General features: G+C 32.7%; 4 protein-coding genes and 1 pseudogene across 8 annotated transcripts; 2 read left to right on the top strand and 3 right to left on the bottom strand.

Annotated features, from left to right (window-relative positions):
• Positions 1 to 10,678: 10,678 nt before the first annotated feature.
• Positions 10,679 to 15,927, bottom strand: LOC114395443 (acetyl-coenzyme A carboxylase carboxyl transferase subunit alpha, chloroplastic-like). The gene is made up of 11 exons (XM_028357226.1): positions 15,598 to 15,927; positions 14,860 to 15,215; positions 14,656 to 14,730; positions 13,885 to 13,992; positions 13,596 to 13,756; positions 13,359 to 13,473; positions 13,120 to 13,274; positions 12,464 to 12,515; positions 12,314 to 12,382; positions 11,972 to 12,049; positions 10,679 to 11,882 (listed from the first exon to the last, which is right to left on the bottom strand). The coding sequence occupies exons 2-11, from the start codon at positions 15,175 to 15,177 to the stop codon at positions 10,941 to 10,943; spliced, it is 2,073 nt and encodes a 690-aa protein (XP_028213027.1). The 5' UTR covers positions 15,178 to 15,215; positions 15,598 to 15,927; the 3' UTR covers positions 10,679 to 10,940.
• Positions 15,928 to 21,329: 5,402 nt separating this feature from the next.
• LOC114395447 (E3 ubiquitin-protein ligase HAKAI homolog) lies at positions 21,330 to 24,562 on the bottom strand. Of its 4 annotated transcripts, none has more exons than XM_028357233.1 (3): positions 24,105 to 24,562; positions 23,329 to 23,467; positions 21,330 to 22,526 (listed from the first exon to the last, which is right to left on the bottom strand). In XM_028357233.1, the coding sequence occupies exon 3, from the start codon at positions 22,161 to 22,163 to the stop codon at positions 21,540 to 21,542; it is 624 nt and encodes a 207-aa protein (XP_028213034.1). In that variant the 5' UTR covers positions 22,164 to 22,526; positions 23,329 to 23,467; positions 24,105 to 24,562; the 3' UTR covers positions 21,330 to 21,539. The 4 variants fall into 4 exon arrangements, with proteins under 4 accessions (XP_028213034.1, XP_028213035.1, XP_028213037.1 ...); XM_028357234.1 differs by having other exon boundaries at positions 23,412 to 23,467; XM_028357236.1 differs by having other exon boundaries at positions 23,412 to 23,467; positions 24,278 to 24,562.
• A 9,074-nt stretch (positions 24,563 to 33,636) lies between these two features.
• Positions 33,637 to 39,102, top strand: LOC114397331 (annotated as a pseudogene).
• A 3,405-nt stretch (positions 39,103 to 42,507) lies between these two features.
• On the bottom strand, positions 42,508 to 48,373 carry LOC114395942 (acetyl-coenzyme A carboxylase carboxyl transferase subunit alpha, chloroplastic-like). Of its 2 annotated transcripts, none has more exons than XM_028357812.1 (12): positions 48,247 to 48,373; positions 47,297 to 47,652; positions 47,078 to 47,152; positions 46,306 to 46,413; positions 46,017 to 46,177; positions 45,823 to 45,937; positions 45,584 to 45,738; positions 44,853 to 44,904; positions 44,703 to 44,771; positions 44,361 to 44,438; positions 43,236 to 44,271; positions 42,508 to 42,940 (listed from the first exon to the last, which is right to left on the bottom strand). In XM_028357812.1, the coding sequence occupies exons 2-11, from the start codon at positions 47,612 to 47,614 to the stop codon at positions 43,273 to 43,275; spliced, it is 2,130 nt and encodes a 709-aa protein (XP_028213613.1). In that variant the 5' UTR covers positions 47,615 to 47,652; positions 48,247 to 48,373; the 3' UTR covers positions 42,508 to 42,940; positions 43,236 to 43,272. The 2 variants fall into 2 exon arrangements, with proteins under 2 accessions (XP_028213613.1, XP_028213612.1); XM_028357811.1 differs by having other exon boundaries at positions 48,015 to 48,361.
• Positions 48,374 to 52,594: 4,221 nt separating this feature from the next.
• On the top strand, positions 52,595 to 53,762 carry LOC114397330. The gene is made up of 3 exons (XM_028359396.1): positions 52,595 to 52,716; positions 53,194 to 53,504; positions 53,590 to 53,762. Exons 1-3 carry the CDS (start codon positions 52,595 to 52,597, stop codon positions 53,688 to 53,690), a joined length of 534 nt encoding a protein of 177 aa, XP_028215197.1. The 3' UTR covers positions 53,691 to 53,762.
• Positions 53,763 to 60,948: the final 7,186 nt, after the last annotated feature.

The raw sequence follows: 60,948 nt of genomic DNA, 5'->3' as shown, positions 1-60,948 counted from the left end.
TACATCCCCATAATGTATTATCTGACATTTCTTTTCCCTTGATACTTCATGAAATTAAGTTATGAAGAAGAGTACTTGTTTGCACCAAATCCAAAATTAAAACATTTCTAGAGTAAATTATTTTAACTTTATTTATTTATTTTAAATTTTAGAAGTCCATGATTGTTATTTTAATTTACTACAATGACCTCTAAAAGTAAGAATGAGCACAAAGTTATATATATATATATATATATATATATATATATATATATATATATATATATATATTAATGATGCACTGTAACCTTTAAATGAGCAATGCATTTAAATATTGTTGGTAAGATCAAGCAAAAAATGTAAAATCTCTAAATTCATTTAAAATTTAGAATATTCCAACAGCCTGAATAAATAAAATTTCTAAAATCATACATGAAGCGAGTATGGGTGGCTCTGATACCAAATTGTAGAGATTCAATCAATCAACCTAATTTGATTCTAACAGACAATCATCAATCCTAACCACATGCTTTCTATCCATGTAGAGAGAAATTATTGTGTAAAGATGAATAAAACCTCATTGTGTTCCCATACTCTCAAAATCATGATGAAAACTATATGTGAAAGCGTACCTGACTTAGCCAAAATGGACTGATGAAAGGTTGATGATGATCAAGATTGATTTTATGATCTTCCAGATGTTAGAGAGCTTTATTTTCTTCTCTAAATTTTCTTATGATGGGGATAAAGAGAAAAAAGAAAGCAAAACTATAAGTTCTATCACTTCTCTCTACAAATGGGGCCATAACCTCTAGTATTAGTAACTAAGTTATCTCAAATTTGATGATTATAATTTGACTTCTCATTAAATTATAATATCACTAATGGTATCTATACCATTAGCCTTTCATGACATATATGCCCTTAGGCATAATTTTATAAAAAACTTCTTACATTTTATAGACTTTTTTATGTCTTATGTGTTATTTTTATTTACATTTCCAATTAATTTTGTATTATTAATTTCCTTTTGTTTTTTATTTCTATGATTTTCTTTCTCTCATTTTTTGTGTAGTTGAGGTATTTAAAGTTTACATGCGATGAGCCTATAAGAAAGGAAAGAGAAGAAAATAACATAATTGTGAAGAACAAGATGATATTTATCTTTCTTTTTATCTTTGATCATATCATGCTTATAGTATTCAGTTGTACAAATTTATATTAAATTGATTTTTGGATTTGTATTTGGATAAAAAATTGCTGAATTTTATATTTAGATCATGAACATCATATTATGAAGAAATAACTTAATTGATAGTTGATAATGTTAGAAATAGTTTTATTGAACTTTTGTAAGGTGTTTAAGATGAATTTTTCTTTTAAGAGAAGTTTGTGAAATGAATTTATGTAAGTCATTAAAACATCAATGTTTTGTTAAAAAAAAAACACGACCTTTAATATCTTTAGGCTAGCGTATTCCTATAATAGCTTCAACATAATATTATCCTTAATTTCTTTCTTCTAAAAAAATAAATAATTAATAATTAATTATTTTTAATTGTCCTAGAATTTTTTTTATTTATCAAATGCTATCGAAAAAAACAAATACCATTATATATTTTTATAATTTAGGGTATAAATGTTTAAAAAATGATATCAAACTCAAAAATACCGTCAAAGGAAACATGTTTTGAATGATTTTTTTGTTATGCAATTACAATTAGAAAAATGGTCCAATAATCTTTACTTTCTACACATATTTTTTATATTTAATTTATATATTTATTCATTTATCTTATTTTTCAACATAATACTATTCTTAATTTTTTTCTTTATTAATCAATATTATGTTTGTTCTAACTTATGTTTGATTTTCTATCTTTTTAAGTGTTTAATGTAATGTTATGCTTGCAACAATTAAAAAAAGGAGAAGATGAAGATGAAATTATATTTTGGATAGATGGTCACTTATGTCCCTAAATGTGTAGTGCGTTGACAAATTCGTCTTTGAATGTGTCACATAAGCTCTTCCATTAACGATAACGGACACAAGTTGAGATAAATGAATTTGTCGCATTTTTTTTTCATTTTTGGGTACTAAAATTTGAATTTCCATCTTTCGGAAATGAATTTGTTAGCGCTCTCCTAATTCAAGGACGAAAAGTTTGTCAAATAATTAGCGTTGAAGATGTTCTTAACTAGATGGATGTGGAACCTAAAATTCCTAAATGAACGATGATATCTTTCCTAAAACAAATTTTTGTCTTAATTACTTATCCAATACTATTATTTACTCCTTGCATTCCAATTTATGTAACATTTTTATTTAAAAAAGAAAAGTGTTCTAAATCAATTGTCATATTACAAACCAATAAAAAAATTATTGCTTAAAAATTATATCATTTATTGCTTAATTTGATTTGCTTAGTTTCATCCTAGTAAATAGTTCAATTTCCCCTTAATTTTTAAGCAATAAATGATATAATTTTTTTATCGATAAGACTTAAAGATAATGTCAAAAAATTTATAATAACTTACACCTTTACTCAATTAACTGAACAACTCTGTGACCATTATTAGAGTTTATAACAAAATGAAAACAACCTAATTGGATCAATTAAAAAAAATTAGGACCAAATTAAATCATTTTAAAAACTAATGAACCAAATTAAATCACTTATTAATAATGGGACAAAAATATGAAAAAAAAACCAAATAAATAATTAAATTAACCCTTTTGAGTTTTCTTCTCTCACTTCTATCATTATTAATTATAAATCAACATTAAATTTATTAGATGTTGGTCAGACCTCATTAGTTGTGACCAAACCTTATCTATTTTGTCTCTTACCATTTCCACTTTTCCTTTCTCGTTTTGATCATAATCCAAACTGATTTCACTTCACTCTCCACTCTCATTATTCCCCCAACAACAATGATCCCAGACGACGACTCATCCCTCTTCCATCGCTCCCTCCTGACCCTTTTCCTAATTGCACCACCCTCACCTTCCTCTCCCTCACCTTTTGCTAAGCCCCCTACGGTAAGCACCACTAGCCTAGCTGGGACCCAAACTCCCCCCCCCCCCCCCCCTCTTAGCTTGGCTCCTCATGGAAAGCCCAACCCTCTGGTTCACCCTCCTCCTCTTCCCCTAGGCATCCACTCCCACAACCCCAAAGTCTAATCCCTTATAACCCCCCTTCCTAATCCACTACTTCAACTGCACCATCCTCTACCCCCTCCACATCCTCCTTGCTGCTTCAAAGAAAATCACCTTGGGCTTCCCCCTCTCGGTAGCCCTAATGGCCTTCACTTTCAACATCCTCTACTTTACCTCCAAGCCTGTTAGGTCTCTCACTACAACAATCACTATGATGACTCAGGCTTTTTCTGACTTTGATTTTTGTGTGGGCTTTTGGTGTTTTTGTTGGGGATGGGGATTAATGTGTGGGCCGATGGGGTTTTGTTGTGGCTCAAGAGCGAGTGCTGCTAGGTGCACCCAGCATTATTGCTGGTGCACCCAGCACTAACCACGAAAAGACAGAAATACCCCTTACGGATCAAGTTGATCTGTAAGTTGATTTTTAAGACTTAGGGATCAACTTGATCTGTAAATTTTTTACGGATCAAGTTGATCCGTAAGTCTTAAAAATTAACTTACGGATCAACTTGATCCGTAAGGGGAGAAATTAGCAGGGCAGTTTTGTCATTTTCAAAGAATGTTGGGTGCACCAGCAATAATGTTGGGTGCACCTAGCAACACTCCTCAAGAGCGAGGGGAAGGGTACGTGGTGTTGCACGGACAGTTGTCGAGTGGCTCGGTTGGGCCAACATGGCTTGGTCATGGGTCGGGTTGGGCTTTTTTGTCTACACTTTTGTGAACTTGGTTCTAGGGCGTAGGCCAACCGGAGGTGGTATTTGGAGAAGTTTGGGAATGATTATCCTAAGGAAAGGAAGGTTGTTATTCCTTACTTGTATCTAATCTTTTGTTATGATTTTCTCTTATTGGATTGTAATTGGGAATGTGGGAAGAGATCGGGGGGAAAATGATGATGATGAAATGCAGCTCAACAATTTACTGTAAAAAAAATCACGTTTTTTGTAAACGTGATTTTAAGAAGTCATCATGATTTTTAGGGCAAAGATTTTTAGGGTGTCCATTAGTGATTGAATTTTTAGTCGTATCTAGAAATGTGATCAAAGTGTGATTATGATTGAAATTTAAAATCTTAATTTTCTTGTTGATATAACTGACAACAATTATTTAGATGAAATAACGATTTTAATTGGATAACAACATAAATACGTATTTTAGGTCTAAGTTATATCCTTCTTCCAAATACTCCGCTTTTGTGCATCTTTAACATTCGTGAAGATAGTGTAAGATACTATATTAGGCAATAAATTAAAGTATAATTAATTTGTTTCTGACAAAGATCAATTAAATGTTTGAGATTTTTATGAATGGGACGTATCAATAATTTAAGGATTGGTATTTCACTGATTTTAAGTATGAAGAGAAGGTCACTATCATAGTATGCTATTTGTGTTATATGCAAATATGACAGTTTGGATTAATCATTATGGTGCCTTTACTAGTGCAATTTGTAGTGTAGTCAGTACTATTTTTTACAGAATGTTTTCAATCCTTATCTATGATCTATCTCTTTGTGAAACTAAAATTAGTAGCAGAAAAAAGATCATATTTGACTATTAAGTTACTCTTCAATATTTTGAGGACAAACATGTAATTCAAGCTAAATATCAAAGGAGTCCAAATAGCACACGCTTCCATATCAAGTTATATTGCATGATATGTGCACATTTTGCACCACCTTCCTCTCAAATTAAACTCTATCAGTTGCCTATGAAAAATAATACATGCTTCATACTGAAATGTTGCGGTGCTGTGAATTGAGAGAAAGAAATACAGAGAACATCAAGAGAACAAGAAGCAACCAGCAAAGTCTGATGGCTATGGGTTGGTATCCTTACAAAGAGCAAGAATAAAAAAGCTTTATAAGAAAATATTGTAATTTTAGTTGTGGGTAGGTGCTAGGAAGTGGGAATTGGGAGATGGGACTAACAAGTCACAAGGACATTTTTTTTTTCTATTTTTAAAAAAGGAAATATTGATACTTTTGTGAATTCAATGGTGTCATTTAATAATGTTCACTTGTTATTGTTGTTCATAACTTTGAGATTTGGATAGAATTTTTTTTTGTGTTATTGATAGGAAATATTTTTTTACTTTACCAATGACTATTCACAAGGTTTAAATCTAAGACTTAAAGAGATCAAATTCAGTTTGGCTACTCAGTGGTGATTCGCACTAAATTTCACTACTTTATAAGCATACTCGATATAGCCATAAAATATAGTGGTATAGATGAGATAGATGATTATGGCCGGATAGTTTAAGCTTAAAGAAAAGACAACTTCTACCATGGAAAAACATACCAAGCGGTTTACGATGAAAATTTGTTATCAATTTCTTTTTCTTTGTTCATAGGTGAATTAATTGATATGCTTCTTTATGGTAGAAACCACCTAAATAAAAATGTAATTTTTTTTAGAAATTATAGTTAACTCTTAAAAAATATACAAAGTGATTTACTGAAGTAGGCGTTCATTTGAAACATTTGAACAAAAAATCAAACAATACTGTTTAGATATTATTATTCATCTTTCTGTCTTTTGAAAGAAGGAACAAGTTTTCTACACTTGACATTTTGTTGGCATTATTTTACAAATTAATTAGTGATTGAAACATTTTATATATCTTTACTAATCGTTTATGTCACAAAATTATCAATTTAAAAATTTGCTTTAATCGGGGCAAGGGGAATAAAGTATTTGCTAGATTACATTACGTATTAGCATTCCCAATCTATTTACCAGAATATATAGCAACTATGATGTGATAAGTGTGTTTAATAGTTGTGTATTTAATTTAAACTTTCCATAAGAAAGAGCTTAACCTTTACGTATATTTACTTAAAAAAAAACTAGTTATTAATTTCATGTTATAAATCCGTGCAGTAAAAAAACTATTAATAAATCTGTATTAAAAAAATTCAAAAATATTATAAGAGCTTAAATACGTTTATATTCAAATATATAACACTTTTTTAGTTTTCATCCTGATAAATTTTTTTAAAATGCTCTTTGTAAAATACCTATTTTTGATTTTGATCTTTACTATTTTTTGTCCATATAATATATTCATTATATTCATTTTTAGTTTTAGTTCCTATAATATTTTATTCATTTTGAATTAATCCCTTTAAAATATTTAATAGGAATTTAAAAGTAAATAATCTATATATTAAAAGGACAAAAAAAATATAGTACCAATAACAACAATATCAAAGTTTTATCCCACCTCCTGTGAGATCGGTTACATAACCACACAACGCCTTTTGAAAAGTTAGAAAAAGCGCTGAGATTCGTCCCGTTGATATACATCACCATTGTCACCAGCTCTTGCCATGATTAAGGAACAAAGAATTTTGCAGTAAATTAAAAAAAAATTCAGGACCTCACCACACTCGTGTTTGATGCTCTCAATATAGGTTTTTGTGTGATGTTTTCACTCTTGCCTTTTACCACTCACTCTCTCTTAAGTTCCTGGATGGACCGAATTAGACACACAAGGTAATACAAAATAAAAGGAGACAATATAATTATCAGAGATTTGATTTGGGATAACAACTTGGACTTGATTTGGATAGCAGATTGGATTTGATTTGGATAACAGATTAGATTTGGATAAAAAAAATTTGATTTGATTTGATTTGGATAATAGATCAGATTTGGATAACAAATTAGATTTAATTTGGATAACAGATATGATAACAAATAAGATAACAGTTAGGATAATAGATAAGATAACAGATATGACAAGTAAACTTCAAATGCTCATAACTTTTGCTACGGTTGTCTGTTTGAGGCCCACTATATATCAAAATGCTTAGAATTCAGAGGAGAATCTAGATAAGGGGATTTGTTCCACGATTTTATTTCCAAAAAAACACCTCTAAATGCCTCAATTTCGTGTTCAAAGATCAAACACCCACTTTTTTTTTTCAAAATTTTTGCAACTTTTTTTTTGATACAAAGTGTGAAAGACACAAGAAACAAGAACAAGAACAAGAACGAAACAAGATGTAAACAAGAACGCAAATAACAGAACACAAGACGCAAACAAGAACGAAACAAGATGTAAACAAAAATGCAAATAACAGAACACAAGACGCAAACAAGAACGAAACAAGATGTAAACAAAAACACAAATAACAGAACAAGGACAAAACACGAACCTGGACAAATTACAAAGAAAAATAATAGGATAGGATAGAACCTGTATCAAGAGCCGAAGCTCTGATACACCGTTTCAATGGAGCTGAGCCCAATGCTTATGAGTTGCAAGATTTTGTTGATTGCTATTCTGACCTGGGGTTGGGGAGCATCAACACTCATGGCCCCTTGTACACGTGGACTAATGGCAGGGTGTGGAGCAAATTGGACAGAGCTTTATGTAACCAGGCCTGGTTCAATTCCTTTGGAAATTCTGCTTGTGAAGTTATGGAGTTTATTTCTATCTCAGACCATACTCCTCTAGTTGTCACCACTGAGTTGGTAGTGCCTAGAGGTAATTCTCCATTTAAATTCAACAATGCTATTGTGGATCATCCAAATTTCTTAAGAATTGTTGCAGATGGCTGGAAGCAAAATATTCATGGCTGTAGCATGTTCAAGGTCTGTAAGAAATTGAAAGCTCTTAAAGCTCCCTTGAAGAATCTTTTTAAGCAGGAGTTCAACAACATCTCCAACCGAGTAGAGCTAGATGAGGCTGAATATAACAGTGTGCTTAATTCTCTAAAGCAAAATCCTCAGGATCCTTCCCTTCTTGCTCTGGCAAACCGCACTAGAGGGCAGACCATTATGCTTAGAAAAGCGGAGTCTATGAAATTTGCTCAGCTCATCAAAAACAAATATCTCCTGCAGGCTGATAAATGCTCCAAATTCTTTCATGCTTTAATCAAGCGCAACAGACACAGTCGGTTTATTGCTGCCATAAGGCTAGAGGATGGGCATAACACTTCCTCCCAAGATGAAATTGCCCTTGCTTTTGTGAATCACTTTAGGAATTTGTTTAGTGCTCATGAGCTAACCCAAACTCCTTCCATTTCGATCTGCAACAGGGGTCCTAAGGTTCCCACCGATTGCTTTGCGGCCTTACTTTGTCCTACTTCTAAGCAAGAGGTTTGGAACGTTATTTCTATGATGGATAATAATAAAGCTCCTGGGCCAGATGGTTTCAATGTTTTATTCTTCAAGAAGGTTTGGAATATCATTGGTGATGATATCTTTGCAGCGGTTAATGAATTCTTTACAACTGGAAAAATTCTAAAGCAGCTCAACCATGCTATTATTGCGCTTATTCCTATGCATGATCAGGCCTCCCAGGTTAACCATTTTAGACCCATATCTTGCTGTAATTTGTTATACAAGATTGTATCTAAAATTCTGGCTAACCGCATAGCCCCAGTGCTTGAGACTATTATTAGGGAAACTCAAACTGCTTTCATTAAGAACAGAAAGATGATGGACAACATCTTCCTAGTTCAAGAGATTTTGCGCAAATATGCCCGGAAAAGATCCTCTCCGAGATGCCTCCTGAAAATTGACATGCATAAAGCTTATGATTCCATTTCCTGGGAATTCTTGGATTGGATGCTTAAGTCCATTGGCTTTCCAGCCCAGTTCTGTACTTGGATCATGAAATGTGTTTCTTCCACTTCCTTTAGTGTGGCAGTCAATGGATCCATTTATGGTCACTTCAAAGGGCAACGGGGTCTTAGACAAGGGGATCCTCTCTCCCCTTATCTGTTTATGCTCTGTTTGGAGTACTTTTCCAGAGATATGAGCAGCTTCAAGGAAGATGCCAATTTTAAATTTCATCCCAACTGTGCAAGTATTCAGCTATCTCATTTGGCTTTTGCAGATGATATTATGCTTCTATCTAGAGGAGATATCCCTTCTGTGTCAACTATGTTTGCCAAGCTTTAGAAATTCTATAGGGTTTCAGGGCTTTCCATCAGCTCTGATAAATCTGCCATATACTCAGCCGGTATTAGGCCTCATGAGCTTTCTCATATTCAGCAGATTACTGGATTTAGCTTGGGTGATTTCCCTTTCAGATACTTAGGTGTTTCCCTTTTATCATCTAGATTAAATGTATGTCATTATGCTCCCTTGCTTTCCAAGATTACTGGCCTGATTCAGGGATGGAGCAAAAAGTCTTTATCTTATGCAGGTAAGTTAGAGTTGATCAGAGCGGTTATTCAAGGAATTGTGAATTTCTGGATGGGGATTTTTCCTTTGCCGCAATCTGTTATGAACCGGATCAACGCTTCGTGCCGTAATTTTCTGTGGGGCAAAGCGGATATTGGCAAACACAAGCCCTTGGTTGCTTGGTCAGTAGTTTGTTCTCTGAAAAGAGAAGGGGGTTTAGGCCTTTTTAATCTCAAGGACTGGAACCTTGCGCTTTTTTCCCGTATCCTGTGGGACTTTCATTGTAAGAAAGATTCTCTATGGGTTCGGTGGGTTCACCATTACTATTTCAGAGGGAGCGATGTGTGGAATTACAATTCTTCTTCATCAGATTCAGTTTTGATAAAGAAAATCATTCAAATAAGGGACTTTATTATCTCTAAAGAGCTAAGTACGGAAGAGGCCAAAAAGAGGATTCAATCTTGGAGCACCAATGAACAATTGCTTGTTGACAAAGTCTATGAATACATTAGAGGTGTCAAGCCTACTGTTAGTTGGTGTTCTGTTATATGGAACCCAGCAATCCCCCCTAAGATGTCTTTCATTTTGTGGTTTGCTAAAAGGAATCGGCTGCTTACTCTTGACAAAGTTGCTTTTTTGAACAAGGGTTCCCTCTGCCCTTTATGTTCAAATGAGCCTGAGTCAAATATGCTCATTTGTTCTTTTCTTGCAGGAAATCTCTCCAAGTTTGGGCTCACATTCGTGATTTGGCTCCTTTCCGCAGACATTTCACTTCTTTACAGCGCATTACTGACTCTTTAATTAGGGGTAGATCCACATCAGGTGTTCAAGGAAAATTACGTTGTCTGGCTATAGCAATTACAGTCTACTGCATTTGGTTGTCTAGGAACAAGCTGATTTTTGAAGATTATCAATTTTCTGTCATAGAGGTTATTAGCAAGATTAAGTTTCTTATGTATAGACAAGCGCACCTGTTGCATTTGTTTTAGCATCTTGATATATGTCTTCTTGTATTATGGAGACTTTTGATTTTCTTTAACTGCAGGGTATGCCCCATTTATTATTGTATCATTTTGGGTTTAATATAATTTACATTTTTTTCAAAAAGTAAGAAAAAAAAAACTTTTTACAAGAATCATTTTACAAGGACCAAAAAAGAATTTTACAAGAACCATTTTCAAAAGACATTTTTTACGGACCCGAAAAAATAAAATAAAGAAACAAAAATATACCTAAATCAATTATAAATAGTTAACTGTCATCATGGATTTGTTATAACTGCAGGTGGATAAAAGTCCATACCAACTACAGCATTTAAGCAAATAAACAAGTAGGGCAACATTGTCACCCCCTTCCCTCCGAAACCAAAAAGTAGGGCTAATCATTCTTGCAAATAACATTACAGCACCAAGCGTCATTTTATTACTCGGTTCCTCAAACTCAAACAATTTATACAATGTTCATCTAAGTCTATTTAGGGAGAAATTGAACATTTTAAATGATTAAAAAAGAGCAAAATGAACATGAAAAGAAAAGAACATAAGAAGTCATTCTAAATATAACTGCAACATTGTGACTCAAACAAATACAAAATGGTTTTCAATTTTATTCCCCCCTACTGGTCCTCTATTGGAAGATTATAGAAAAAATATTGGCCACCATTAACACGGTATCTCCTTAAAATTACCAAACATGTCTCTAAGAAGTATGGCCATAATAATTCTAGATGATGTTCTAAATATAAAATCACCAATTCTACTCTTTGATTCTGAATCAGGCGTCTCTCCAGCCTTAGGAACCTCCAATTTCAATTGCAGTACCTTGTTCTTAATATCATCCGATGAGTTAACCAAACTTTCAATTTGATTTTCTATTACCTCTTTTACTTCTTTTACTTCTTTTAGTTCTATCATAAACTCAACGATTTTCTTCTTCAACTCGTCATCCAAATCACTTGCTGAGGATGCACCAGCACCTTTAATTTCAGCCTTTAATGCTTCAAATGTTTCCCTTATTTTTGGATTACTCAAGGCATTATCAACTTTTTTCTCCAACTCTTGCTTAAATGTGACAGCCTCATTGTCCTTGTTTGCATCTGACAGAAGCTTAACTTTACATAATTCGCTCAGATAGGTAAACTTATTCTGCAGCCTTCCATAATTGGGAGCTGCACGCAGTTGCTGTTCAAACTCCACCCTTAGCTTTTCTATCTTATCCTTCAGCAATGGATCAACAATTTGATTATCTGCATTTGCTTTTGAAACTTCCTCCCTTAGTTTCAACAAACTGTCTGTCAAGCCCGTGGCTTTAACTGCCTCAGAGTATTCTAGATCAACCTCCCTTGTCAGTTGCTTTAGCATCTCATCCAGATCTAGTTTTGGAGGAACAGGAGAAGATTCCTTAGCTTCCAAAACCTGTTGCTTCAGTTTCTCAACCTCAACTTCTAGTTCAGCATCAGAAATCTTAGCAATAGATAGATCCCTCTTCTTCATGTTGGCTTTTCTCTTAGGATCTATAGGAATACCTTCCTGGAATCCACCAATCTTTCTGAACTTAAGCATGCGATGTTTTAACAGTTCTTCTGTGTTCATCTTCATGAGCTCCTACATTATGGACAAGAGAAAGTTCCAAAGTTAACACATGCGTTAACATATTTGTTTTCAGTAGAACACTTGCTGCCTGCAAAACTTACATCCATGGTTTCTTTGATAGCCTTTTTTATCTGTTGAGAGGTCCACTCTGGATCTGCATGTGCACCACCAAGTGGCTCCTATTTAAAATACAAAATGAAATTCTATTTAGGTTCTATTCCCAAGAGAATATTGTTATCAATCTTTAATTTCAAATGTTTATATTATACAAGAAAGGATAAAATTAGAACAAATCCAAACCAGGAGTTAAAGGTTTGACAAATTTTCCTGAACACTGAAATACTTATGACCTATATACTCATATTTAAACCAATAAGATGATAAATTCCATGTATGTGAATAAGATTTAAGAGAAAAAAACATAATTAATAGTAGCTTCTTACAGGTATAACACCATCTGCAATTTGTAATTTGCACAGTTCAGTGGCTGTAATCTTCAATTTCTCAGCAGCCTGTAAAGGATAATAAAAAAGAAAATAGTTAAACTAAAATATTATGAATCGAAAGAGTCAAAGTACTGGCATCGTATATACCTTTGGAGAAGCTTTAGCTGTCTTCCACAAGATTGCTGCACATGCCTCTGGACTAAATCATGTAATAAATAAAGGTCAAACCAGCAGAACAAACAACAAGACTTTTCAATTAGTAAAATTATCAATAATAATGCAAGTAGTCAACCATATCACTCACTCACTTTCTCTCTCTCTCTCTCTCACATACACACACATATATAATATATATGAGAAAGTATCAAATAAGAGCTCATTGTGAGAAATGAAGAAAACTAAAAATATAGACCATTAGATCGTATTTTTAATTGGTGTCAAAGTTTGTGTTGCTTTTTTAATTGGTCCTGTTGTGCACAACACACTGACCAATATTGTCACTCATAGCCTCTATTTCTCACACTGCCCAACATTGTCCGTCACACTCTCAGACTCAGCAACATACCTTTATAAGGCTTTAGGTGTGGCAGGAAAAACAATTTCATGAAAGAATACAATTTCATGTGGCACACAAATAATAACTTTAAGCCTTTGATATATATTGTAATTGGGCTATAGATAATTGCAAGAAACTCTACAACATTCATCCAACATGCACGGGGGAGGGGGGAAAAGGCATATAATTGAAATAATTATTACAATGCTATAAAATTTGCAAATAGTGGAGTAAAAAATTAAATCACCTGGCAACATAAAAAACAGCATTTTCAAGCATGAGTAATTTATTAGCACATCCAATGGCTAGGGCGCCACCTGAACCACCTTCTCCAATAACTATAGATATAACTGGCACCTTCAGACCAAACATGGATCTCAAATTGTGAGCAATCGCTTCACCCTGCAAGCATGAAAATCAACAAATGGGTTAGCCTTGTAACAGAAGAAAGCCCAAGAATCTTAGAGAGCCTAACTAGCTACATACCTGTCCTAGTTCCTCTGATTTAAGGTCAGCATATGCCCCAGGCGTGTCAATGAAAGTAACTATGGGGAACCCATGATGATCTGCATATTCCATCAAGCGAAGGGCCTTCCTGTAACTGTTTGAATTGAAAATTTACCATCAGTGTCAAATGCAGATAAATCAATGTTAATTAGAGTTTCTATCCTATCTTAAATCTAGTCAATATCTTGTATCAACTAAAGTTCCTCGTCAACATACCCATGAGGAGTTGGCATCCCAAAGTTACGCTGAATGTTTTCTTTAGTATTTCTACCCTTTTGGTGACCGATGAACATGTAGCTTCTACCATCTATAGTCCCTAGACCAGTAACAATAGCAGGATCATCATAACCTGCCCGATCACCATGGAGTTCAACAAACTGAAACACGAGGAAACATGGAAATTCGGTTAAAGTGGTTCAATAACAAAAAAGCAACTAGAATATGTATTATGAAAATGAAATAACTAAAATATTGAAGTAAAAAACAAAAATAATACTTAGAAGACCTTTTCAGTTATGTTAAAGACATGATCAAGGAAAGTTGGCCTGTTAGGGTGCCGTGCGATGTTGACCCGCTGAATAGGAGTCAGATGCGTATACAGATCCTTTAAAGCCTGAAATAATAATGCGAGCAGTGAAAGGATGAGACTTTTACCAATTTTACTGTTCAAATTTTAGGGATTGGGAGGAAAAGTTAAAATAACAAAAAAAGTATATATCTGAATTTTGAATAATGTAACTCTGAATAATTTTATTACAAAACAATAAACTTTACCCCTACTTACTGATAATACAGGTAAAGAACAAGTGTAGCAAAAGCCTAAGTCAATAAAACTCATCATTCAAACACAATATAACAATTAACAACACAATAATATTCTTTAACACAAGATACCCTAGTAGTTACTTAAATGTAAAGAAAAGTATCATCTGGCAAAAGAGAAGCAAAAGAAAACATAAATAAATAAATAACCTTTTGCGGAAACAGTTGAATCTGCATTTCAGAGAAAAAGATATACTATAAGCTACTAAGAAGTCACAGGGCATTTGACGCAAATGGATAGCCAACATGAATGACAGTCAGGCTTAACTAATTTGCTTAAGACACAACTAACCCAGTGGGGGCTAAAAATATGCTATATATTAAATCTTGCAAACAACAAGCAGAGAGAAGCATGATGGCAATTTTCTCATGAGAACTCTTATCATCGTCAGTTTGCTCATTCAAGTAATCCACTTTTCTTAGGAACAAAACTTATTTGTTATAACAGTCAAACCTGCTGGTACTTGGTCTCCAATGAGAGAATCTGATCACTGAAGTCCAGTCCAGTTTCGTTCGCCATCTTTTGTACCTGTTTCCAACCATAAATACCACTTATGTTAGCTCATTAGCAATAAGCACAACCTCCACGAATCAGGAAAATACAACATATTCATTCTCGCTCAAGCAAACAAAGCACACAGATTAAGTTAGAAGTTACATCAATGATCTTCTTTTGCAGATCAACAAGAGGCTTTTCAAAATCCAAAGTGACAGGCTTTGGTTTCTCCTTGAGTGGCTTGAACATGGAAAGGTGGCTCAGCACTCCACCTTTCACATTGGGATCAGGGTTAGGAGGCCAAGGATATTCATGCTTCTTCACCTTCCTCAGTTTAGCAGCAACTGTAAAGTCCCTCCTCTTCAAAACCAACTTTCCCTTCCCCAAGGTTCTCAAAGGAACACCATTGAAACCGCTGGTTGAACTCCTCAGAAGATCCGAAGCAGAAGCACCAGAAAGAGATGCAGAAGAAGCAGCCATGTTTCCCCTTCCAACTCAATCCCCCAAATCAGCAAAATCTAAAAACAGAACCAAAAACACAGGAGACCCAGAATAAGATCACCAAAACCAACACTCAATAAGGAAACAAAGAGACAAAATCAACAAGACCCAGAAAGGGAACTCGAAAAAAGAGTGAAAAAAGACAAAAACTTTATCTGGATCCAAAAGAAAACAAAAAACAAAAAAAAATTTCGTCATGAACCCGTTTAATCTACTTAACTAATCTCCATTTTCACAAAATCCAAGCAACATCGAGCAAGAGTTTCAAATTCTCACTATCAAAAGATACCATAAACTATTCATTCAGTTCAGAACTCATTAAACAAGCTCCTGAAATTGAGGAGAGTAAACTCCATTATCTAGGAGCAAAAGGGGAGAGAAGTTTTGAAGGAAAATTACCAGGGAGAAGTTGAAGATCCAGAAAAAGAAGAGTGAAAGAGAGAGGAGTAGGTGCAATCTAATTCAAACGGTAAGAGAAAGAGGAAGAGAATGCGATGTAATTAAGGGTGTGTTTGAGGTGAAAGAACTTCGTGGAGATCGTCAATGAAAGAGAAGAGAATACGAAAGGGAAAAAGGAGTAGTTGTTGTTGTTTGTTGTAGGGAGTAGAAGGCAAAGGAAACAGATTGGGGTTTTGTTGTTAAAAAAGGAAAAAGCCAAACTCCCAAGTGATGGAGGCGATACTTCTTATGTTATGAGTGAGTGTGTATCTCGCAACTCACAATTATGAGCCAGCTTTTTTCGGTTTGGCAGTTAAACTACACAGACTTCATTCTTTCTTCGCATCATACAATAAACACAATCTCTATGTAACAAAACAAAATAACACACTAACATTAACATTAAACATAAAAATGTACTTACAAGTCACACAACACAACAGAATATGTTTAAATTTTAAGGTTTATTTATTTTATGGGATGTGGTTGAAGAATTTTAAGTTGTGGTTGAATTAAAAATGTCTCTAAATTTAATTTTTAAAGTAATTATTAAATAAATAAGTAATGTTATTATATAATAAATAAGATATTGTTTTACAACTGTATTCTTCTTTTAATAAAATATGTTTTAACTTTTTAGTTTTATGATGTGATAAAGTAAAATAATTACTCTATCTTATTCTTATTAATGATTTGGTACACTAATATAATTTGAGTTACTTAATTATTTTATTATATATTAGTTTATCATATTTGGCTTTCTCTCTTCTTTCTATTTAACCACTATCCTGATTATTGTTATCATTATCATCTCTTTTATCATTAGTCATATTATCATTATCACCTTGTCGTCATTATAATCACTATCACGTCTATCATTATCTAAAAGTAAAACAATAATATTATTTTGTACGTACTAAATATTAGATAAGATTATAATGTATTTTATTTTTATCCTATCATATTTTTATTCCAACTTTAGAGGGCGAGCCCTCGTGCAGCGGTAAAGTTGTGCCTTGGTGACTTGTTGGTCATGAGTTCGAATCCGGAAACAGCATCTTTGCATATGCAAGGGTAAGGCGCGCACAATATCCCTCCCCCATACCTTCGCATAGCGAAGAGCCTCTGGGGGTACGAAGTTTTATATTTTTATTCCACTTTAATGTTTTATCATATGACATTTTATCATATCATATTATAATTACCAAATGAATTCTTAAGATATTAGAGTGGGAGACAAAATTATTGGGACTAAAATCAATTTTAATAAAAAAAAGTAACGCTCTTAAAATTTACCTAATTTTTTATACAATCATAATATTTTAATGAAATTATAAAATTTTACTTTTTGTTGTTTTATGAAATTATAAATTGTGGGATGATATTTAATTTTTTACACTATCATAATATCTTCAAAACATCTATACTATCTGTTTATTGTGAAGAATATATATATATATATATATATATATATATATATATATATATATATTAAATTTATTTTTTGTTATAGCAAAATAGAATTTTATGAGTTAAATTAATTTTTCAAATATTTTTAAATTTTTATGGATTATATGTGTATTAAAAATTTAAGATATTCATCTAAAATGTTATATAATTTATATTCACGTAAAAGAATGTTTGTTTTGGCTAGCATGATTGATTGGATAGATTATAGATTAGAACCGTTAATGTATGTTTTTGGAGTTGTGCTCATCTTCCTTGTCACGTGTTGCTCCAAGACCTTCTCTTAATTACTTTTTTAATTCTAGAAGTAACAACTTAATAAAAGGCAACTTATACTTAAAAGATATCTATATCAATATACAAAGAGGATATTATTTTGTGTAATTGTTTTTGTTGTTTATAATTTTAGACTATTTTATCCTTAATAATATTAAAGTAGTAACAATAATTAATCTTTTTTAATTTTTATTTTTATTTTTTGAATTCTTTTGTGGATTTATTTTACCTTCCACTTCTATTTTATACTATATTTCCTTAAACAACATAGTCTAACCTTTACAACGTAACGGCACATCACTTTTTTCTTCGAACATTTCAAATTAATAACAATACTAAAATTGAATATCATGTTCCAATTTTATAATTTCTTTTATTACTTCAAGTTTCTGCATGTAACATCTTTCTTTCCATCTTTTTTTTTTTTCTCTTCTCCATCTTTAACTTTCTCTTTCGTGTATAGTTATATCCGGTATAAATTTTGTTTACATGATGTTTAGAAATTCATTTTCATTTTGATTACATTTGGAAGGATGAAATTTAACATGACACACAACATAGGAAAGACATGGTTGTAATTCCTGCAACAATACTTTGTCTTGCATCCAAAGCATTCAAAGTCTTTTTCTTGATCTTCTTCTTTTTTTTCTTTTTTAGAAAAAGAAACATGTTATTAATGAATTGTTTTTGAGTTTATCAAGTGTTACATTTGTAGTCAAATTCTCGAGTAGAATGATCAATAATTTCATATGTATCCAAGTAATAATATCAATCATTTTATATCAAATGATTTTTTCTTTATCTTATTCACTTATTATAAGTTTTTTGTTTTTTTAAAAAAATTATCTTTGTACCTTTAGGGAAAGGAAATCATGAGAATATATAATTTTCTAATATTTCAGGATGATAAAAAATGTATGGTACTAAGCTCTTTAATCTAAAGAGAGAAATTAAAAGACACAAGGTAAGTAAAAAAAACCTATTATATTTTATAGACTTTTTAACTTTCTTCTTGTGCTTTATTTTTATTTGTTGAAATTTTAGAGGATCCTTATAAAATACCAATATAACCACCATGAACACATTACGTTATATTAACATAATTATCAAGAAGAGTTTTAGGAATACCTGGATCCATAATGATTGATCAAACAAACGCAGCGGAATCTGAATCCGTAAGTGATTTCTGATCTATGTACTCTTCTTAAGATCTGTTACTGGACGGATAACCGACTAATAGCATAACGGGTGACTTCGTGGTTCTTCCTCAACCAGAACCTCTTTATTCCTTAATAGGACATTCGTAACTCTTAAGATGGAAAAAAGACAAACTATATGTGATGACTCGGTATATTGGGAATCATAGTCTTCTTATAGTGTGTTAACCTAATAGGGTTTCCATTATCCCCTATTGAGCCAACACTAACATCTGTTCATTTAAGTCTATATCATCTGATTTGGTTGTCTAACGGCCTCACTTAATTTGATCATATAAAATAAAATCTACTAATGATAAATAGTTAATATAATTGTCTTATAATATTAGTTCACATTAATTATTGAAATAGAAAATTCTAACCATCTCTCACTTGAGTTACATATTGTAACAATTATGTCAAAAATCCTTAAGCGTGCATCTGTATGTTATTTACCTTTAGACTTCCACCTTAACAACTTGGTTCATCTCATATATCAATAATGGAATCATTGTAGTTTTTGTCACTACAACAAATGTAACTAGATCCCAATGACCACCACATCAGTACACTCAATGACATAGGTCAATATGGATAAGCAGCATGAAAATTACATGCAATGTGATCTTAGTCATGCTTATTCCCAACTGGTCCAAACTTTATTCTTTATAAAGATCTATCCAAACACAACATAAATATTACAAACAAAACAAGTTGATAATGAAATGGTAAACTTCAACTTTATTTCTGCAAAAAATCCAAACAACAAAATATTTGTAAACCATAAGATATAGAACATAAGTAAAACTCCCACTAAAATAAGGTACTATCAGGAATTACACCCGTTTGAGTAGTGTGCTCATGCAAAACTTTAAGTGTCATACCTTTAGTAAGTGGATTAGCTAGCATGAAATGAATCCCTATATGTTCTATACAAATCGGTATTTTTTGAATTCTTTATATAATAACCAAATATTTTATGTCAAGAAACTTTTACTTGGTTGAATCCTTAATAAGACTACTAAGATATCGTCCTAATAAACACTCAATGACTATTTAATATTGACGATAACAGACAAGTCAGTTATAATAATTTAGTAATCATAAATTATAGTATGATGTCTCATAGCAAAATATTAACTCCACCAACATGATTAAACGTGGATCCTTATGTGAAGTGATTGCTATTAAGATATTCTAAAAAAATCCATGTCAGAATACCCAATGATCTCTAAACTTCTAGACTTTCTTCTTAAGTGTTTTTATAGGTAAAGAAGAAAAAATCTAATGATTTTTACCTTGTCTCATTCAAATGCTATAAGTCTTTTTAGTTACATTTTTATTATCTTTGTGCCTTTAGGGAACAAAAGTAATGAAAGTATATAATTTTCTAATATTCCATGAGGTAAAAAGTTGTATGGTGTTGTATTGACAAAGACGATTTGATCTGAAGAGAAAAATAAGAAAAAATGGGATAAATAAAGTAAAAAAAATCATTTTACAATTTATAGCCTTTTTAATTATTTTCTTCTTCTGTATTATTTTCTTACTTTATTATTTCTTCTAAGTATTCTTACAGATAAAGAATAAAAAATCTAATAATTTTTGCCTTATTTCATTTATACTATAAGTTTTATTTATTTATTATCTTTGTGCCTTTAGGAAAGGAAAGCCATGAAAATATATATTTTTGTAATATTCAAGGATGGTGAAAAACATGTATGATGTTGTGTTGGCAAAGCCTTTGATTTGAAGAGAGAATAAAAAAAATAGGATAGACAAAGTGAGAAAACCTCTTACATTTTATAGAAGTATATACACCCTAAGAGTAAAGATAATTAAAGAACAAAATAAGAAGAAGAAAAATTCAACATGTGACATAATAATATTACCATTTCAATATTTCACAAATACATTTATCAAATAGAATGATATTTAAATATGTACCATAAATAATTTGGTCAACTGTGCATAAATAGACATATATTTACAAATATAATATATTAATTTATCATGTTATTATAACAAATAAAAAAATATAAAAGATAAAATTATGTATAATTACAAAACATATTAAAAAGATATATCAATAAAAATGCGGACAGGTGTGACATATTTCTCCTAAGCGAAATAAATTGAATTTATTAGCAACACAGATCGTGTTCTCTATTATAGTCAGCAAATATTTATGTAATGTAACAATGCTTTTAAAATTTCAGAAAATATAACTATATAATTTAGGGAAATGTTCAGGAAAAAAAACATTTAAGAACTAAAAAAAGGAAAAATATTTATAGATATAATCTCTACATAATTAATTTAATTAAAATTAAAAAAATAAACTAAACGAAAATATTTAAAACCATAAAAAAATATGTATTATTAATATGGTTGAGTGTTTACATTGTGCAAGGGTTTCTTAAACGGAAGCTAAGAGAAAAACTTGAACCAACGGGGAAGAAAAAGTTGATGAAAGTCAAAATACGTTGCTAGGTATGGTGATATGCTAATTCAATTTCATTTGAACTGAAACTTCTTAGTTCTTAATTAAATGCTAGTATTTTACTAATAATTTTAAAAAATGTACATATCCAATTCCTAAGTTTGAAACCTTTAATTTAAAACTTTCATAAAAAGTAGTTTAACTAATAAAATATTTTTTAATAGTAATTTATTGAAGAAAATAATTAATGTACCTAACATTCTCTCGGTTCCGATTCTTATTATCTTATATTGTGATTCTACAACCAAACAAGACATAAAACTTTTCATTTCATTACCTTTGGTAAATGATAATGGAAAAACTCAAAATTCGATTAAAATATACAAAATACAAATTGGCCCAAAAGTAAATAGTCTAATCGCTGTTTAGCAATTTGAATGATGCATGAGACAAATATGGTTGCAGAAACATCCTGAACAGTAACCAAACCTAATCCAAGAAAGTAAAGATTGGAAGCCTTACTAGCCTTGGCTACCAAAGCTATCACGGGTATCATGCTGCCACCCCCCATAACTCTGACCATCATGCCCAAGCTCCCCAGAATAGTAGTTCTGTTTCCCATATGACATGTGGGATGGAGGTGGAGGTGGCGGTGGGAGGGGCATGGGCTGTGGTGCCAATATACCTTTGCCCTCCCTTGGATCCACAACCATACCACCCTGTGCTTGTTCAAAAGGCACACCACCCATTCCTGAATTCCATGGCTGGGGATAATTTCCTGGAAAATTTGGGCCATTTGGGACACCTTGTGGGAAACCCAGTAATGAACTCTGGTCCCCACCTACATCAGAACCTGAGTCCTGCCTAGGCATATCATAGGGAGCACCGTAAAATGGCTGAGCTCGTTCGTTTGGGTAAGGGGGATAGCCAAATGTCATGGGAGGGTCCGGCATTGGGTTTGAAGTAACCAGCAAGGGAACATTGGAAGTTTTTGCAGGGTGCATTGCTGGATACCCGAGAAATGGGGCCTCTGGACCAACTTCCTGTTGTCTGTCAGCAAACTGGGAAGGATCTTGTGGGGGATGCTGCATGTCAAAATTTTGTAGATGAAAGCCCTGTTGTCCACCACCAACAGAGGCAGACATGGTATCTGAAGGGTGTTGTTGTTGACCATAATATGGTGGCTTTGGTTGCTCTCTAGGTGTGTCTGTCTACGAGATTTGTCTTCCAGATCATGTTGCTGGGAATTTGAACCAGGAGAAAAAACTGGTCTTTGGGGACCGCGAGCAGTGGAATCTGAAGCCGTTGATTGCCTAACACTCTGTGCCTCCGACTCATTTCCATCTTCTTTATCTGCATTGGGTCGAAGAAGGCTGCCGTGGCTGTCTTGGATATGAGATTCAAAATCAGCTTTCTTCAAGAAAGACTTGAGACAATGAGGAGCCACACAAATGAGGATTCCTTCCATCATTTTAATTGTTTGAATCTTATGAATTCGATCGTCACACCTGTGCTCCAAGGAAACCATTTTTTACAAAAACATCAGATACTATACAAGAAAGAGAACTTCTATACATGATATGGAAGCTATTAATTGAAAAACAAATTCCCTTGGGTCAATAATAAAGTCTATTATGAACCAACCATCACGAAAGCTTAAGCCATTGGGTAAAAAAAGCACATGAACAGTTTTATACCCAACATGCCTCCTCCTCACACAAAAGTCTTTGAACTTGGAGTGTAAAGTATGCACAAGCCCACCTTGACTAGTGTTAAAATTCAATTTTTTATTCAAATAATGGGAGCAGTATTAATCAAACTATAAAGGTCAGAGAGTTGGCAACACCATGCCATTAACTAAATATCCCAAAAGCTTACAGTGTTGGATGAAAGCTCATGAATAGTTTTATCTGGCAGTAGACATACCTCAGTCCTCAAGTTCCCAAAACACAAGGGAAACCGTAAAAATGAATAAATAAAGACACTCAGACACCTATTCCATGCTTATGAAAATATTTCTAGCATCTCTGCTATTGCAAAAGTATTGCTACAAACGGCTTGCATGCACATCATCCAAACCTATTTAAGCTGGCCGAGTTTGAATTATGTGCAGCTGCCCCCACATAAATGTACAAATCAAAATATGCCCACCCACCCCATATTAGGCGCAAATGACAAGTAAGCAAGAGATACTAAGAGCTATCTGAATTTCCCAATTCTGCAAACAATAGCATTATTTGAAAATATTGTTGGAACGAAATATGAAGCTTACTTGGAGGAAGCGAGTTGACCAGGGAAAGAAATCCTTACCTGGAGGAAGCTTACTTCTATCATATGATTTAAGGATCTTAGTATGAAATAACTGATCATGTCCAGGTGACTGTGATACTTACACAGGTTTGTCATCTGAACTTTCTCTTTTCAACTTTCCTTTTCTTTCTTCACGTTCCTAAAAAGAAGCAGGAACTCAGTATTAAAGAAGAGACTTTTGAAAGTAAACTACATTTGATTACTTATAGAAGCCATAGAATCAGGGGGAAATGTGGCATAGATGTGATTGTAAGGCTAAAAAGAAATCTAGTCAAAGACCCCAACCAGTTCTGATTAAAAATTAAGGTAGCAAAGACCCAATTCCAGGATTGTAAAATTTTCTCTTTATTTTAATGCTTTCTATAGATAGGTAGCTGGAATCATATCAAATCCAAAGAATCTAATAACTATATAACATCTACTAATGCTGCTACAGAATCGGCTTAGTTGATTTTGATGGTGGGCATAGTTATCAATCTCAGATAACAGCGCATAGCAGCTAACTTTGAAAACACTAACAGACTAGCAGGAATCAGGATGACTGTTATTTTAAATATTACGATTGATGCAAACTAAATAATTTAGCCTACACATATAAATACCTATAAAAAAAAACAAAATTAAAGAAATTCATGATAAATAATAAGTAACAATTTACACACAATCACCATAAATCTAGGAGAAATAAGGGCAAAGTAATCAAGTCATAAAATGAAGGATGATGGTAAAATTAATAGAAAAAGAACCTAACAAATTGATTTAATTTTTTTTTTTACCAAAATATGAACTGAAAAGTCTAAAGGAAGAAGAAAGAACAGAACACAGCAGTGTTATCAATTGCAGGTCATGGAAAATGGCAGAAAACCAATAATCTGCTATATCGTATAGATAGCATCGCTGACAAATAGCAAAAGTTGCATAGCAGTTGACAAATAGCTCAGTGACGCACGCGGTGAATGGAATTGGCATGGAGAAAGAGCAAAAACTCTACTAGAATTATGGCGCAGAACGCTTCTCCCTCGTCATGGTGTCGAAACTCCAAACCCTAGAGAGAGAAGCAGAAGCAGAGAGAGAGAGAGAGAGAGAGAGAGAGAGAGAGGTGTTTGTTTGTTTGTTCGTTGGATTAGTGAAAGAAGTAAGGAGTTAGCTTTGTTTTGTTTGTTGCCGCTGGGAGAAACAGAGTGACAGACGAAGCCAGGAGTAGACGAAGATATAAAAACTAAAAAGCAATTCAGAATTTGTCAGTTAGAAAGCAAATTTTATATTGTATACACTATACTATTATTAAAAAATATTATATATTACTATATTAATACGATCCATAAAATTGACGTAATGACTGAACTCATCGTTTACACCCCTACCCAGAGATATGTACAATTTTCAAAGATAAATAATAATGATGCCCAACGAACTAAATTAATCCTTTGACGTAATATATCATGTGACATAATAGTCTTTTAATTCAAGATACAAAGAAATATTAGTACGTTAATATATCGTGTTATATGTAATTTTAAGAAACTTCAAAAATGTTCTCTTCTATCTAAGTAATTACTTTCACAAGATTTTTTTTTCTAGATTAATATATTTAATAACTTTTATTTTTTCCATAAAAAATGATATTACTTCCATTAAACAAATTTTTAAATGAACTAGTATTAATTTAATCACTTTATCTTTGTAATATTTAATAGAATTGACAGTAAAAAAAATCATATAACATTTTTAAAATATAAAAATATGTTGAGAACAATTATAAAATTTTGCAAAAACATAGGTATTTTGAATATTTTTTTTCATGATATTGTGTGTTTTATAGAAGTGTGTAATATTTTTTCAAATGAAAATATTAAAATAAATGTTCCTACTAAAGGAATTTTTTATCCGCCACCGATTATATGTTTTAAAATTACTCATGCAAATGAAAACTATTTTTCTTTTTCAGACAGCATACTATTATATTATTATGTATAATATTAATAATTCGTCCCTTCAAATATATCACTAATACACGTATTTTTCATTGGATTAATTAATTTTTTATTCTTTTAATTTTTTTTGCCAATTTTAGTCTTTTATTATTTTTTTTCAGTATTATTGGTCCCTCTAATTTATTTTTGTATCTATAATAAGTGCAATTTATGCAATTCATGTTGAGTTTTTTTTAATCTCCTAATGATTGCTATCCCAATGTTGTTAGAAATTTTATAATTCCTAATTAATTAATATGAATTACATATTATATTATAACATTTATATTAGTTATTTATATTTAAATGAGTTTAATATAAAATGATCTATTTAAGTGAGCCTATTAGACTGCCAGAAAATTGATATGAGCTTAATGAGCGGAAACCAATTTGGTCCATTATGGGATAATGGGAACCCTAATAGGGTTAAAACCTAAGGGATAATTATGGTCCTCAATATATCAAATCAATAAACAGTTTTCCCTCTCTTCATCTAAAGAGAAAACGAAGGTTCCATAAGGAAGAATGTGATTTGGTTGAGGAAGATCATTAAACTAATTGTTCGTGACCACTGTCTGATTCCACTGCGTGTTGATCAAGCTCTCTATGGATCCAGGTATTCCTTAAAATCTCTTGATAATCTGACGTAATGTATTTTGGTGCTTATTTGGTATTTTATAAGGTTTATTGAAGAAAAAAAACAACAAGTGGTATCAGAGCCACTATTACTGTTAGATTATTGAAATTTAAAGCTATGTTTGATATGTATTATATCTGGATCCTTTTAGTTATATGAACCCTAATTTTATTTTGGGGAGAAACTATTTTGATCAATAAAATTGTAAAACCCCTAAATTTATGTGTTATGGTCATAAAGTTTTTCTCCTCTTTAGAATTAATAAAAGACCTTTGCATTTGATTTACGGGGTTGTACAATTTTTTTTGTTTGGGTCGCATTTGCTGACATATTATTATATTTGGGATAAAGGTTCTACGTATCTGGTGTTAGCATTTAGTACGTGGTACAATTTCATAAATATATATATATTTTTTGTTTATATGAATCAGTAATAAGACAATGGTCTTTTGTCTTATATGAATCATTGTATTTTTTTGTTTTTCAAACGTTTACTGTTATCACAATTGGGTACAAATTTAACCATTACAGATCCTTTCCATTAAATTGTGTGTCCAATAATTTTAATTAAATTGGTTGAACCATTACGTTGTCAAAGTAACTTCTATTGTGTAAATTGATTTAATTAAATTGCATGGATGTTAGTATGAAATTATTTATGCGAATTGTGCTCGGTCCAAAGGAAGACACAATTTGTCCAAATATTAACATACCTGCGATGATAAATTTGTGACAATTATTAAGTTTTTTTTCATGAGAATAATAGTCGGTCCAAAGAAAGGCTATTATTTGTTAGAACTAATTGTCAATATTTAATCATTGCGTTGAAAGTACCAATTACAAATTAATTTCTCTGTCCAAAGACTAGAATTAATGTTGTCCTAGGTATCTTGTGATGGATTTGTTATGGGAAATATTTGCATGTCTTGTTATATATACTTTATATGACTTGCTTGATTATTTATGAACATGTTATTTTTGTTCTCTGTTTAGTTAATATTATCAGTGCTGCAAATGTTACTGCCCAAGTGAATTTTATCCCAATGTTGAATGGGACAAATTTTAAGGTCTGGAAGGAAGCCGTAGAAATTGTTCTTGGTTGTATGGATTTTTACTTGACATTGAGGACGGAACCACCCATTTTCACTCCGGAAACCTCTAATGAGGTAAAAAATTGAAAAGTGGGATCGATCCAACCGAATGTGCCCTATCATCATGAAGCGCTCTATTCTAGAGGCGTTTCGGGGATCTATTTCTGAGGGTCAAAGTGCAAAGAAATTCTTTGAGGAAATTGAGTAATACTTTGCCAAAAATGAAAAGGCGGAGACGAGTAACCTTTTAGCTAAACTCATCTCCATGAAGTATAAAGGCAAAGGAAACATAAGGGAGTACATTATGGAGATGTCCAATCTCACATCAAAACTCAAGTCACTTAAGTTAGAGTTTGGTGAAGACTTGCTTGTGCACTTGGTTTTGATCTTGCTTCCTGCATACTTTGAGCAATTCAAAGTAAGCTATAACACTCAGAAGGACAAATGGTCCCTCAATGAGCTTATATCTCACTGTGTACAAGAGGAGGAGAGGCTGCAAAGAGATAGGACTAGAAGTGCTCACTTGACTTTGACCTCTCAGAATAAGAAAAGGAAGACGACTAAGGGTGCTGCGCAATGGACTTCTCAGCAAAAGAAACAAAATAAGGATGAGGAATTTTGCCTATTACTTCTGCAAGAAGTCGGGACACATGAAGAAAGAGTGTTCCAAGTATGCCGCATGGCGTATAAAGAAAGGTAAATTTCTTATTCTAGTTTGTTCAGAAGTTAATTTGGCTTTTGTACCTAAAGATACTTGGTGGGTAAATTCTAGTGCTACTACTCACATAAGTTTGACTATGCAGGGTTGCTTGTGGAACCGACTACCAAGTGATGATGAAAGATTCATCTTTGTGGGTGATGGTAAGAAGGTTGCAGTGGAAGCTATTGTAACTTTTAGATTACAGCTAAAAATTGGATTTTATTTGGATTTATTTGAGACTTTTGTTGTACCATCTTTTAGGCGGAATTTGATTTCTATTTCTAGTTTGGACTAATTTGGATTTTCTTGTTCATTTGGAAATAATAAAGTTAGTCTCTACCAAAATTCAGATATGGTTGGTTCTGGTTCTTTAATTGATAATCTTTACATGCTTGATGTTGTTAGTTCCTATAATGAAATACTGCAAATAAGTTCACATGGTACAAAATGAAAATTGAATGAGAATTCAACCACCTTATGGCATAAGCATTTAGGTCATATCTCTAAACAAAGAATTCAGAGACTTGTGTTGGATGAAATTCTTGACCATTTGGATTTATCAGACTTTGAGGTCTGTATTGAATGCATATATGGAAAATGAGCAAACATAAGGAAATTAGGTGTCGAAAGAGCTAAAGACGTCTTAGAACTAGTGCATACAAATATTTGTGGTCCTTTTCCTACAACTTCTTGGAATGGACAACGATATTTCATTACGTTCATAGATGACTACTCTAGATACCGTTACCTATATTTGATACATGAGAAATCCTAATCCCTAGACGTTTTTAAGACTTTCAAGGCTGAGGTTGAACTTCAACTTGGAAAGAAAATTAAGGCTGTCAAATTTGACCGTGGTGGTGAGTACTATGGCAGATATGATGGATCAGGAGAACAACGTCTAGGACCTTTTGCGCTTTTCCTCAAAGAGTGTGGAATTCTTCCGCAATACATTATGTCTGGCAAACCTAGCATGAATGGTGTAGTAGAACGAAGAAACCAAACTCTTAAGGATATGGTGAGAAGTATGATTAGTCATTCCTCTTTCCCAGAGTCACTTTGGGGAGAAGTCTTAAAGACCGTAGTTTACATCCATAATAGGGTGCCAAGTAAAATAGTTAATAAAACCCCTTATGAACTTTGGACTGGTAAAAGGTCAAGCATTAAACATTTGCATATTTGGGGTTGTCCAGTTAAGGCACTGCCTTATAGGCCATATGAAAAAAACTGAACTCAAGAACAATTAGCTGTTATTTTGTTGGCTATGTTGAACGCTCTCAGGGCTATAAATTTTACAATCCCACCTTAAGAGCCTTTTTCGAGACGGAAAATGCAAGATTTCTTGAGGAAGTTGCGTTTGGGAAGAAAGAGAACATAAGGACTGTTGTCTTTGAGGAAGAACCTATTATTTACAGTGATTAGATCCTCGTACCTATTACTGTTCAAGACACAACTCCAGCAATAGAAGACAATGTTCAAACTATTGACATTGTTCCAGAACAAGACAACAATGAGATTCTCCCTCAAATACCTTTAGAGCAACCTCAACAACCTCAAGAAGTGCCATTAAGGAGATCCTTTAGAGAGAGGAGAAGTGCAATCTCAAATGATTATATTATATTTCTCCAAGAACATGAGGATGGTGTTGGTTTAACAGAGGATTATCCAATCAACTTCTGTCAAACTATGTGCAGTTCTAACTCTCAAAAATGGATTGACTCCATGAAAGATGAGATGAAGTCTATGAATGAAAATGAATTTTGGGATCTAGTCGAATTGCATGAAGGTGTGAAACCTATTGGTTGTAAATAGATATTTAAAACCAAGAAGGATTCAAAGGGTAATATAGAGAGATATAAGGCTCATTTAGTTGCTAAAAACTTTACTCAGAAGGAAGGCATTGACTTAAAAGAAACCTTTTCTCCAATATCTTCAAAGGATTCTTTTAGAACTATAATGGCACTGGTAGCTCATTTTGACTTAGAGCTACATCAGATGGATGTTAAGACTGCGTTTCTAAATGGTGACATTGAATAAACGATTTATATGGTGCAACCAGAAAACTTTGTGTTAGGTGACTCAAAGTTCATGGTGTGTAAACTAAAAAAATCCATCTATGGTCTCAAACAGGCTTCCCGTCAATGGTATTACAAGTTCCATCAAGTCATTAACCTCATATGGTTTCAAGGCAAATGTAGTTGATGATTGTGTATATCATAAGTTTAGTGGGAGTAAATACATATTCTTGGTATTATGTGTCGATGATATACTGCTTGCTAGCAGAGATATAGGCTTCTTACAGGAGACCAAGAGATTTCTAATGAAAAATTTCAAAATGAAAGATCTTGGGGAAACTTCTTTTGTGTTAGGTATTAAGATACTACGAGATCGCTCTCAAGGTATCCTAAGGTTGTCACAAGAGAGCTATATCGATAAAGTACTGGATAGATTCGACATGAAAGATAGTAAACCAGGAGATACCCCAATAATGACCTTGAAAGAACAGAGATGCAGAAGATCCCCTATGCGTCAACAATAGGAAGTTTGATGTATGCTCAAGTTTGTACTCGTCTCGACATAGCATTTGTTGTAGGAGTTCTGGGCAGATACTTGAGTGATCTTGGATTGCAGCATTGGAAGGCAGTGAAATGTGTAATGTGTTACTTGAAGAGAACAAAAGGCTACATGCTCACTTATAAGAAGTCTGACAATTTGGAGATCATCGGTACTCAGACTCTGATTTTGCTGGATGTCAAGACAACAAACGCTCCACTTCTGGATACATATATATGTTGGCTAGAGGAGTTATCTCTTCGAAGTCTGCTAAACAGACTCTTGTAGCTTCTTCAACCATGGTTGTGGAGTTCATTGCTTGTTTTGAGTCATCTAATCACGGGATATGGCTACGAAACTTTGTCACTAGTTTGCGTGTGGTTGATGGCATTGAAAGACCATTGAAAATTTATAGTGACAATAACTCTGCAGTTCTTTACTCCAACAACAATAGGAGTACAAACAAGTCAAAATTCATTGACATCAAGTTTCTGATTGTGAAGGAAAGAGTTTAGAATAGGTAAATTTGCATAGAACATATAGGGACTGATTCCATGCTAACTGACCCACTTACTAAAGGTTTGGTACCTAGAGTTTTTCATGAGCATATTGCTCATATGGCTGTAGTTCCTAATAGTACCTTAATTTAGTGGGAGTCTCATTTATGTTTTATATCTTATGTTTTCCAGATATTTGTGTTATTTGGATTTTTTGTAGAAATAAAGTTGATGTTTATCATTTTATTTTGAGTTCGTTTTGTGTGCAATATTTGTATTGCATTTTGGATTGATCTCTATAAAGAATAAAGTTTGGACTAGTTGGAAATAGACATGATTAAGATCACATTGTATGTAATTTCTATGTCGCTTATCCATATTTGATCTATGTCATCGAGTATGAGTAACAGTGGTGATCATTGTGGCTTAGTTAAGCTAAATTGTGATGAAAACTACAGTGGTTTCCTGTTGCTATATGAGATAGACCAGATTGTATAAAAGGAGTCTAAAAGTAAATAACATACGGTTGCGTGCCTAAAGAATTTTGTGATATAAATGTCTAAGGTTAATATGAAGCCCAAGTGGAAGATTGTTAGGAATTTTATAATTCCTAATTAATTAATATGGGCTACATATTATATTATAACATTTATATTAGTTATTTACATTTAAATGGGTTCAATATAAAGTGATCTATTTAAGTTAACCTATTAGACTGCCAGAAAATTGATATGGGCTTAATGAGTGAAAATCAGTTTGGCCCATTAGGGGATAATGAGAACCTTAATAGGTTTAAAACCTAATGCATGGTTATGATCCCCAATATACCAAATCAATAAACAATTTCTTCTGTCCCCATCTGAAGAGAAAATGAAGGTCCCATAAGGAAGAAGGTGATTTGATTGAGGAAGGTCATTAAACCAATTGTTTGTGACCACTATCAGATTCCGTTGCATGTTGATCAAGCTCTCTATGGATCCAGGTATTCCTTAAAACCTCTTGATAATCTGATGTAATGTGTTTTTGTGCTCATTTGGTATTTTATAAGGTTTATTGAAAAAAAATAACCAATAAGTGTCACAACATAGTTAAACAACTCATACATATTTTTCTCATGTTATAGTTTCAAATAATACTTAAATGATTTACTCTTAAATGACTCACACTTAAATGATTCACTGATAAGAAATTGTTTTTTTTAACCATAAGTAATAACATATAGATCTCTTCTAATGATAAAAAAAACTTAACAATGATATCATAAAATAAGAAGGGTAAATAATCATTTTTGTCTATGAATGTGTAGAGTGCTAACAAATTTGTCCCTGAAAAATGAAAATTCAAATTTTAATCTACGAAAGTAAGTGCAACAAATCCATCCATCTGCTAACTTCCGTCCATTACCGTTAATGAAAGACCTTATGTTGCACAATCATGGATAAATTTGTTAGTGCTTTACACATTTAGGAACGAAAATGGTTATTTATCCAAAATATAATTTAATCTTTATTTTACCCAATTTCTTAATAGTTGCAAGTATAACATTAAAATAAACACTTAAAAAATAGGAAAACAAACATAAGTTAAAACAAACATAATAATAAGCATAATATTGATTAATAAGCACAATTTGTTTGTTACTCTAAAATTTATATTGTGACAACATTAGGTAGTGACAAAGTTGGGTCTTATTTTTTTTTTGTAAGAATTAAATTAATGACTATGTATTTTTGTTTAAATCTCATATTTTGGGTAATGTACTATCACATTAAAAATTTCAGAGCAATAGATAAATTATATTTATTAATTAATATTATGCTTATTATTATGTTTTTCTAACTTATGTTTGTTTTCCTATTTTTTTAAGTACTTATTATTATAATGTTATGCTTGTAACGATTAAAAAAGGGGGAAGATGAATGTTAAATTATATTTAGGATAAATAGTCGTTTTCGTCCCTAAATGTGTAGAGCATGGAAAAAATTATCCATGAATATGTCACATAAGCTCTTTCATTAACGATAATAGACGCAAGTTAAACTGATGAATGAATTTGTCGCACTTTTTTTCCACTTTTAGGGACTAAAATTTGAATTTTCATCTTTTGAAAATGAATTTGTCCGTGATATACACATTTAAGGATGAAAAACTTGTCAAATAATTAGCGTTGAAGATGTTCTTAACCAGATGGATGTGTAACGTAAAATTCCTAAATGAACGATGATGTTTTCCCTAAAAGAAATTTTTGTCGTAATTACTTATTGAGTACTATGATTTACTCCTTTGGTTCCACTTTATGTAACATTTTAGTTTAAAAAAAAAAGAAAAGCGTTCCAAATCAGTTGTCGTATTACAAACCAATGAAACATTAATTTTTGTTTTCATAGAATTCTCTTGTAAGAGTAATTGTTAAGGTTAATTCATTAGATAGATAAAAAGTATATTAGAAAGTTAGATAGTAATAGTATTTTTTCAATGAAATTTAAGATATGCATTTCTTAATATTTATATTAAAATCTTAAACAATTTATGACACTCACATTCACGTATTATATTTAACTAATTGAGTTAAACTGCCTTAATATTTGATTTGCTCAGTTTCATCCTAGTAAATAGTTCAATTTGCCCCTTAATTTTTAAACAATAAATGATATAATTTTTTATTGATAGGACTTAAAGATGATGTCAAAAAATTTATAATAAGTTACACCTTTACTGAACCAACCGAACAACTCCTTGACCATTATTTGAGTTTACAATAAAACGAAAACAACCAAATTGGATCAATTTAAAAAAAAATTGGACCAAATTAAATAATTTTAGAAACTAATGAACCAAATTAAATCACTTATTAATAATGGGACAAACCCTTGGGCCCCACAACCCTAAAGCCCAAACCCTCATAACCCCTTTCCTAATCCACTACTTCAATTGCACCATCTTCTACCCCCTCCACCTCCTCCTTGCTCCTTCAAAGAAAATCGCCTCGGGCTTCCCTTCCCTCAGTAGCCCTATTGGACTTCACTTTCAACATCCTCAACTCTACCTCCAGGCCCGCTGGCTCTTTCACTACAACAATTGCTATGATGACTCAGGCTTTTTTTGGCTTTGGTTTTTGTGTGGGCCGATGGGGTTTGTTCTGACTCAAGGGCAAAGGGAAGGGCTACGTGGTGCCGCACGAAGGGTTGTTCGAGCTTGTGGCGTGTCCGAACTACTTTGGGGAGATTGTCTAGTGGCTTGGTTGGGCCGTCATGACTTTGTCATGGGTCGGGCTAGGCTTTTTTGTCTACACTTTTGTGAAAAGTGTTGCTAGGTGCACCCAGCATTATTGCTGGTGCACCCAACATTCTTGATAAATGCCAAAATTGTCCTTGCTTAGTTTTCCACTTTCGGATCAGCTTGATCCGTAAGTTGATCCGAATCAACTTGATCCGTAAGAGACTTCCGGATCAACTTACGGATCAAGCTGATCCGGAAGTCTCTTCCGGATCAGCTTGATCCGTAAGAGGAAAAAAAAATTATAATATACTTTTAAATACAACATATTTATTTATAATATAACTAAATCTATTTTTAATTTTATTAAATATACTATATTTATAAATATTGATTTATTATAAATAATTAATTTTTTAATATATTTTTTTAGAATAAATTTGTTTAGAAGATGATATTAAAATACTTACTCAGTCCCATTATAATTATTGTTTAAGGTTATTTTATACATATTAATAAAAATCAATAAATACATAAAAGATAATATTATAAAGAATTAATCATATCATTATTAATATTTATAAAGAATATAAAAAAATAATTAGTATTATATAAAAAATCAAAATACTAACTACTTTACAATACATTTTTTTACATGATCATTAGTATAAGTGGGAAAATTGTAATTATAAGAGAATTTAAAAATATTAGTACGTTATATACAATCTTAGATAACGAATGATGTCCATTTTTTGGTTAATTATTTTTTTTACACCCTTTTCAACTTCTTTATTTCAATTATATTTAAAGTTATAACACGCGTGTATATAGACACAAATGGAATACACAAATAATGAAAATAAATAAAACTAACATTAGTAATGAAAATAAATAAAACCAACAATACTCATGAAATGAGTTCATGTACAATATCTGTATATACAAGGAATATCAATGTAAAATATGTATATAAACTAAGCCTGATCAGTGCGCCACCTACGTCTACACCTAATGTATACTAGATGGTCCTGTGTGACACTCCTGGCCAATCTGAGGCATTCTTCGATCACCTCATGTGTCGATGAGCCAGGCGTGAGCACCCCTAGACTCAGATGGCGCTCCAACCGCTCAACAATATCATCACAAACTTCCTGTTACATACAAAACAAACTAATTACACAAATTATTATGCAAATATTGAGGTAAATGATGTAAATTATTAGTATTACTTAGCATTACATGTCTGGGCTCCTCCGTAGATGTCGACGATGCTCCTGGCTCCGGCACGTGAGGGATATCCGTCTGCGGGGCCTGAGGGACAACTCGGGGCTGCGGGGCGTGACCATGAGGTAGAGGATCCACTGCGTGGCCTGGTGTCATGAAAGGATGGGAGATGCGAAAGAACCAGTCGATGTAGTCACTGGAACACGCCCCTGGCACCACGCACACCTCACCTGCAGGTACGATATGATCCTCGTAGTGCATCCACCTGTCATGTATATCATCATACAAGACCCATGAATCGACAGGAGGAGCAGGAATGGTCTGCGTGTAACCAAACTGTCGCACGACCCTCTCCGGTCGGTAATACACAGCAACAGGCCCCCAACGCAAGAGACCGGAGTAGCATGATCTGACGTGGAAGTCTCGGACCTCCCGATGCTCCCCATATGGGATCCAAAAGACATCCGGAATCCGGAGTCGGTCCAGGCGCTCCCTATACGACAGCGTGCAAATGCTATTCACGGTCTTCTTCGTCGCAATCCACCTGCACGCACGCGGAGAAGCCTCGTCGTAGTCCTGATCAGCGGTGGACTCCGCAACTGAGGGAAAGTGCTCGTAAATCCAGCACTACAGATGTAACATTCAAATTATAAACATTAATAATGAAAGTGTAACAAAATTTAAAGTTGAACATTGTTTAGCCTGAATGAATGAAAAACATATTTGTTACCTGCAGCAGTGTGATGTAACCGCCAAGCTGTCGACTGTGGCTCAGGGATGCATCGTTCAGCTGGTCGTACATATGAACCAAAGCAGCCACTCCCCAAGCGTACCTATTTGTCATACTGAGGTCCCGAAGGGCCTCCAAGTAGACAACATGGACATTGGTTGCACTCTTGTTAGCAAACAGAGTGCAACCCAGCAGGTGAAGAAGATATGCACGAGCCGCAGCTGTCCAATGACCTGCCTGGCATCGGCGCTGATATACATCACGTACCTATTGTAGGCGTACGTACGGTCCGCGACACTGGACTGTCTCAACCCTAGCAGACTCTGGAGACACCATCAGCAAGTCCACCAGCATCTGAACCGCATCATCCACGTGCAAGGGCTCAAATGCGTGAAAGTCGCCTATAATGGGAAGATGGAGAAGAGAGGAGATGTCGTCCAATGTGATGGTGAGTTCACCCACTGGGAGATGGAAACTAGACGTCTCCCGATGCCACCGCTCCACAAACGCGGACAAAAGTCCCCGATCGCCGGTGTCTACCGAACACGCGATCAGAGGACTTAGTCCTGTACCAGCGATGAGTCCCTCAATGGTAGGGACAGGCCTGCCTAAACTATGGACCTTCCTCCCATGCGAGGATAACTTCAATTCAGGACGCTCCTGAATTGAAGTATAAAAGGAACACAAAATTCGTTAAAATTATCATTTAAAGGAAAACTAATAGTATAATTTACAAGTAACTAAAAATAAATAGTATAAATACCTCTCCCGTCCATACGCTGCAAGCAACGTGATCCGCATACGCTGTCAGCACAGATGGGTCACTCGGACCACCCGGAAATCCCTGAGGCTGATCCTCAACCGCCTCTACGCCTGTGTCCGCAGGAATGTCCTCCACAGCAGCTGGTGCCTCCATCGGGTCATCCTGAACGTCTGGGTCAGGGATGACTGGCTCATCGACGTGATCCGCAGTCACTGCGACTCGCGGCCTCCGTGCGGATGCAGTAGGTCGTCGACGCTGTGGAGCATCATCGGAATCATCATGATCTCCTTTGCCCACACCTCTGCGAGTGACCTGACCTAAGGCACGACCTAATCCTCTGGTCCTAACCATGATTTGCAAATGAGTACCGCAAAATCAGTCACTCATTTCATTTTCTCAAATTTCAACTAGGACCATTCCTTGTTATACTGCTTGTGACAATTCCATCTAAGAACAATATATATTAATATATAGAACAATATTGATGTTCAGTCTGAAATAGAAATAAGAACAACTAGTAAAAGTTGCAATCATTATAGGATTTGGATTAATTGTTCTCCTAACCCTCATAAAACTTTCTCTCTAAATGTTTTCTATATACACTAATTGATTGTCCTTATAGCATTCTATCTAGAAATAATCCACATTGACCAATATGTTTTTGTTGACCAATTCTATAAAAAGCTAATAATGCTAGTCCTAAATATTTTGTGAACGTTGAAATTGAAGTTAGTAGTGTGACCACCGGATAATGATTCATGAAGGAATGATGTGTGTGGATAAACGAAATAGAATCAAACCAGGATTGATGTGTTTGAAGTGTGTGGATAAACAAAAATTAGGAATTAATGCTAAGATAGTGTTTGATGTGTGTGGATAAACGAAATAGAATCAAAATATACCATTTCTCAACACAATATTGTGTTTTGTTCTATTTTTATAATTCACCATTGGTTATGTTCCATTTTGTAACTTCTGTTCTAATATATTTACCAAATGCTACCTAAGAGTATAACACTTACCAAAAATATATGATTGGATTCCTAGGATTCCTAGGAATTAGCATTTAGGACTGTGGAAGGTGTTGGTGGGGGTGGCATCTTTGTGCCCGTGCTTACTCTAGTTGTGATTTTTATCTTTGTAATAATGAGACTAGTTTTACTAGCAATATTTGGTTTGGAATATTTGGATAATTTCATACAAGCACTACCTATCTCTTGGAGTTTTTTAAATGAAGTAATTCATGCTAATCATTCAACGCCAATGGGTATTGATGATGTATTTTTTTTTTTTTAGGGTGGATCACATCAGTCCGAAAGTAGCATCACATGTGGATCCACTAGGATTTTTCTAACACGTTGTAATTATAGTACCTCTGGTACTCTTTTATTAATATATATATATATATATATATATATATATATATATATATATATATATATATATCTTACTTTGCTGATAAAAAAAAATGCTAATCAATATATTTAGAAAAGTTTATCTAAATAGACCCATAAATGTAACCACTGATGTGTGTTTTATTTTATTCATCATATAAGGGGGAGCATCCTAACTAATATGTATGTCTACCAAAAAGTTCAACAATATTGAAACAAGAAAAAACAAAATAATTAAAGTTCATTTAAAAGTAATTAAAATGAAACTGGTACTTTTACGGATCAAGTGATCCGTAAATTGTTTTTTAGTATTTACGGATCACCTGATCCGTAAACACTAAAAAACAGTTTACGGATCAGGTGATCCGTAAACAGCCCAGCAACTTCCCAATGGCGGTTTTCGCCATCGACGACAACAATGGAGGAAGAAGAAGCAACGCGAAGGAGAAACGTAACTCCAGGAAGAAGCTAAGTGTCCATGATGAAGCAAAAACGCGGAGAAGAACCACACCCACCGTTCTACGCAGAAACGCGAAGAAGATGCCAAGAAGCAGAAACGCCAAGAGTAGTGAAGAAGATGGAATCGCGGCGGCGCACAAGAAGAAGATTGAAGAAGCAGAGAATGAAGAAGATTGAAGAAGCAGATGAATGAAGAAGATTGAAGAAGAAGAAGCAGAACTCTGAGGAAGAAGAAGAAGTTGAAACGCGAAGCGGGAGAGAGAGAGAGGCGAGAAACTGCTGTTTTTTTAAAAAAATTACTGAAGGGCATAAATGACTTTTCCCATTAATTGCTGGGTGCACCAGCAAAACTGCTGGGTGCACCTAGCAACACTCTTTTGTGAACTTATTTCCCAGGGCCCGGGTCAACTGGAGGTGGTATTTGGAGAAGTTTGGGGAGGATTATCTTAAGGAAAGTAAAGTTGTTATTCCTTACTTGTATTGAATTTTTTGTTATGATTTTCTCTTATTGGATTATAATTGGGAATGTGGGAAGAGATCAAGGTGAAAATGATGATGATCATGCAATGCAACTCAACTTGCTTAATGTGAGGTCAAGATGTTTTCTATTTTTTCTTAAATATATTTTTAATCTTTAATAAATATCTAATTTTTGTATTTATTCTCTAATAAATTTTTATTTTGCGCTGAATTTCTAATTAAATAATACTTATTTTTTATCCTTGATATTTTGTTTTACTACCTGATAAATTAGAAAATTTTGTATTTGCTTCCTAATAAATGAACAAATTTTGTTTTAGTCTGTATTAACAGCAAATGAAAAATATTTATCATGAAAAAAACATAAAATTTATTAATATATTAGGAATTAAAAATAAGTGTTAAGATAAAATTATTGTTTTATTAGAAACTCATCGTAAAATAAAAATTTATTAGACAACAAATACAAAATTAGATATTTATTATGGATAAAAAATATATTTAAGTTTTTTTTTTTCGTTTTATATTGATCTGTGTTGCTTATAGCTGAGTATTTCATGACATGCTTCAAATGGCAAAAGATGGATTAAAAAAAACTCTTGCAGTTGTTTTTCATTCAAATTGAGAAATGCTATTCTCATCAAGGTTTTGTGGGTTTGGTTAAGGTTGAAATCCACGTTAGGGAAAAGCGTTCACGAAAGTTAAAGCAATGTGAGGGTTCCTGCACTTAATTGGTTCGCAAATACATCCAAATTAAAGCTGTTATTATGAAAATCAACTTCAATTATACTCCAATCTTGGGTGGCAGTGGGGAGAGGAGGGAAAATCAACTTCAATTTTACTATGAATACGAAACAAAATCAACTTCATTTTACTGTGAATATGAAACAACACATTCTTACTGGGAAAAAAAATCATATTTTTTTTAAAACGTTGTTTTAAAGAAGTCACCATGACTTTTAGGGTATTCAAACACTCGTAGGTTTTAGCGGTAACCCCAAAGATTTTTACGGTCTCCATTTATTGAGGTCTCCATTTATTGATTGAATTTTTAGTGGTATCTAGAAATGTGATCAAAATGTAATTATGAAGGAAATTTAAAACCTTAATTTTCTTCTTGATATAATTGACAATGATTATTTAAATGAAATAACGATTTTAATTGGATAATAACATATATACGTACTTTAGGTCTAAGTTATACCCTTCTTCAAAATACTCCGCTTTTGTGTATCTTTAACATACGTGAAGATAGTGTAAGATACTGTATTAGGCAATAAATTAAAGTACAATTAATTTGTTTCTGACAAAGATAAATTAAATGTTTGATATTTTTATCAATGGGACGTATCAATAATTTAAGGATTGGTATTTCATTGATTGTATGATGAGAAGGTCCCTATCATAGTATGTTATTTGTGTTATATGCAAATCTGACAGTTTGGATTAATCATCATGATGCCTTTACTACTGCAATTTGTAGTGTAGTCTGTAATATTTTTGAAAAAATGTTTTCAATCCTTATCTATGATCTATCTCTTTGTGAAACTAAAATTAGTAGCAGAAAAAAGATCATATTTGACTATTAAGTTACTCTTCAATATTTTGAGGACAAACATGTAATTCAAGCTAAATATCAAAGGACTCCAAATAGCACACGCTTCCATATCAATTTATATTGCATGATACATGCACATTTTGCACCACCTTCCTCTCAAATTAAACTCTATCAGTTGCCTATGAAAAATACTACATGCTTCATACTGAAATGTTGTGGTGCTGTGAATTGAGAGAAAGAAATACAGAGAACATCAAGAGAACAGAAGCAACCGGCAAAGTCTGATGGCTATGGGACGTATCCTTACAATTACAAAGAGCAAGAATAAAAAAGCTTTATAAGAAAATATTGTAATTTTAGTTATGGGTAGGTGCTAGGAAGTGGGAATTGGGAGATGGGACTAACAAATCACAAGGACATGTTTTTTTTTTTAAAAAAAGGAGACATTGATATTTTTGTGAATTCAATGGTGTCATTTAATAATGTTCATTTGTTATTATTGTTTATAACTTTGAGATTTGGATATAATTATTTCATATTATTGATATAAAATATTTTTTTACTTTACCGATTACTCTATCTATAAGATTTAAATTTAAAACTTAAAAGATCAAATTCAATTTCACTTGAACCAATTCACTTATGGGTGATTTACAATTTCGCTGGTTTATAAACATACTTGATATAGCCATAAAATATAGTGATATAGATGAGATATCAGTTTTTTTTTTATTTGGTCATAGGTGAATCACTTGATATGCTTTTTTATGGTAGAAACCACCTAAAGAAAGATGTAATATTTTTAGAAATTGCAGTTAACTATTAAAAAACTTAAAAGTAATTTGTTGAAGTAGTCGTCCATTTGAAACATTTGAACAGAAAACCAAACACTGTTTAAATATTATTATTCATCTTTCAGCCTTTTGAAAGAAGGAACAAGTTTTCTAAACTTGACATTTTGTTGGCGTTTGACAAATTAATTACTAATTGAAACATTTTATACATCTTTCCTAATCATTTATGTCACAAAATTCTCAACTTTAAAATTTGCTTTAATCGGGGCAAGGGGAATAAAGTATTTGCTTGATTACATCACGTATTAACATTCCCAATCTATTTACCAGAATATATAGCAACTATGATGTGATAAGTGTGTTTAATAGTTGTGTATTTAATTTAAACTTTCGATAAGAAAGAGTTTAACCTTTAACGTATATTTACTTAAAAAAACTAGTTATTAATTTCATGTTAATAAATCCGTGCAGTAAAAAAACTATTAATAAATCTGTATTAACAAAAATTCAAAAATATTACAAGAGCTTAAATACGTTTATATTCCAATATATACCACTTTTTTAGTTTTCATCCTGATAATTTTTTTTGAAATGCTCCTTGTAAAATACCTATTTTTGGTTTTGATTTTACTATTTTTTTATCCTTGTAATATATTCATTTTCAGTTTTAGTTCCTATAATATTTTATTCATTTTGAATTAATCCTTTTAAAAATATTTAATAGGAATTAAAAGTAAATAATCTATACATTAAAAGGAAAAAAAACATAGTACCAATAACAACAATATCAAAGTTTTATCCCACTTGTGAGATCGGTTACATAATCACACAACACCTTTTGTACAGTTAAAAAAAACACATTTTACAAGAACCAAAAATTTTTTTTCAAGAACTATTTTCAAAAGATATTTTATACGGACCAAAATAAAAAATATATATATATTTAAACCAATTATAAATAGTTAGCTGTCATCATGAATTTGTTATAACTGCAGGTGGATAAAAGTCCACACCAACTACAATATTTAAGCAAATAAACAAGCAGGGCAACATTGTCACCCCCTTCCCTCCGAAACCAAAAAGTAAGACTAATCATTCTTGCAAATAACATTACAGTACCAAGCGTCATATTACTCGGTTCCTCAAACTCAACAATTTATACAATGTTCATCTAAGTCTATTTAGGGAAAAATTGAACATTTTAAATGATTAAAAAAGACCAAAATGAACATGAAAAGAAAAGAAAACATAAAAAATCATTCAAAATATAACTGCAACATTTTGACTCAAACAAAGACAACATGGTTTTCAATTTTATTCCCCCTTCTGGTCCTCTATTTGAAGATTACAGAAAAAAATATTAGTCACCATTAACACGGTATCTCCTTAAAATTACCAAAACTTGTCCCTAAGAAGTATGGCCATAATTCTAGATGATGTACAACCAGCTGATATGGTAATGTATCAAGATCACTCACACTGGTGCAGTTTTCACTATTCCATTCATTAACTTGTTGCAGCCAGCACCATATGAGCAGCATTTCTGCAGTTTGTTGATAAGGGATAAATTTTCAATTCAAATGAAGTATAAAGAAAATATACACATAAATCCAACCTCATTAATTCCCTGATATGATTTTTAATTCAAAATCACATGAGATCACCTTAGAAGTTAAAAATATCCTTTATTTTTGCATGGCAAGATGTAGGTTTCAACTTAGGACCAACAAGTACAACTTTTAATGGCAAAACACAACAAATAAAAATGCTCCATAGAACACTTTAACGATTCAGAAAACACACTGACAGAATATTTTGTGTAGTTTAGATGAACTCACATTAAGAAATGGTGCAGTTTGCACCAACTTTCACCCTCTACTGGTCATCGGTGAGACTGTCTCTAGCTGGATCTTCATGTGTCAAACTTCCATCATTAGACACCAGATTTTCAAACAGATCTTTTAAGCCAGACGAGTCAACGGCCTCCACTAGGCTCGGCTTAATTAGTTGCACCAAAGCACCAATTCTATTCTTTGGTTCTGAATCAGGCGTCTCTCCAGCCTTAGGAACCTCCAATTTCAATTGCAGTATCTTGCTCTTAATATCATCCGACGAGTTTACCAAACTTTCAATTTGATTTTCTATTACCTCTTTTACTTCTTTTACTTCTTTTACTTCTTTGATAAACTCAATGATTTTCTTCTTCAACTCGTCATCCAAATCACTTGCTGAGGATGCACCAACACCTTTAATTTCAGCCTTTAATGCTTCAAATGTCTCCCTTATTTTTGGATCACTCAAGGCATCATCAATTTTTTTCTTCAACTCTTGCTTAAATGTGACAGCCTCATTGTCCTTCTTTCCATCTGACAGAAGCTTTACTTTACATAATTCGCTCAGATAGTTAAGCTTATTCTGCAGCCTACCATAATTGGGAGCTGCACGCAATTGCTGTTCAAACTCCACCCTTAGCTTTTCTATCTTACCCTCCAGCAATGGATCAACAATTTGATTATCTGCATTTGCTTTCGAAACTTCCTCCCTTAGTTTCAACAAACTGTCTGTCAAGCCCGTGGCTTTAACTGCCTCAGAGTATTCTAGATCGACCTCCCTTGCCAGTTGCTTTAGCATCTCATCCAGATCTAGTTTTGGAGGAACAGGAGAAGATTCCTTAGCTTCCAAAACCTGTTGCTTCAGTTTCTCAACCTCAACTTCTAGTTCAGCATCAGGAATCTTAGCAATAGATAGATCCCTCTTCTTCATGTTGGCTTTTCTCTTAGGATCTATAGGAATACCTTCCTGGAACCCACCAATCTTTCTGAACTTAAGCATGCGATGTTTTAACAGTTCTTCTGTGTTCATCTTCGTGAGCTCCTACATAATGGACAAGAGAAAGTTCCGAAGTTAACACATGCGTTAACATATTTGTTTTCAGTAGAACACTTGCTGCCTGCAAAACTTACATCCATGGTTTCTTTGATAGCCTTTTTTATCTGTTGAGAGGTCCACTCTGGATCTGCATGTGCACCACCAAGTGGCTCCTATTTAAAATACAAAATGAAATTCTATTTAGGTTCTATTCCCAAGAGAATATTGTTATCAATCTGTAATTTCAAATGTTTATATTATACAAGAAAGGATAAAATTAGAACAAATCCAAACCAGGAGTTAAAGGTTTGACAAATTTCCCTGAACACTGAAATACTTATGACCTATATACTCATATTTAAACCAATAAGATGATAAATTCCATTTATGTGAATAAGATTTAAGAGAAAAAAACATAATTAATAGTAGCTTCTTACAGGTATAACACCATCTGCAATTTGTAATTTGCACAGTTCAGTGGCTGTAATCTTCAATTTCTCAGCAGCCTGTAAAGGATAATAAAAAAGAAAATAGTTAAACTAAAATATTATGAATCGAAAGAGTCAAAGTACTGGCATCGTATATACCTTTGGAGAAGCTTTAGCTGTCTTCCACAAGATTGCTGCACATGCCTCTGGACTAAATCATGTAATAAATAAAGGTCAAACCAGCAGAACAAACAACAAGACTTTTCAATTAGTAAAATTATCAATAATAATGCAAGTAGTCAACCATATCACTCAGTCACTTTCTCTCTCTCTCTCTCTCTCTCACACACACACATACACACACATATATAATATATATGAGAAAGTATCAAATAAGAGCTCATTGTAAGAAATGAAGAAAACTACAAATATAGACCATTAGATCGTATTTTTAATTGGTGTCAAAGTTTGTGTTGCTTTTTTAATTGGTCCTGTTGTGCACAACACACTGACCAATATTGTCACTCATAGCCTCTATTTCTCACACTGCCCAACATTGTCCGTCACACTCTCAGACTCAGCAACATACCTTTATAAGGCTTTAGGTGTGGCAGGAAAAACAATTTCATGAAAGAATTCAATTTCATGTGGCACACAAATAATAACTTTAAGCCTTTGATATATATTGTAATTGGGGCTTATCCCTTTTTTCTTAATAAGAAACCAGGTTTCTATGATTCTATTACCTTGAACCTTCGGCTATAGATAATTGCAAGAAACTCTACAACATTCATCCAACATGCACGGGGGAGGGGGGAAAAGGCATATAATTGAAATAATTATTACAATGCTATAAAATTTGCAAATAGTGGAGTAAAAAATTAAATCACCTGGCAACATAAAAAACAGCATTTTCAAGCATGAGTAATTTATTAGCACATCCAATGGCTAGGGCGCCACCTGAACCACCTTCTCCAATAACTATAGATATAACTGGCACCTTCAGACCAAACATGGATCTCAAATTGTGAGCAATCGCTTCACCCTGCAAGCATGAAAATCAACAAATGGGTTAGCCTTGTAACAGAAGAAAGCCCAAGAATCTTAGAGAGCCTAACTAGCTACATACCTGTCCTAGTTCCTCTGATTTAAGGTCAGCATATGCCCCAGGCGTGTCAATGAAAGTAACTATGGGGAACCCATGATGATCTGCATATTCCATCAAGCGAAGGGCCTTCCTGTAACTGTTTGAATTGGAAATTTACATCAAAGTCAAATGCAGATAAAATCAATGTTAATTAGAGTTTCTATCCTTCAACATACCCATGAGGAGTTGGCATCCCAAAGTTACGCTGAATATTTTCTTTAGTATTTCTACCCTTTTGGTGACCAATGAACATGTAGCTTCTACCATCTATAGTCCCTAGACCAGTAACAATAGCAGGATCATCGTAACCTGCCCGATCACCATGGAGTTCAACAAACTGAAACACGAGGAAACATGAAAATTCGGTTAAAGTGGTTCAATAACAAAAAAGCAACTAGAATATGTATTAAGAAAATGAAATAACTAGAATATTAAAGTAAAAACCAAAAATAATACTTAGAAGACCTTCTCAGTTATGTTAAACACATGATCAAGGAAAGTTGGCCTGTTAGGGTGCCGTGCGATGTTGACCCGCTGAATAGGAGTCAGATGCGTATACAGATCCTTTAAAGCCTGAAATAATAATGCGAGCAGTGAAAGGATGAGACTTTTACCAATTTTACTGTTAAAACTATAGGGACTGGGAAGAAAAGTTAAAATAACACAAAAAAGTATATATCTGAATTTTGAATAATGTAACACTGAATAATTTTATTACAAAACAATAAACTTTACCCCTACTTACTGATAATACAGGTAAAGAACAAGTGTAGCACAAGCCTAAGTCAATAAAACTCATCATTCTAACACAATATAACAATTAACAACACACTAATATTCTTTAACACAAGATACCCTAGTAGTTACTTAAATGTAAAGAAAAGTATCATCTGGCAAACGAGAAGCAAAAGAAAACATAAATAAATAAATAACCCTTTGCGGAAACAGTTGAATCTGCATTTCAGAGACAAAGATATACTATAAGCTACTAAGAAGTCACAGGGCATTTGTCGCAAATGGATAGCCAACATGAATGACAGTCAGGCTTAACTAATTTGCTTAAGACACAACTAACCCAGTGTGGGCTAAAAATATGCTATATATTCAATCTTGCAAACAACAAGCAGAGAGAAGCATGATGGCAATTTTCTCATGAAAACTCTTATCATCGTCAGTTTGCTCATTCAAGTAATCCACTTTTCTTAAGAACAAAACTTATTTGTTATAACAGTCAAACCTGGTGGTACTTGGTCTCCAATGAGAGAATCTGATCACTGAAGTCCAGTCCAGTTTCGTTCGCCATCTTCTGTACCTGTTTCCAATCATAAATACCACTTATGTTAGCTTATTAGCAATAAGCACAACCTCCACGAATCAGGCAAATACAACATATTCATTCTCGCTCAAGCAAACAAAGCACACAGCAACACAACACACAGATTAAGTTAGAAGTTACATCAATGATCTTCTTTTGCAGATCAACAAGAGGCCTTTCAAAATCCAAAGTGACAGGCTTTGGCTTCTCCTTGAGTGGCTTGAACAAGGAAAGGTGGCTCAGCACCCCACCTTTCACATTGGGATCAGGGTTAGCAGGCCAAGGATATTCATGCTTCTTCACCTTCCTCAGCCTGGCAGCAACTGTAAAGTCCCTCCTCTTCAAAACCAACTTTCCCTTCCCCATGGTTCTCAAAGGAACACCATTGAAACCGCTGGTTGAACTCCTCAGAAGATCCGAAGCAGAAGCACCAGAAAGAGATGCAGAAGAAGCAGCCATGTTTCCCCTTCCAACTCAATCCCCCAAATCAGCAAAATCTAAAAACAGAACCAAAATCACAAGAGACCCAGAATAAGATCAACATTCAATAAGGAAACAAAGAGACAAAATCAACAAGACCCAGAAAGGGAACTCGAAAAAAGAGTGAAAAAAGACAAAAACTTTATCTGGATCCAAAAGAAAAAAAAAATCTCGTCATGAACCCATTTAAGCTACTCAACTAATCTCCATTTTCACAAAATCCAAGCAACATTGAGCAAGAGTTTCAAATTCTCACTATCAAAAGATACCATAAACCATTCATTCAGTTCAGAACTCATTAAACAAGCTCCTGAAATTGAGGAGAGTAAACTCCGTTATCTAGGAGCAAAAGGGGAGGAAAGTTTTCAAGGAAAATTACCAGGAAGAAGTTGAAGATCCAGAGTGAGAGATAGGAGTAAATGCAATGTTCTACGGTAAGAGAACAAGAGAAAGTGATATAATCAAGGGTGTGTGTTTGAGTGAAAGAGCTTAGTGAAGATCGTCGATGAAAGAGAAAAAAGAGTAGTTGTTGTTGTTGCTTGGGGAGCCTAGTGAAGGAGAAGGCAAAGGAAACAGGGTTTTGTTATTAGAAGAAGGAAAAAGAGTCAAACCCCATAGTGATGGAGGCGATACTTCTTATGCTATCCTTATGGGCTACTTCGAGTGTGTCACAATTACGAGGCATTCCGGTTGAAGTTAGCGAGACTTCATTCTTTCTGCACACAATATGTAACAAAACAAAACATGTTACACTAGAACGGTTGGGTCGGCACATATATAATTAAATTTTAGGATTTATTTACTGTATGCAATGTGGTAGAAAGATTTTAAGATGTGATTGAATTAAAAATGTTAAAAGATAAGAGGAAGTTGAGTTAAAAGATAATAGAATATTATATTTGGTTTTTTCTTTCCCTTCTATCCAATCATCATTTTTATTGTTGTGATTATCATCATTGTTATCATTAGTAATATTATTATTGTTTGTCATAGTATCATCATTACTAGTTACTTTCATTACCACCTTGTTGTTACCATAATCACAATCAATATCACTAAGATCATTATCATCATTTATCATTATTTAAAAGTAACAACACAATAATATTATTTTGTATGTACGAAATATTAGATAAGATTAAAACGGATCTTATTTTTATCCTATCATATTTTTATTCTCCTTTAACATTTTATCATATCATATTATAATCACCAAATGAATTCTTAATATATTAGAGTGGGAGATAAAATTATAGGGATTACAATCAATTTTAATAAAAAAAAAAAGTAAAGCTCTTAAAATTTAACTAATTTTCTACACAATCATAATATTTTAGTGAAATTATAAATTTTACTTTTGTTGTTTTATGAAATTATAAATTATGGGATAATATTTAATTTTTTACACTATCATAATATCTTAAAACATCTATACTATCTGTTGTGAAGAATATATATATATATATATTTATTAAATTTATTTTTTGTTATAGCAAAACAGAATTTTATGAGTTAAATTAATTTTTCAAATATTTTTAAAATTTTATAAATTATATGTGTATTAAAAATTTAAAATATCCATCTAAAATGTTATATAATTATATCCACGTAAAAATTTTGACTAGCATTGGATAGATTATAAATTAGAACCATTAATGTATGTTTTTGTAGTTGTGCTCATCTTCCTCGTACACATGTCTGCGACCTTCTTTTACTTACGTTTTTAATTCTAGAACTAACAACTTAGTAAAAGGCAACTTATACTCAGAGGATATCTATATCAATAAACAAAGAGGATATTATTTTCTGTAATTGTTTTTGGCTTTTTTAGACTATTTTATCCTTAATAATAGTAAAGTAGTAACAATATTAATCTTTTTTAATCTCTATTTTTTTTAATCCTTTTGTGGATTTATTTTACCCTCCACTTCTATTTTTATACAATCTTTCCTCAAACAACACACTTGTTGCTTTTTTGTTCGAACATTTACTTTCTTCAAACTAATAAAAATACTCAAATTAAATACCATGTTCCCATTTTATAATTTCTTTTATTACTTCAAGTTTTTACATGTAACATCTTTCTTTTCATTTTTTTTTTCTTCTCTATTTTTACCTTTCTCTTTTGTGTATAGTTCTTTCGGATATAAATTTTGTTTACATGATATTTAGAAATTTATTTTGATTAATTTGGAAGGATGAAATTGAGCATGACACACAACATAGGAAAGATATGGTTGTAATTCCTGCAACAATACTTTGTCTTGCATCCAAAGCATTCAAAGTCTTTTTTTTTCTTTTTAGAAAAAGAAACATACTATTAATGAATTGTTTTTGAGTTTTTCAGGTGTTACATTTGTAGTCAAATTCTTGAGTAGAATGATCAATAATTTCATATGTATCCAAGTAAAAATATCAATCATTTTATATCAAATGATTTTTTCTTTATCTTATTCACATACTATAAGTTTTTTGTTTTTTTTTTAAAATTATCTTTGTATCTTTAGGGAAAGGAAGTTATGAGGATATATAATTTTCTAATATTTTAGGATGGTAAAAAATGTATGGTACTATGCTCTTTAATCTAATGAGAAAAATTAAAAGATACAATGTAAGTAAAAAAAAACATAATATTTTATAAACTTTTTAACTTTCTTCTTCTGCTTTATTTTTATTTACTTACTTTATTATTTCTTCTTAAGTGCTTTTATAAGTAAAGAAGAAAAATCTAATGATTTTTACCTTATCTCATTCACATGCTATAAGTTTTTTTAGTTATATTTTTATTATCTTTGTGCTTTTAGGGAACAAAAGTAACGAGAGTATATAATTTTCTAATATTTCATGAGGTAAAAAGTTTATGGTGTTGCATTGACAAAGACTATTTGATAGGAAGAAAAAAAAATGAGAAGAAATGGGATAAACAAAGTAAAAAACATTTTACATTTTATAGACTTTTTAATTATTTTCTTCTTTTGTGTTATTTTATTACTTTATTGTTTCTTCTAAGTATTCTTACCAGTAAAGAATAAAAAATCTAATAATATTTTTCTTATCTCATTTATTCTATAAGTATTTTTATTTATTATCTTTGTGCCTTTAGGAAAACGGAAGCCATGAAAATATATATTTTTGTAATATTCAAGGATGGTGAAAATATGTACGATGTTGTTTTGAGAAAGTCTTTGATTTGAAGAGAGAATAAAAAAAAATAGAATAGGCAAAGTGAGAAAATATCTTACATTTTATAGACTTTTTTTTGTCTTATGTGTTATTTTTATTTACATTTCCAATTAATTTTTTAAATTAATTTTGTCTTTTATTAATTTCCTTTTGTTTTTTTATTGCTATGATTTTCTTTCTCTCATTTTTTTTGTGTAATTGAGGTATTTAAAGTTTGCATGAGCCTATAAGAAAGGAAAGAGAAGAAAGTGACGTAATTGTGAATAACAAGATGATCTTTATCTTTCTTTTTGTCTTTGATCATATCATGCTTATAGTATTGAGTCGTACAAATTTATATTTAATTGATTTTTGGATTTGTATTTGGTTAAAAAAATTGTTGAATTTTATTTTTAGATCATGAACATCATATTATGAAGAAATGACTTAATTGATAGTTGATAATGTTAGAAAATAATTTTATTGAACTTTTGTCAGGTGTTTAAGATGAATTTTTCTTTTAAGGAAAGTTTATGAAATGAATTTATGTAAGCCATTAAAACATCAATGTTTTATTTGAAAAAATACGATCTTTAATATCTTTAGGCTAGCATGTTCCTATAATAGCTTCAACATAATACTATCCTTTATTTTTTTTTCTTCTAAAAAATAAATAAATAAAATTAATTAATTATTTTTCATTATCCTAGAATTTTTTTATTTATCAAATGCTAGCGGAAAAAAATATACCATTATATATTTTTATAATTTAGGGTATAAATGTTTAAAAAATGATATCAAACTCAAAAATACCGTCAAAGGAAACATGGTTTGAATGATTTTTTTGTTATGCAATTACAATTAAAAAAATGGTCTGATAATCTTTACTTTCTACACATATTTTTTATATTTAATTTATATATTTATCCATTTCTCTTATTTTTCTCTTCACCACATATTTTACTTTAAAATATATAAAAAATACTTAAAATTGAAGTATATACACCCTAAGAGAAAAGATAATTAAAGCTCAAAATAAGAAGAAAAATTCAACATGTGACATAATAATGTTACCATTTCAATATTTCACAAATGCATTTATCAAATAAAATGATATTTAAATATGTACCATAAATGATTTGGTCAATTGTGCATAAATAAACATATATTTACAAATATATTATATTAGTTTATCCACTACTAAAAATTGAGCCTTTTACGTCACTGATTCTAAGGCGGTTATAAAGGACCGTCTTAGAAAGTGCAATAGTGACATTTTTGTAATTAACTTGAATGAAACGAAGACGTCTCTCCAAACCCGTCGTTGATGAAATTTTTTATTTTGATACAAAGACGGTCTTGCCCTGACGACCGTCTTTGTATTGTTGGTGCTAGGTTTCTGTCACTCGCGCCCCTCCTTTGCATCCCTCCTTTGCATCCCTCCTTATTAGGTTTAATTTAAACCTCTAGCGCGGTGCCGTCGTTTCGCGTCCCCTCATCTCCTTCCTCATTCTGCTTTCTCTCTCCTCGCTTCTCCATTAGCAACACCACGGAGGTCAATTGCGCAATCGCCATGACTATCATGACTCTTGCTCCCATTGACGTACGTTCCCTTACCCCTCATTCTACAACTCCCCCCACGCTGCCATTAATGACTCGCGCGTTTTCAATTTCGCGTGTCGTTTTTTGCTTTCTCTTATTTACTTGCTTGATTTTTGTTCCTTTTTTTTTGTTTTGGCGAATGGTGTCAATTTTGATTGTCGTTTTGGTGGGGAGGGTTGGGTTGCCACCGAGTGGATGGGTTTTCATGTTAGGGGTTGTGGTTTTGATCTGCGCGAGTGGAATTTGCTTCAATTACGATGCATTCCGTGCTCAGAATTTGGGGATTTGGTTGGGGTTGGTTCTTCGGTGGATCCGAAGTAAGGTGATAGTGATGATTTCTTTTTGGTTTGCGTGTTTTGCTTTCTCACGCTTTTGATCCGTGGAGAAACCCCCTTTTTCTTTGTTTCCTCTGTTTTTTCAACAATTAGGAGCTATGACTACAAATGATCAAGTCACAGTATTTTTTTTTTCTTCATTTTTACCTTTAACACAACACTCATTGTTCCGAATAAAAATACCAAACACAGGGCCAGGTGCTATAAGCTTTATCATAGATCATGGAGAGCTGGATTTTGTGTTTGTCCAAGATGGGAAGGTTATCCATGTAAGGGTCATTTTCTTGAGATAAAGCATTTTTAGTTATGGGTGAATTTATATTTATATATCAAACACTTGAGAGGCAAATAGAGGTACTTATTAGGTACATGTACTATTTTCAGCTTTTGAATCCTGATTGTAAATCTGCTCAACGACTCAAAGGTAAATTTGGCTACTTTAATGTTTATGTATTGCAGCCTACAACAGAAGGCATTTTTAACTGAGTTTGGTTTTGATACAGCAATGGTGTCCTTCACTTCATTCACAGAGGAAGAGAAAGATAAGGCCATCAGCATTAACTCAGTGCAGGAAGTTAATGAAGTTGTCGCACTCCATGATCCAGATCACATGACTTTAAAATTTCTTTCTCATGCGGATGGGAGAGAGGCAGTGGCCAAAGCAGCTAACTTGATTTTTGTGGGAAACTTGAAGCAACATAAATTGGGTGGAGAACTAGATCTTCAAATCCTTTTAGAACCTCAATTGAATGAAGCATTGCAAATTGTTGGTATGTTTACTTTCTAAACCTACTAATAGTTTAAGAGTTGATTGTCTTTTACAAGAAAGTACTTATCAGTTATCATTATTATCAGGTAGCAAAGGTCCTGAGCCTGGCCTTTTATTGGTTTATGGACCTGTGAGGAGCCATCTTGGTTTTCCTGCATGGAGACTTCGTTACACAGAGATCATGTAAGTTCTTTCTAGGAAACTATTATTTATGATTAGAACAGTGCAGTAATAAAATTTCACTTGAAGTGAAACTATACTTGTGTATAGAAGCTAAAAGCAGTAGCTCTGTTACATGGTCTTTCTGTTTTGTATTAGGTTATCAACTTGGAATAGTTTGTTGATGATTTAGCTGAAATATAAGTTCTTGTATATGAAATTAGTTTAAATCTCAAGTGGTCGGTAAATATATTTGGATCCGATTTACCTTCTCCCTATTTGCTCTATATTCCTCCTATTATATTTTCTTTCTCCAACAGTCAATTTGTGGTATAGTAGTGGTTGACTGGCTGCTTCATAGTTCTATTGCAGAGACATTAAGCCTTAAAAGTTAATATTTCTTTGTGAACTTCCTTGCAATGCATAGGTTATGGTATGTGACTTGAGGGCCTGCTTGTTTATAATTTTCACTTAATTTGCCCCCTATGTGTATATATAGACCATACAACCATACATGAATGATCAATTTACAAGTTAGCTAGTCATCACGTAATCACTTAAAAAGCTATATACATATATGGTTTAATGGTTTAAATACATAGTTCTTATTATATATTTTTAATTAAAAAGACATTTTCTTAGAAACACTCAAACCAACAGCCTCGAGTAAGAAGTTCCATTTTGTACACAGTTTCTTTTTTCTGTGACATAACAGTATTATATAATTTAAATTAGACTGACTTCTTCATCTCCTGATTGTAGTTTAAATGCCTATATACTTAGTGATTTAACCTTAGTTTCAAGTATTTTATCTTGGACTGAAACTTCTTGAGTAATTTGGGTGTGTCAAACAGAGCACACAGCTAAAGTGGCTTATACCAAGGCTAAATGAAACAAGATATACCAAGCCCAACTCATTAAAATAATTTCAATAATGTCAGGCCAGGGTCCAAAATCTGTAATGATTGAATCTAAGGAGTTTGTGTTGAAACTAATAAACTAAGAAAAATAATAAAATTGTATCTTATATGACTGGTGTGCAAACCCTGCTACATGTATTGATTACGTTTTTTTTTTATGCTTTCTTATACTACAACATTGTGTATTTCAAATAAAATTGCATAGACAAGAATTAGAGGATTGAGAAAATACAAGCTACTTAATAAAAATTAATTATAACTACTTAAATAATATTTATTGTACTAATTATTTTATGTTAAATGTGTAATAAACTATGCATCAATCCTCTACTTTTATTAATTGTAATCACAATAATAATGTTTTTTCAATGCCAAAATTTAAATACTTGATGAAATAACTTGTTGCAGCTTATGAAATCCCTTAAAGCCAATGAAAATAGTCTAGAGCTTGGCTTGAGAAATTGTGCATTTACCAATTTCATAAGCATACAGTAAGAAAATTTCTATTTATATTAACTTATAATAATAATATATTAAAAAACATTAATTTAACTATAATAATTTAATTGTTATTATAGTTTTAGGTAAGTTGTTCATTTCTGTGAGTGAAGTGTAAATTGTTATTATTAATTTAATAAAAAATATTTATCTGAGAGTTTGATTTTATACATTATATGTATAATATGATTTATATGTTAACAAAGCTTGAAAACTATTATGTGTTTTATCATTGCATTGTAGTAGTTTTTATGCTATTATGTTTGTATTGTAAACATCATAGGTGGTGATATCATTTGGTGCTTAACAAAGCTTTTTACATCGGTCGTAAAAGGACCGTTGTAGTACACGTGACTAACTACATCGTTTGTAAAATGACCGTCGTAGAACACGTGACAAACAAAGTCATTTTTGAGCCAAGGCACGACTTCGTTTGTCACGTGTTTCTAAGACGGTCCTTTTACGACCGATGTAGAAACATCCACCCTCTACTACGACATTAGCTTTAAAGACATGTGTCCACTGTCGTAGAAATGTCAATTCCACCGATGTAGAACCCTCTTTTTCTAGCAGTGATCATGTTATCATAACAAATAAAAAGATATAAAAAAATAAAATTATGTATACATTACAAAACATATTAAAGATATATTATTTCAAATATGCACATCAATTTATATGTAATAAGACATTATTTCAATAATGAAACAACACATTCTTACTGTGAAAAAAAAAATCATATATCTGTTTTAAACATGGTTTTAAAGAAGTCACCATGACTTTTAGGGTATTCAAAGGTTTTAGCTGTAAAACCAAAGATTTTTACGGTCTCCATTATTGATTGAATTTTTAGCGGTATCTATAAATGTGATCAAAGTGTGATTATGACAGAAATTTAAAACCTTAATTTTCTTCTTGATATAATTGACAATGATTATTTAGATGAAATAAGGATTTTAATTGGATAATAACATAAATAAGTATGTTAGGTCTAAGTTATACCCTTCTTCAAAATATTCCGCTTTTGTGTATTTTTAACATACGTGAAGATAGTGTAAGATATTATATTAGGCAATAAATTAAAGTACAATTAATTTGTTTCTAACAAATATAAATTAACATATAACATTTAATAATGAAGGTGGTTTGTACACGTCTATTTTCAACTGGTCCTACTTTACCTCAATGAAATTATTTAATAACCTTAATGTAGAAAATGTAATAACTGAATAATAAAACATATGTATATAACCAAATATATCCATAAGTCAATGTATGCATACATAAAATCTAACAGAACATAAAATACATGAAAATGACTAACTCCCGCTAAATCAAAGATTCTTAGAACCGTAAAACACTCATGTGAGCAACATGCTCATGAAAAACCTCGAGTGGAAGTCCCTTAGTAAGAGGATTTGCTATCATAGAGTTTGTCCCTAAGTGTTCTATGAAAATTTGTCCACTCTGTACACTTTCCTTAACAACTAGGAACTTGATGTCAATATGCTTCGACATGGTTGAGCTCCTATTGTTGTTAGAATACAATACAACTGATTTATTGTCGCAATATAACTTAAGTGGTCTTTCAATTCATTCCACAATTTGAAAACCTGTGACAAAATTTCTCAATCATATTCCATGATTTGATGCCTCATAGCATGCCACAAATTTTGTCGCCATAGTGGATGAAGTAGTAAGGGTTTGCCTGGCACTGCGCCAAGAAACCGCACCACCGACTAACATGAAAATGTAACCTGAAGTGGATCTCAAACTATCTAGGTATTCTGCAAAATCTAAGTCAGAATACCCAGTGATCTCCAACTGACCTGACCTCTTGTATGTGAGCATATAATACTTTGTTCTCTTCAAATACCTCATAACTCTTTTGGTTTCTTTCCAATGATCCATTCTTGGATTGCTTAAATATCTGCCTAATACCCTAACTATGTATGCTATATCTGGAAGCTTATATACTTGGGCATACATCAAACTCCCTACAACTGATGCATAGTGAATCTTCTACATTTCCTGAATTTCCAAATTCCTTTTAGGCACTGTTTGAGACTAAACTTGTCTCCCTTAGCAACTAGAGTATCCCCAAATTTATATTCATGCATGTCAAACCTTTTAAGTACCTTTTTGATATAGCTCCTTTGTGATAATCCTAGAATACTCGAGATCAATCTCGATGTATCTGAATTCCTAATACAAAGGAGGCGTCACCAAGATCTTTCATTTTTAAGTTTCTTGATAGAAATCTCTTATTTTCGTGCAACATGCCTATATCATTAATGGCAAGCAAAGGAAAATGTACTTGCTCCCATTGAATTTGTGATACACACAATCATCAACAAGATTCATCTCGAAACCAAATGAGAGAATCACTTGATGAAATTTGTGGTACCATTGACGAGATGTCTGTTTTAGCCCATAAATGGATTTTGTGAGTTTGCAAACCATATTCTTTGGGTCTCCTGACACAAAGTTTCCTGGTCGCACCATATAAATTGTTTCATCAATGTTGCCATTTAAAAATGTCATCTTGACATCCATTTGATGAAGCTCCAAATCATAATGTGCAATAAGAGCCATGATTATCCTAAAAGAGTCTTTCGATGAAACTGGAGAGAATGTCTCTTTAAAGTCAATCCCTTCCTTTTGGGTATAGCCCCTTGCCACAAGACGAGCCTTATACCTATCCATATTACCTTTGGAATCTCATTTGGTCTTAAATATCCATTTGCAACCTTTTGGTAATGGGGCAAGTTCGCAAACCTTGTTGTCTTGCATGGACTTATACTCATCGTTCATTGCTTCAATTCACTTTTCTAAGTTAGAATCTTGCATGGCTTGATGGAAGTTGATTGGATCATCTTCCATCATACCATTATTTTCCTCATGATCCTGGAGAAATACCACCTAATCATCTAGAATAACATTTCTTCTTTCTCTTGTAGATCTCTGCAAAGGTATTGGCTTATGAAGCACAGGTTCTTGAGGATCTTGAGTTTGTTCTTCATGAACAACCAAATTATCTTGAGTGGGAGATTCAATAACAGTATCTTGTAGAGGTTCCAAATTTGCTTTATCAAAAGCAAATGTATGAATCAGTTCCAAAATTGTTATTGATTCTTCCTCTAAGACAAAGTCTCTAATCTTATTCTTCTCCCCAAACTCAATATCCTCAAAGAATGTAGCGGTTCCCGTCTCAAAAATTGTCTTTTATTTGGGGTCATAAAATTTATAGCCCATGGATCTTTCAGAATAACCAATAAAGTAGCTTCTCACTGTTTGGGAGTCCAATTTCCTTTCATTTGGCTCATAAGGCCTTGCCTCAGCTGGACATCCCCATACATGAAAATGTTTCAGACTAGGTTTTCGCCCAACCCAAAGCTCATAAGGTATTTTAGCAGCTTCCTTGGTTGACACTCTATTTAGAATGTAAGTTACAATCTTTAGTGACTCTCCCCAGAGTGACTCTGGTAAATTAGAATAACAAATCATGCTTCTTACCATATCCTTAAGAGTTCTATTTCATCTTTCAACCCCACCATTCATGTTAGGTGAGTGGGACGATTCCATATTCCTCTAGGTACCTGGCAAAAGGCCCCAGATGTTGTTCACTTAAACCATCATATCTGCCATAGTATTCACCACCACGGTCAGATCTGACACTCTTGATTTTCTTGTTGAGTTGATTTTCAACTTCAACTTTAAATGTTTTGAACACATCCATAGATTGTGACTTTTCATGTATAAGAAACAAGTATGCATATATGGAGTAATCGTCTATGAATGATATAAAATATTGTTTACCATTCCATGAAGGTGTATGAAATGGCCCATAAATGTCCGTATGTATCAATTCCAAGATGTTTGTTGCCCTATATGTACCTAATTTCTTGCTTTTGGTTTGTTTACCTTTAATGCATTTAACACAAACATCAAATCTTGTGAAATCAATGGAATCCAGGATTTCGTTTGACGCATGTCATTCAATTCTGTTCTTAGAAATGTGACCTAAGCGCTTATGCCATAATGCTTTTGAGTTTGTATTATCGATTCTACGCTTAGTACCACATAATTTTGCATTAAAGGATTCATCACAGGAAGGTACAATATCAAGTAAATATAGATTATCATTAACCGAGAGTGAACCAGTTCCAACAATATCTGAATTAAAAGACAACCTGAATACATTGTTTCCAAATGAACACAAATAACTCAATTTGTCCAAATAAGATAATGAAACCAAATTCTGTCTAAATGATAGTACAACAAAAGTGTCTTTCAAATCTAAATAAAACCAGTACATAATAATAATAATAAATGTCCTATAGCTTCCACCTCCACCGATTTACCATCTCCAACATAGATCCATCTTTTAGAATCAATTGGCTTTTGATAGCTTAGGCAACCTTGCATTGAAACACTGATATTAGTAGTGGCACCAAAATCTAACCACCAAGTGTTTCTAGGTACTAAAGCTAAATTGACCTCAGAACATACCAAAGTAACAAACATACCTTTCTTTGCACTCCAGGCATGATATTTGGTACATTTCTTCTTTACATGTTCAGGCTTATTTCATTCTTGGGCTCCTCGATTCTTTTCCTTTTACCCTTGTCTTTAGAGATACTCACAACATGGGCACTTTCAGTCATTTCTTGCTTCAATCAAAGGTAGAGAAATTAACACTAAATGATTAAGTAACTCTTCACAGCTCAAGCTTTAGTGCTCTTAATTTTGAAGCAATATTTGACATTCCCATAATGTATTCCCTGACATTTTCTTTACCTTGATAATTCATGGAAATCAAGTTCTGAAGGAGAGTACTTGTTTTTGCCTCATCGCTTTTTGCAAAGCGCTTTTCAATTTCAACAAGGAATTCTTTGGCACTAGTTATATAATCTGAAACAGTGCCCCTAAAGACCTCAGGAATGTCATGCTTAATGATCATAAGACTCATGCAATTTGAGTGATCTCACCTCTCATGAAGTTTCCTCTGGTCAGAGGTACTGGAATTCGTAGGAGAAGGGGGTTTCTCAATCCTAATGTAATGTCTAGATCCATGCAGCCAAGAACAATTTGCATGTTCTCTTTCTAGTCCTTAAAATTTGTACCATTAAGACCTGGAATCGAATTCAGATTAGCAGATATAGTAGCAACAACTGAAAAGATCAAAACAAATAATACAATAAGCTCACATAACAGTCATCAATGCATTTAAATAATGATATATCCCATCTCAAGATATCTATTGCACCATTAATATCAAGTCTTTAGACAATGATATTAATTACTAGTGATATCCTTGTTGTAATGTTCAAACATTTAATAAAAGCATATCAAATAATAAACTCATCTTTTGATGTGACTTATCATTCACATGCAAAAACTTCATAATTATCACATGTTTAACATCACAAATGTGTATGTAAATTAGTTAAATGGTAACTTTCATTTGGGTCAATCACCATTCATATAAATAATCACACACGTTAACATTTCTCATGAACAATCTACACAAGAGGGAGGTCACTTTGGTAACTTTCATTTAGCTCATTTAAATGCTAAAAAATTAAAATGATATACCATAGCTAAATTTTGATCATTTATGCACCAAATCCAAAATTAAAACATTTCTAGAGTAAATTATTTTAACTTTATTTATTTTAAATTTTAGAAGCCCATGATTGTTATAAATTTATTGCAGCGGCCTCTAAAAGTAAGAACAAACACAAAGTTTAAATGAGAGGTGCATTTAAATTTATACCTATTATTCCACATGAAATATGTACATGATACTCATAAAATGCATAACCTATTAACACATCAAATTGCTATGCCTGCACCGTCTTGCAG

Source organism: Glycine soja, chromosome 18 (genome assembly GCF_004193775.1).
Source record: "Glycine soja cultivar W05 chromosome 18, ASM419377v2, whole genome shotgun sequence".
NCBI lineage: Eukaryota > Viridiplantae > Streptophyta > Magnoliopsida > Fabales > Fabaceae > Glycine > Glycine soja.
This window is presented reverse-complemented; position numbering and strand designations above follow the sequence as displayed.

Excerpts from the sequence above, each read along its gene's own strand:
- LOC114397330 (XM_028359396.1), top strand. The coding sequence starts at position 52,595 with ATGGGTTTTCATGTTAGGGGTTGTGGTTTTGATCTGCGCGAGTGGAAT. Across the intron at positions 52,717-53,193 it reads GGTTCTTCGGTGGATCCGAA|CCTACAACAGAAGGCATTTT; the intron begins GTAAGGTGATAG and ends TATGTATTGCAG. Across the intron at positions 53,505-53,589 it reads TGAAGCATTGCAAATTGTTG|GTAGCAAAGGTCCTGAGCCT; the intron begins GTATGTTTACTT and ends CATTATTATCAG.
- LOC114395942 (XM_028357812.1), bottom strand. The coding sequence starts at position 47,614 with ATGGCTGCTTCTTCTGCATCTCTTTCTGGTGCTTCTGCTTCGGATCTT. Across the intron at positions 46,178-46,305 it reads TGTTTAACATAACTGAGAAG|TTTGTTGAACTCCATGGTGA; the intron begins GTCTTCTAAGTA and ends CTCGTGTTTCAG. Across the intron at positions 45,739-45,822 it reads AATCAGAGGAACTAGGACAG|GGTGAAGCGATTGCTCACAA; the intron begins GTATGTAGCTAG and ends TCATGCTTGCAG.
- LOC114395447 (XM_028357233.1), bottom strand. The coding sequence starts at position 22,163 with ATGTCTGCCTCTGTTGGTGGTGGACAACAGGGCTTTCATCTACAAAAT.
- LOC114395443 (XM_028357226.1), bottom strand. The coding sequence starts at position 15,177 with ATGGCTGCTTCTTCTGCATCTCTTTCTGGTGCTTCTGCTTCGGATCTT. Across the intron at positions 12,516-13,119 it reads GCTGTTTTTTATGTTGCCAG|TCCAGAGGCATGTGCAGCAA; the intron begins GTGATTTAATTT and ends TACATGATTTAG. Across the intron at positions 11,883-11,971 it reads CTATCAAAGAAACCATGGAT|GAGCTCATGAAGATGAACAC; the intron begins GTAAGTTTTGCA and ends TCCATAATGTAG.